This window comes from Acomys russatus, chromosome 14 (genome assembly GCF_903995435.1).
Source record: "Acomys russatus chromosome 14, mAcoRus1.1, whole genome shotgun sequence".
Lineage (NCBI taxonomy): Eukaryota > Metazoa > Chordata > Mammalia > Rodentia > Muridae > Acomys > Acomys russatus.
The window spans coordinates 49,146,843-49,216,947 of record NC_067150.1 but is presented as its reverse complement, the minus strand read 5'-3'; the positions used below and the strand labels follow the sequence as shown (position 1 = coordinate 49,216,947).

At 50.5% G+C, this 70,105-nt stretch overlaps 2 protein-coding genes across 3 annotated transcripts; both read right to left on the bottom strand.

Moving 5' to 3' along the window:
* Positions 1-20,414: 20,414 nt before the first annotated feature.
* Positions 20,415-42,196, bottom strand: Sema7a (semaphorin 7A (John Milton Hagen blood group)). Its single transcript, XM_051156553.1, has 14 exons — positions 41,993-42,196; positions 28,914-29,056; positions 28,376-28,417; positions 27,953-28,045; positions 27,652-27,739; positions 27,404-27,514; positions 26,645-26,784; positions 25,943-26,127; positions 25,044-25,152; positions 24,731-24,929; positions 21,937-22,064; positions 21,596-21,750; positions 21,376-21,437; positions 20,415-21,054 (listed from the first exon to the last, which is right to left on the bottom strand). The coding sequence occupies exons 1-14, from the start codon at positions 42,168-42,170 to the stop codon at positions 20,696-20,698; spliced, it is 1,992 nt and encodes a 663-aa protein (XP_051012510.1). The 5' UTR covers positions 42,171-42,196; the 3' UTR covers positions 20,415-20,695.
* An 11,893-nt stretch (positions 42,197-54,089) lies between these two features.
* Positions 54,090-69,494, bottom strand: Ubl7 (ubiquitin like 7). 2 transcript variants are annotated; one of them, XM_051156551.1, is made up of 11 exons: positions 69,400-69,494; positions 67,833-68,045; positions 66,281-66,400; positions 62,130-62,212; positions 61,405-61,489; positions 61,005-61,062; positions 59,974-60,107; positions 59,707-59,756; positions 59,113-59,280; positions 58,439-58,561; positions 54,090-54,315 (listed from the first exon to the last, which is right to left on the bottom strand). In XM_051156551.1, exons 2-11 carry the CDS (start codon positions 68,014-68,016, stop codon positions 54,178-54,180), a joined length of 1,143 nt encoding a protein of 380 aa, XP_051012508.1. In that variant the 5' UTR covers positions 68,017-68,045; positions 69,400-69,494; the 3' UTR covers positions 54,090-54,177. The 2 variants fall into 2 exon arrangements, with proteins under 2 accessions (XP_051012508.1, XP_051012509.1); XM_051156552.1 differs by lacking the exon at positions 69,400-69,494 and adding an exon at positions 69,138-69,335.
* Positions 69,495-70,105: the final 611 nt, after the last annotated feature.

The window sequence follows — 70,105 nt, the reverse complement described above, 5'->3', positions numbered from 1 at the left end:
TACCATTTACTGCCCGGGTGATTCCACACAAGCCTCCTCCTGTTCCCAGCAGCTTCATTCATGAAATGAAGATAATAAAAATCCCCTTGTAAAGGCATCAGGGAGATAAGATAAAGCGGAAGCAGAGGTCAAGCTGAGCCAAGAAGCCTTCCACCTGCAGACATACCTGAACTCTTTGGGGGGACTCCAAGAACCCAGCAGGCAGGGTACTGCCCTCCACTAATATCTGTCCCCCAGTAACACATGGACCCCAACCTCAGGAGCAAACAGGTAGAAAAGGAAGAATAGGCTGGGAAGTGGTGGCGCACGCCTTTAATCCCAGCACTTGGGAGGCAGAGGCAGGCAGATCGCTGTGAGTTCGAGGCCAGCCTGGTCTACAAAGTGAGCCTAGGACAGTCAAGGCTACACAAAGAAACCCTGTCTCGACTGTCTCGAAAAACAGAAAGAAAGAAAAGAAAAGAAAAGGAAGGATAGAAGTGAAGCTAGGAGGCTGGTCAAGGAGGATGTCACTAAAAAACGACATTAGAGCAAAACCTTGAAGACCTCAGGGAACAAGCACAGAGGCATTTGGAGGAAGGAACTCCTGGAGGTAAAGAAGTGCTGAGTCCCTGGGCTAGGTACCTTGTAGATTTAAGAGATTTGTATGGCCCTTGGGTTCCTAAGTTTACAGCATGATGGGGGATGGGGGTTTAGGCACATCAGGATTTGAGCTCACACAGGCCCCAAGGTGCCTCTTTGAAGGACTGATGAAACCAGGAGAGTTCTACATCTTTTTTATTTTTCTTCCAGATCTTCCCCACCACCCCTCACCCCCCTCTCTCCCCCTGCCAACACCTCAGCATAGAAGTGGACAGAGAATATATCTTGGACCTTAGCCCTGCCTTCAGAAAGCCTCTCTGTGGAATTCATGACTCCTCCCTAAGGGCCTCAGAGGAAGGAGCCCGAGACCTTCAAAGCCAGAATGAGGAAACACACATATGAGCTTATGGTTTGGGACTCTCCTTGAAGTTTTGTGACCAGAGATGGAAACTCTTATTCCTTTGTATCAGGGATAGGAACCCACAAGAGGTAGGTAGGGAAAGCAGGAATTTGCCTGGCTGCCCCTGACTTGTGGGCAGCCCTGTGCAGGGGACAAAATGACCTCACAGCAAGTCTCACATGACATGTCAAGGACATCAGTAGACTAGCCACCCAGTACAGCCCAGGATGGGTCTCTGTCCTCCTAGCATCAGCTTTTCCCACCAAGTGGTAAGAACAGTGGTACAATCTCCCGTAGGTTATTCAAGGGTCCCACTGGGTGTCTGGTGACCACCGCTGTGTGTATAGTAGGTAGTTTTTTTTTTTTTTCCCCAGAAGAAAGATACTTCTGACTTTCAGGAAAGAAGAAGTAGACAGTTCCTCAGGCAAGTGTTTGCTCTGATGATTTAATAGACTAAGACCAAGGCAGACAGGAAAGGCTAGGTAGGTCTCTCCCCTGAGCTCTGCCTCCCGTCATCTATTCTCCCCTGACATCTTGGGGTGCACCCAGGGAAGACTGTGGGCCCCAGAGGTAAATTCCAGAGCAATAGACATCTATGACTAAGATATGTGTAGCCAACACTAAAGCCACACCCCCTGTCCCAGCACCCTTCCCCCAATTTCCTGTGGTGCTTTACTATGACCATCTTCTCATCCTATGCCCACTCTGGAACCTCAGCCACTAACTTCCACCTTAAGGTCTCCACTCACCCCTATCACCCACCTCCCTCTATTCCTACCCTGGGACCCAATATTCATGCCAGCACCCCACTAAGGCCACATGGCTCCTCTGTCATTGCTCCCCTTGGTGTGGCACTACCCACACCAGCCATGGCTCTATTCCCAAATCGTTTACTCACATGTCCTCCTGGGTTCTTAGAAGCCCAGGCAGAATCCCACCTCCCTGGCCACTCCACCTACTGGGTCCTTCTTGGTACCGACCCCTCTTCCTCCATTGCCTCCTTCAGAGTTGCCCCACCCAGGGCTTTGTCCTGGCCTCTCTTCTCTTTCTCCCTCCTCCCAGGGAGGCAGATGCTCCCCACCCCTCTCACTCCCCACCCTCCCACTCCTCTCCCCCCCACCTTCACCCCCTCCCTCCCCCATCCCCAGCCTGCTCAGCTCCTACACCCCTGAGGACTCAGCTCTCTGGCTCCACAGGCAAGAGAAACCTAGTTAGTACCTGCTAGACATCACCTCCAGGCTGTTAGTACCAGCCACCTGCCCTACATGCCCCTGCCCCCAGCATGGCCTGGGTACTGAAGGGGCCCCTTTCCAGGCAGGCAGTATCTTCTATGCTGTGCTACCAAAAGCTCACACCTGACCACCTGCCATCCATCTGCTGACACTGCAGTGGGACATCTAATGAGTCTCTCCAGTGCTCCAGCTGCAGTGCCTGAGCCTCCCCACTGCCATCCCTAGCTCTCTGCTAGCCCAGCCTGGTGGTTCTTCCCTTCCTGTTGCTCTGTGGGAACATCCTGGACTCCTCCCCGTCTCTAATCCACCAATAAGTGTTTAAGGACACCAGCATCTGGCCGCTACCACCACTTTCGACCAAGCCACCATTCTTTCCCCATCTGGACCATCTCAGAGGCTTTTGACAGCATCCTTGCTCTACTTTGATTGGCTACTCCTGCTCCAGCAATCTTGGCTTGCTGCCAGTAAGATGCCATGGGGTTCCATCTCTGTCCTGCCTAAATGGCTTCCTATTCCTCTCAAGTTAGAAGCCAATGGTTTGACCGCAATGTTCCTGGTGACATCTCTTACTTTTCTTTTTTGCCCAGCAACATGTAAAGGCCTCTCCTTCGTACACAGGGAGGTAGGCATGGCTCTGCTTCAGGACACCCCAGACCAGGGCTTAAAGCAGATTTATTTCTCACTCATGCTCTCATTCACAGAGCCAACATCACCCTGATTCCAGGTCATCTGGAGCATCATCACCTGCTATCAAAGTTGAGATACAGAATCACTCATCTGCTCAAAGACGCTTCGGTCAGCAAGGAATAACCACCTCCTCCTCCTCTCCCGTCTCACTGGCTAGAGTGTGCCTACCCTCAGAGAGGGGTGTGGCCATTCTCTAGGCCGAGAAGTAGAGAAGGGGACACTGCTGTTCAGGGAGACATCTGCCACACTTCTGCTCCTCGCTCCCCTCCCCCTCCAGACCTGTGCCTTCCCGCTATCTGTAGGGCTCATTTCCTTCCCGTCTCAGCATCTTCGTTGAAACATTTAGTGTCCCTGACTAGGCCACTTTGCACTTTAGAGTCTCCCCGGTAGAGGCTGTCAGTCATACTGATCTGTCTTTGTTTTCCCATGATTTTTAACGGACTATCATTGAATGTAGAATTCTTCTTGAAAAAAAACAAAACAACAAAATATTAATTCATTTATTTTTGTGTACATGAATAGGGTATTTCACACTGTATGTGCAGTGGTCCGAGGACTACTTCAAGGAGCTGGTTCTTGCCTTCTGCCATGTGGATCCCAGGGAATCATATAGTCCTGATCATACTTTTTTTTTTTTGAAATTTTATATGTATGGGTGTTTTGCCTGTATATGTCTGTGCATCGTGTGTACTGTGCCTATGGAGGCCAAAAGAAGGTGTTGGGTATTCTAGAACTAGAGCTACAGAATGTTGTTAGCCACTCTATGGGTGCTGGGAGTTGAACCCAGGTCTTCTGAAAGAGCAGCCAGTGCTCTTAACCATTGGGCCATCTCTCCAGTCCCTCTCTCCTGCTTCTCTTCAGTGTCTGTCTCTGCCCCTGGGATGGAATTCCTTGAGACAGGCCTACTTCTTTTGTTGTTGTTTGTTTTGTTTTGTTTTGTTTTTGTTTTGTTTTGTTTTGTTTTGAGACAGGGTTTCTCTGTGTAGCCTTGGCTATCCTGGGCTCACTTTGTAGACCAGGCTGGCCTCAAACTCACAGTGATTCCCTGCCTCTGCCTCTTGAGTTCTGGGATTAAAAGGCATGTGTCCTTCTATGGTACCTCTTTGGTAGCTGAGACAAACTCAGCTCTGGGACCAGCTCCTATTGCTTAGCCCAATGCTCTGGACCCTGAATAATTAATGAATGGATCCAAGGACCCTGAGTTCCTCCCCTTCCCCACAGCATCCCCTCCAGCTCACCACCAAGTCTTGCTCCCATGACTTAAGATCTCTTAGTTCTACCATAAAGGTTTATTTTTTTATTTTAGTTTTAATTATGTGTAGGTGTGTATGTGCTTGCCTGCCTGTGGATATGTGTGTGTGTGAGTGCAAGTGCCTGAGGAGTCTGAAGACCTTGGATCAATGGAGCTAGCTGAGTTACTGTGAGCAACTGACATGGATGCTAGGAGCTAAACTCTGGTCCTCTGGGAGAACAGCAAACCACAGATTCCTCTCTCCAGCCCCAAATTATCTCAGTCTACATCTGAATTCCTACCTGAGGCTTCATTGCTTTCCTCAAGACCTCATGGGCTTTTTTTTTTTTTTTTTTTTTTTTTTCCTCCATGTTGACTGAGGATCAAGCCCAGAGCTCTATGCATGCTAGAAAAGCACTCTAGCACTGGCTATATCACAGCCCTCAATTATTCTAATCTGAATCTCCAGCTTGTAACAGTCTCTTTCCTGGGTCTCTCGTAACAGCATCCTCCATCCCTCTCTTCCAGCCCCCCCCCCCCGCCCCGTTCCAGTGTGTAACCACTCTCAAAAGCTAAATAAATGTGATCAACTATCTGGGTAGCTGCTGCATGGACCTTTAATCCCAGCACTTGGGAAGCAGAGACTGGTGGATCTCAGGAAGTTCTGGGCCAGCCTGGTCTACATAGTGAGTTCCAAGCCAGCCAGAGCTACATAGTGAAAGCCTGTCTAAAAGGGGGCGGGGGGGGGGTGATCAATGCGATTTTGGTGTGGGCTTAGTATCCTGTCCGGTCCGGCGGGACTCTTTCTCTAGCCCTATTTCTGCTGTGTGACTTTGAGCAGGTTCCCTCACTATCTGTGCTCCACTCCCACATGTGTAAACGGGGCAGAGTGCAGTGCCAGGGTTTAGGTGGTTGAGAGGCTTGACTAAGACAGTAGGTGTGGGCCACAAAAGTTTCCCATGGTCCCTGGCAATTTTCAGTTTCTTCTCTGAGCCCAGGGCCTCCCCCAAGCCTCTCTCCTTCTCCCTTGGCTGCAGGCCCACTAGGCACACTGATCTGCACCCTGGCCAAGTGACCCATCATTGTCTCTGTTCTAAAATGACTTGTACTTGCTTTTTCACTTAACAAAAATTCCAGAGTGATTTGACACATTCGTACACAGGAAATGGTCCAGATTGTCAATATACAATGCAGCACAGGGACACGTCATAATTGCTGCCTGGCCCCCTTTGGTGGAGTATGAAGGGTGTTTCCAGTCTCTTCCCATCATAGAAATCACCAGGCATTTATGTTGTGTTTGTGCAAGTCCCCTGTGGGACAAACTCCATAGCCCAGAAGTCACCAGAAAGATGTAATATGCCGCTTTTCATCATATCAACTTACTTCACCCCAGCAGAGCCACAATCTGGACCCCAAGCCAAAGGGCTTGGAATCCATGTTCTCCCTCTATACCACCCTGCCTCCTTCAGAAAGGGGAATGCAAGCCATGGTCCTCCACTTTCTGCCTCGGCCAAGGTCTCCCTCTGTGAACGTGTATTTGAGGTCAGCAGCTCATCTGCAAAGTTTCAAGCTTAGCTAAGGAAAGCCAACGGAGCCCAGGCCAGGCAAACTGCTTGAGTTTAGGGGAAAGGTGTGCACTTGTATGCAGTTTCTCGCCACTTGGCTCTCTTCTCCCCTGGCCACAGCCTCCGGTCCCGTGGCAATGGCTCACTCAGAGGCTGCAAGATGGATAGAATTCCCCCCAGATGCCAGCACAAGCAGGCCATAGGACAGCCAGACCCTCACAGGAGATGCTCAGGTGCTGACAGACGGCAGCTCAGATGAGGCAGCCCAGGCTGAGGCTCACAGGAAACACACACAGGCAAGGGCTGAGTCAGCTACCATCTGCTATGGGGGTGGGGGTGAGGGGCTGTAGGAGTCCTGGATGTTAGTTTTGTGTGAGAAGGGGCCCTGCACAAGAATCGGGGGTGGGGGCCTTCAGGAAAGTTCCTGATGTTTGACTGAGCCCTTGGGTCCCCTCCAAAGCTCTCAACGGCTCTCTGTCTCCCTGCCCCACCCACCTCTGCAGCAGTCAGATATGCTGAGCAAAGGTCTTTCCACTCCCTGTTACATTGCGGCAGTCCACTTCCCTTAGTGCCTTCCTTGACCAGCTAACAGAATCAAGAACCATCTTGACTAGAACCATCTTGGTACCAACATAGCACCTCTCCCTTATAAATCAGTCCCCTGTTCCTCCAGTCTGCCTGTCAGAGGTCTGAACTCCTGACCCAAAGGCACAGAGCTCAGAGCTCACGGGTGCATCCTGATGTCATCATTCTGAGGTCAATCCTTTCAGCCATGAAGGCCTGGCTGGGGCAACATGGGGGATTATCCTTGAGACCACTGAGTTGTCAGAGTTGAGGGGGTTTTGGCCATGACCTGGCAGTGTCAAAACCCCAATTCCATGGTGTTTAGCACCAGGGCAGGCCCCAGGAAAAGCCAGACCTCAGAGGCCCCTTACTAAGGACCCAGAAACTGTCCCTGAAGCCCCACTGGAGTACATGATGGGGAAGTGAGGCTTCCTGAGGCTGGGGCTGGGCTGGCGTGGGGGGGGGTGGGCCTTTCATGACAGCATCTTCAGGACTTTCCCCTACCACTTGCATTTCTGCATGGTGGCCTTCTGGGATCTGCCTGGGGACAGAGCAGCCCTGAGTCAAGGAGAAAAAAAAAAAAAAAGCAGGTTGAGGAGATGGCTCAGCTAGGACCCGAGTTTGATCCCCAGAACCCACCTTAAAAACAAGGACAAACAGAAAAGAAGAAGACAGCAGTGGACACGAGAGTTAGTGTGGACTTGAGAGCCGCTGGGTCGCCTCTCAGCACCTAAAGTCACTCCTGAGGGTCCTGGGGGAGGGCTTCCCAACACATTACCCCACCCACTGAGAGATCTGCGTAGGCCAGACAGACACCTTCCCCACAAGGTCCTTGACAAGCCGAAAGCTGCCCAAGGCCTTAAAGTGGAGGCATCTATACTACAAGTGCCTCAGAGCGTAAAGAAAATGAGCCTCCATGTTTAAGCAAGGCCTGAGCACCCACCCGTCAGGCTAGATCCACCTTTAATACCTTCTAGGCGCTACCTTTGCCTTTACTATACCAAGAGCGTGAAGGGAGAACAGGATGTCACCAAAAAACCAAGCAAACAACAAACAAAACCCAACCTATCTACATAAACATTTGACTTCTGATATGGTCAGTGACTCACCTGGGACACTCTGAGTGAAGACAGGTGTGGAAGGAGAGCCACTGGGCCTTGGCTTGGTTCTATAGATCATGAGTTCACCGATTAACTTTTCCAGCCTACCTTAACAGCCACCGGCTGCTCTATGCTGGGAAGACAGACCACAGACATCTGGACATTGTGGGCCAGCCAGGCTTGGCCATGCTCACCGGGCCTCCCACCTCCAGATTAGCCTCCCACACCCTTGGGAATCAAGATGAGTTGGCTGAGCCTCAGCCCTACCACCGTCCCAAACCCAAGGGGCCAAGAAAGGCAGAACAGAAAGAGGCAGAAGAGAAACCAGTTAGTGCAGACCCTGGAGGCCTTCGTCACTCAGCCCTCACCCACACACAAAGCAAGAGCCTGGGAAAGTCTTCAGAGCTTGGATCTCTCCCAACAAGGAATATCAATCTCTAGCAAAAATGTGCATGTGCACACATACGTGCATTCACACATGGGTGCACACATACATACATCTCACAAAAATAAATAAATGAGTTAATGAGATTCTGTAGTGATTGAAAGCTGCATGGGGCGGGGGCGGGGGGTAGGAAAGCAAGTTGGCATCCCCACAAAAGTCAAGCATGGTTACCATCTTATGGTGCAACCCCACTCCAGTTAGAATTAAAAACATGATCACATACATGCTTTACCCAGATCTCCAAGCAGTATTAGTCGTAATAGCCCTAAGTGGGAGTTGCTCAAGTGTCTGTTGGCTGATAAACCAAATGTGACAGAGTTGTGAATGGGTGTTATCAGCAGTAAAATGATAGATCTGTCCTTCAACACAGATGACACTGGAAAGCATTATGCTAAGTGAAAGACACCAGACACAAAAGCTTCGTGGTATGTGACCCAGACAAATCCAGGGACAGGAAGTAGAGTAGGAGAGGAGGGGAAGGAAAGTGACGTGTAGGAGCAGGATTTCTTATTCCTGAGGGAATGTTCTGGAATTGATTAATGGTAAGGATCACATACTACTGTGACTATATGAGAACCGCAAGGTTGCACGCTTGAAACTTGTGAGGATTTTTTTGTTTGGTTGGTTAGTTTTTGTTTGGTTGGGTTTTTTGCTTTCGTTTTTGCCCTTCCTTCTTTCCTTCCTTCCTTCCTTTTTGAGACAGGGTCTCTCTGTGTAGCCTTGGCTGTCCTGGATTCACTTTGTAGACTAGACTGGCCTCGATCTCACAGAGATCTGCCTACCTCTGCCTCCCCAATTGCTGGGATTACAGGAGTGCACCACTGTGCCTGGCTACTTAGTAAGGCTTTTTATAATGTGGATTTTCTCTCAATAAAGAACATGTGAAGGCCAACAATTTCACCAGGGACAAGTATGGGTGGACAAACCTGGCCATTTGTGTCTGTCGGCAAAGTTGTCACACAGGTCATTTCTTTGTTCTGAGAAGCCGCCATGCCTCACTGATGTCCCCGTGAGAAGGTGGGGAAAGCCAGCCCCAGAGAGGCCTGAGGGCCATCCAGTGGAATGCTCCCTTTTTGTCAGCTTGACAGCTTCAAGCAAATGTCACACAAGAAAAGGACCCCAAAACCAGCTTCTGTCCTATCTGTCCAGGTCCTGTTGGGGCCTGCAGTTTCCCCATCAGTCATTATCCCATAAGGCCTTTCTGAGGCAGGATGTGGCCTGACAGAGCCCCAGGATGAGTGTTGCCTCCCAGCAGTGCTTTTTTGGCGTGCATGCTGGCCATGTGTGAGCCAGCAGTTGGGTCTGGTCTAACCACAGTATCCCACTGGAGAAAGCAGTGGGCAGAGGGTTCCATTAAGTCAGTTCTGACTCAGCCCTACTCGGCCTCAGGCTCCCTTGTGGGGGGTCCTAACCGGTGGATGTTTATGTGACAGTAATGGGACAGGATGTGGGTGCCCTCCGCCCCCTGGAACAGCTGCTCTGTGAAAGAAATCTACCACCTCTCTGCCTTCCTGTGCGTATTAGGTAAGGACTTCACCACTGAGCTACACCTCTGGCCTCCCTGAGGTGGTTCTGATGGGAGCCAGCAAAGAACAATGCTGTCATCCCCACCCTGCCCCATGAGACTTCCCAGATAAGGAGAGGGGCCAGATCCCACCGAGTCATCCCTGGGTCTGCAGAGGTCAGAATGAGGTGTGTCTTGGGACAGGTGATCCCAGCCCTTTGCTCTGATGACCAAGCCTTAAGTCCTAACAGACTGTATCTGGGACTCACTGACTCTGGAATTGGTTCTGCCTCCGGCCTGATCTTTGTGATCTTGTCAGTGAATGACCCTTCTCCATTCCTGCTGTACACCCTGTGTTAAGCATGCGCCTAAGCAAAGAGAGGTGCTCAGTGGATAGCTATGCAGCAAGTGAGTAAGAGTGGCCAAGTCAGTCTAAAGCCCTCGGCACATCCCAGCCATGAAACTCTGCTACACAACTTACCCTTCCTGGGCCTGAGTTCTTTTAACTGAGCATGGAGACAGTAGGCCTGGCTGCAGCCTGTAACCACAGGAGGCTGAGGCAAAGTGAACACAAGCTCCAGGCCAGTATGAGCAACAGAGCAATTATCAGCCTCAGCAATTTAGCAAGACCCTTTCAAAAATTTTAAAAAACGTTGGGTGTGGTGGCACATGCCTTTAATCTGGAGGCAGAGGCAGGCCGATTGCTGTGAGTTCGAGGGACAGCCTGACCTACAAAGTGAGTCCAGGACAGCCAAGGCTAACACAGAGAAACCCTGTCTCTAAAAAACAAAACAACAACAACAACAACAACAACAAAAGTTAAAAAGAACAAGAAGAGGAGGAGTTGAGGATGCATCTCAGTAGTGGGGTATTTAGCATATGTGAAGCCATAGGTTCGATCTTTAGCAACACACACACACACACACACACACACACACACACACACACACACACACACCACATGGGGGTGGGAGGGTCAGTGCCAATCTCCAAGAATTTATGAAAAATCTCTAAGATGTCATATCTTCTTTTAAAGTAAGTTTTATAGCCAGGTATGGTTTTAATCTCAGCACTCAGGAGGCAGAGGCAGGTGTATCTCTGTGAGTTCAAGGCCAGCCTACAAAGTTAGTCTAGGACAGCCAGGGCTATTATACAATGAAACTCTGTCTCAAAAAAGAAAAAAAAAGCCTATCAAAAATAAGTTTTACATATATTGATTGATTGTATGTTTACCTCAGCATGCCTGTGGAAGTCAGAGGGCAACTTTTGTTTCTGTTTTTTGGTTTTTCGAGACAAGGTTTCTCTGTATAGCCTTGGCTTTCCTACACTTGCTTTGTAGACCAGGCTGGCCTTGAACTCACAGCGATCTGCCTGCCTCTGCCTCTTGAGTGCTGGGATTAAAGGCGTGCGCCACCAACACCCGGCTTAGGTGTGTGCTACTTGATATGTGTCACCTCTACTATACTTAACAGCAGTTAACCTGAATACTTTGAAGCCAGACTGGTTGACTCATTGGTATCGCTCTTTGGCAGAGAGGGATAGGTAAGTGACATATTTCACAATACTCTCTGGACTCTGTCGGACCAGACCAGCTCCTGAAATAGGCCTGGAGGGTTTTAGCTCCTGTCTGGCAGGGAGAAGTGGCCCTTGCCTGGTGCCAGCCTTACTTAGCTCTACCTGAACCTTCAGGCCTCTTCCAGCAGAGCCCATAAAAACAGGTGCTCTGGGCAAGCAAAGGCTGTGTGCTAGGGAGGATGGGGAGACAAGCTCTCTGTGCCTCCTGAGGCCAGACACCAGGACAGGACGTGTCTGTCCTTAGTGCCTCTAAGGACTTCCTGTCTGCACTTCCACCCCCACCCATCCCGGTTTCTTTGGAGTCCCTTCACTCCTGGGACGCCAGAAAGGCTGGGTATTCCAGGAAAGTCCCAGCCCGCCCAGGAAACCTGAACACCTGGCCGGGCCTCATCCGGCCCATTGCCTGCAGGGACAGAAACAGAGGCCTAGTCACCATGACCGTTCACCCCAGGGACATCGAGTCCCAAGCTTCCTATGGGTGGAACACTTAGTCAGGCTTCCTTCCTGCAGCCACTTTCATCCGGAGGCAGATTCTAGCCCAGTGATTCCCTGGCCCCAGCCTCAGGTGGGTCACAGTACATCGTAGCAAGGCCCGTACTTCTCTGCTTGCCTTTGGGGAGCCCCTGATTCTCTTTGCTGGCAGGTGACCCCCCCCCCCCAGAGCCCTAAGTGTTAGTGGTGTTCTCAGCCGGGGTCTTTCAGTTCCCAGTGGTGACACATGAAGCTTCGCACAGCCAGGTGTGGTGGCTCACGGCTGTAATCCCAGCACTCCGGGAGGCAGAGGCAGGCTGTGAGTTCATGGCCAGCCTGGTCTACAAAGTGAGTCCAGGACAGCCAAGACTACAAAATGAGTCCAGGACAGCCAAGACTACACAGAGAAACCCTGTCTCCAAAAACGGGAAAAAAAAAAAGAAAAGAAAGAAAGAAAAAAAAGAAAAGAAAAAAGAAAAAGAAAAGACAAAAAAAGAAAGTTTCACACACACCCTTTCACCAAGGACCCTAGGAATGAAGACCGAAGGGAGCATGTGCACAGACGTCTGCACGTTTACGAAAGTGAGCAGCCCGGGTTTTGTGTGCTCCACCACCCCCCAGTTCGTGTGTGTATGATTGTTTCATGTGAGTGAAACCAAGAAAACAGGCTCAGGACAGAATAGGAGGGACCTTGTAGAGAGAAGAAGACTATAAGACAGAATAGCGCAACGAGCCCCTTACTGCTAGGACAGGGGTCCTCCTCTTCACATTTTCTTCGTGCTCTGCCTGTGCTTAGGCCTGTGACGGGGGGTAGGTGTCTCCAGAGGAGGTAAAGAATCAACAGTTGCCTTTCAGGAAGGACTAGATTAGGCATCAGGCCCTATTCCTCCTCACTCCCAGGCCCAGTCTGAAAACTCTGCTAGTTGACAGCACCTAGACTCATCTGTGAGGCGGGCCTGTAGGCATGCCTAATGGAGGATAGAGATGTGATTTACTAATGTAGAAAGATCGTGTTAGTTATAGATGGGACCATTCCCCAGGCAGGGGACCCTACATGGTAAGTGGAGAGCGGGAACCAGGACAGGTTCCTCCAGGTTCTAGATTCTGCCCTCCTCTCTTCCTTGGGGGCGGGGGCTGTGTGTAAGCAGGAAGTGGCAGTCAGGAGCCCTGGCTTCTAAACCTGGCTCTAATGGTCAGACCCTTCTGGGCATGAGGCCTGTTCTCCTGAGCATCATCTCCCTGACTGTCTACTGAGGGACCATAGAATCTACTCTCTCATGTGTTCAATGTGCCAGGATCCTGCTACCCTCTGACCTGGCCCTTGAACTTTGAACTGGAATAACCTTTTTCTCGCTTAAGTTACTTTTGTCAGAATATTTCCCTCACAGCATCAGAAAAAGAACCTAAGACGGGACTCTCTCCCTAGTCATGCAGAGTGATTCAGGGTTCTTGAGGTAGCTGGGAACACCCAGAGCCAGGGGCAAAGGTAGCTAAAACTCTCTGGCCCATCATGGGTAACCAACGTGTGCAATGAAAAGGTCTCACTTCTACTTAGAAACAGAGGTGATGTGGAGGTGGGAAAACCTCAAGATTCTGAAACTTTCCCCCACAGCTTCTCCTCAACTCCTCCAGGCTTTCATCTCTGTGAGAAGCCTCTAGATTCTGCCCACCCTGCTCTCTTGGGGTCAGGAACTGTGTGTAGGTGAGAACCAGCAGTCAGGAGCCCTGGCTTCTCAGCCTGGCTCTAATGGCCAGATCCTTCTGCGCACAAGGCCGGTTTCTCCTGAGCATCAACCCCCTGTCTGTCTACACTTTCACAATGCCTCCAGGGGCTATTGGGAAATGACATGACAAGAAGGGGCTTTGTTAGTAGAATTCCAGCATCAGTCATGGGAAGAACCACACCAGGAGCTCGGTGTCTTCCTCTTGGCTTCCCCTAAACTCACCCCTGGGGGAGGAAGGTGACTGTGGCTTCTGCTGATCCACTTCCTGCAGCAGAGACCCTACTCAGCTCTGAGCGTGGAAACTCACACTTCTGCTGTGTCACCTGTACACTCATTTCTGCCACAGGAAAGCTCTCTGAACAGTGAGCCTCTAAGCCCTATATGTCAAACGGATGTGCCCCTCACAGTGCCCAGCATCCATGACCACAGCTGGAGGGACTCCATGCTGGGAATCAGGATATGGAGAGTCCGGTCTCACATTTGCCATAAAGGCAAGAGTAACCTTGAGGACTTGCCCTCAATGGGCCTGTGGGAACAGGCTTCCCCGGTCCCTGCAGTGCTCAGAAGGTGGGAAGCCCAGAATTGTCAGGCAGAAAGACATAGGACTTCTTGTAGATAAGTGTGGAAGCCTTTAAATAGGGGGAAGCTCCTGATGCTGCATGAGATACGGATGGCTGGACGGAGATGCCACTCTACCCTGGGAAGATACATAGGACGGAGCCAACAGCCATCACTGGCCTGTCATCTGCCCCAATCCTACTTAACCCCAGTGGCTCCTGCTCTCTGCCACACGCTGCTGCAGTCTCTCTCTCTCTCTCTCTCTCTCTCTCTCTCTCTCTCTCTCTCTCTCATGCTCTCAGGTTCCAATGGCTGGGACACTGCATCTGAGACTGTCTAAGTCCACACAAGAACCATATGGCTAGAGTCGCCATCATCTGGAAGCCCAGGAACTAGTGGACTCAGTTTGCTTGGATGTGAGAGCAGGAGGCCGACCTCAGGAGGCCTGAGAGGGGAGTGCTGCTGACTCAGGGTCCCCAGGGCTAGGACAACGGTGGAGCCGGCCAGTGACTTGGGCAGATTGTGCAGACAGTCTGGATTGCGGAGGAGCCGGCGGGCGCAGGGCCCGGCTTGGCGCGGGTGTCTGTGGGGGAGGCTGGAACTGCAGGCTATTTTTAGGCTCCTGTTCGATTTGAGAGACAAGGATCCTCCAGGCTACAAGCCTTTGTTCACTGGGGAAACACAGAGGTGGCCCATTCCCCTCGCAGTTGTCATAACCCCATCCGCAGCTCAAGGCCTTCAGAGCTTCCTCTCCTGTCCCCAGAGACCAGGGTTGGGGGCAGAGAGTGGATGGAAAGCATCTTCATCAAGCCCCATATGCAAACATTGTGTGGAGTGATGATTTCCATACTATTTGCAAGCTGCCTTGCCTCCCCCGAACTGAAGGAATTGAAAGTCCCCCGCTTTGAAAACTCTCAAGGGAAGCAGGGCATTCACCCATCCATCCAAGATCCCCTTGAGCTGCCCTCCTGAGTGGCAGAAGATGACACAAGTCAAAAAAGCACAGATGGGCATGGTAGCCCAGTGGTGGAAGTGCCGCATAGGCTCAGGGCAACGAATATGTTCCACTGGGTGAACTGGTCTCTCCCTGCAGAACGTGGGCTCACTCGTGTCATCTGTGGCCATTTTACTGAGCACCTACTACATGTCCCACACTGTTGGGGAGGCTGGAGATTCTGTTGTAAACAAGACAAAATTCCCCACTCTCACCGGCACCGTCCTGTAGAAATGTTGTATGGAGCCACACAGATAATTACAACATTTCTAGTAAGCCACATTAAATAAAAGGTTTTTTTTTTTTAATAGTGAAATTAGCTGGGTACAGTGGCACGTGTGTGTCTGTAATCCCAGCAGCCTGCAGCAGCAGCAGCAGGAGCCTCCATGAGTTCAAAGCCTATATAGGGCCTTTAAGACCTACCAGAGTTACACAGTGTAACTCTGTCTCAAAAATAAGATAAAACAAATAGACACGGGGGTGGGGCGGGTAGAGGGGTGTTTTAGAATTTAAGAGCACTCACTGCTCTTTCATAGGAGCTGAGTCCTCTCCCACTACCCACAGCAGGCAGTTCACAACTACCTGTAACTCCAGTTCCTGGGGATCTAACACCCTCTGGCTTCCAAGGGCACCTGCACTCACATGGTACTCATGAAGGCACAAAGGTGTAATAAACGAATTTTTTAAATAGCCAGGTGCGGTGGCATATGCCTTTAATCTCAGCACTTGGGAGGCAGAGGCAAGCAACCTCTGTTTGAGGCCAGCCTGGTACATATAGTGAGTTCCAGGCCAGAGCTATAGTCAGACACTACCTCAAATCAAACAAAACAACGACGACAACAACAAAACCCTTATCATTGTGATGTTATCCACATAGCAATTTAAGATAAATGCTTTTTCCATGTTTACACTTTTTAAAGTCTAACCTGTCTTTTACCCCTGCTGGACATCTTAAAGTCAGATAAGTCACATTTGGAAGGCAGAGTGACCCTGGAAGGGCACAGTTATAGAGTAAAGCACTCATTTGAAACAGGAAAAAGAAATGCCACAGTTGATCAGTGGCATCTACAACTGCAGGAGCAACATCTAGGTCATGTAGCCTGCGTCCGCCCAAGGTGGCGTAGTCTCCAACCTTAAGGATGCCTTCCCTCCTCCCTGTGCCCCTCCAAGCCCAGTCACTGTGCTTAACCTGGAGCAACTGCCTAAGTGCAGAACCCTTGCTGTGGTCAAGGCCAGCAATTCTGGCACCAAGTGCCTCCAGGATGTGGTCCTGTGTCATTCCCTTTGTGGGACTGGCTCACCGCCACTGGTGACCCTGACAATATGTTTGTTTTTTTTTTTTTCTCCCAAAGTCTCTCCCTCCCCTAGCTAACCAATACCAACATAAAAGAACTTCCTGAGGCTGACTTAGCTGTTTCAATCCCTTTCCACCAGCCCACACCCACAGACCTCCTGTCTGGCACCCTCACTGGGATCACCCACCCTAACTGGGATGGATCCATATCCTTTTTCAGCTAGATAATGTCAAACTAAAATGAAGCTTTGGAAGGAGCTCTGAACACCAACGGAGGCGTGTGGAGCTTCGGCTGCTGAAACAGGTACGCATCAGGTATGAGAACAAACTAGACCTCAGACCCCACCCACCTTTCTCATCACCATGTTCCCCCACCCCCTGCTTGGTGCCTTTCAATGGTTCCTGCAGGCTAAAGTTCTGGGACCTTAGCCTCCAGGATCTGGCACATGATGGAGTTGTCCAGTCTCACTTCCTGGCATTCCTTTCTTTCATCTTATTTGTTCATCAAAGTGTATGGTGTATGGAGCACCTGCTGGGAGCCAGGCACTTGCCCAGGTGTTGGGGATATAGCTGTGGGCAGCACTGGTAAGTCTTCCTGCCTTTGTAGAGTCCACTGTAGTCTAGCCAGGCCCAGAAGCCCATTTGCCCCTCCCTTGGCAAAATGGTTTCTTCCTCTTCTTTTGCCATTTTTTTTCCTGGAGTAGGGGGTGGAGCTTATACATCCTCTAAGGCCCCACCCAAAGCCCTTTCTAAGCATACCAGGCAAACTGAGTGACCCGCCCCCCCCAGGCTCCTACCTCTGACCTGGGGTCATCTCACCAATGGTCACCGTCTACCCCTAGTATCTCTGCACTTCCAGTCTTTGAGGGTCTTCAGGGTCAGTGTCTTTTCTCCTGGGGGCCTTGGGGCCTGCATCTATGCGCATTCTCCCAAACGCTTTCTCTCGCCTTTGCTCACTCCAGAGCAAGCAAGCTGAGGAGAGATGAGCCCAGAACTCCTCTGGGGAATCTCGGGTCATTAGGAAGCCTCCATCTGAAAGCATCCTTCTTCTTGCATCCCAAGGAAACAAATCACAGGGGTCAGGCATGGAAGTTTCAGGAACCTGGGATGGAGACTGAAAGGTGGGATCTTAGAGCATGAAGGTAACTCGGGGCTCATGGGTCTGCAGATAAAGGGAGTGGTTAAAGGGATTTTGGAGACAAACAGGTCTCCATTTCCTGCCAGGGGACCAGGAATGGCAGGCCGTGTGGGCAAAGGACAGGTCTGTGTAAGCCTTCAGATTTATGAAAGAGGTCAGGGGGAGCAAGGACGTCTCCAGCTGAACTCCCCAGTGGCTAGCATTTGGTCCTTCACAGACTTTGCCCTTTCTTTGCTTCGGAGAGAGAATGCATAAGACAGAGGGAAGAGGATGAGGCTGACGCCCATCCCCAACCAACCTTGGCACCCACCGTGGTGGCCATCCTTGCAAGCAAATCTGCTTGCCACTGGGCCTAGCTTAACAGTCCTATTTACCCACCGCCAGACGGAGGTCCCTCATTTTAGGCAAACAGACAAGAGCCTTGTCCGGAGCTGCCGCTCCCTGACAGCTCGTTTACGTGGGATCTACATGGGCTCATTTCACGCCTGGATGCACAAGGCTTCCTGACTGGCTGGGCCTCTCCTCATGCCTTTGTAGAGACAAAGGAGGGTGCTCAATCCACTCAAAGTCCCTTCTACAGGCTCATCGGGATATCCTGAGCATTCCCACAGGGATGAAGAAGGCTGCTGAGGTATGGAGAAGGAAGACGGTTCTAGTCAAAGATCTGGGTTCCTCAAATGCCTAAAAGCCCAGAGTCCCAACCATTTTCACTACCTTTCCCACCCTGGGAAGACTGAGTTGGCCGAGAAGAAAAAAGTGGGATAATCATGAGTTCTAGGTTGGTCCAAGTGGACAGGAAATGCTGTAGGTGAAGGTCATCCCAGTCTTAAGGAGTCTTCCATAGCTTGGCTGATTCATAGAAACTGCCCCAAATTGGCCATGCACCCCTCTCTAGCAGTTACTACTCCAACAGAAAAGCTCCTAAGAAACTCCAAAGGTCCCTGCAGAGAGGGCTGGAGAGATGGATCAGTGGTTAAAAGCAATGGCTGTTCTTCCAGGACCCAGGTTCAATTCTCAGCACCCACACCATGGCTCATTATTATCTGTAACTCTACTTTCAGGGGACCCAATACCCACTTATAGTCTGCATGCACCAGGCATGCACATGGTACATAGACATACATGTAGGCAAAACACCCATATACATAAAACACATATAAGTTTGGTTTTTCTTTTTTAAAGATTTATTATTTATACAGTATCTTGCCTGCATGTGTGCCTGCCTGCCACAAGAAGGCACCGGATCTCATTACAGATGGTCATAAGCCACCATGTGGTTGCTGGGAGTTGAACTCAGGACCTTTGGAAGAGCATACGGTGCTCTTAACCTCTGATCTATATCTCCAGCCCTATAATTTGTTTTTTCTTTTTCTTTCTTAAGATTTATTTAATGTATACAGTGCTCTACCTGCATGTACACTTGCAGGCCAGAAGAGGGCATCAGATCACAGTATAGATGGTTGTGAGCCACCATGTGGTTGCTGGGAATTGAACTCAGGACCTCTGGAAGAGCAGCCAGTGCTCTTAACCTCTGAGCCATCTCTCCAGCCCTATTACTTGGTTTTTCAAGACACAGTTTCTCTATGTAGCCCTGGCTGTCCTGGAACTTGCTCTGTTGACCAGGCCAGCCTGGAACTCTGCCCTCCGAGTGCTACGATTAAAGGAGTACACCACCACTGCCTGACAAAATACTAAGTTGTTAATGGGACAGAGAAAACCAGAAGGAAGGTCATTGGTGGAACATCTCGGCTTCTTTCTGAGCTGTCAGGTATTATCCCCACATACACCATATAGCCACTGTCCCTTAGTCCTGGCCTCCGTCCACTGCGTAGCCTCCTCATGCCCTCCCATTTCTCACCGGCCTCTGCTCTAGCCCCTTCTCTCTCCAACAGGAGATGTTCAAGACAGAGACAGACTGGTATGCAGCCTCCTCTCTCCCAGTCCCCTCTCCTTTCCTAGCAGCCTGGCCAAGAGCAAACAACCATTCCTTGGTCTTGTCCTGGCACCACCAGCCTCCCGCACACGTCCTCTTATTACCATACCCTAGTGGTCTTCATTGGTCAGTTTTGCCTCTCAGATGGGCCGCTCTGAATGACCCTGGCCAGGCCTCCCAGGGGAAGCAAAGACTCCGAGAAGGTAAGTGGTTCAAATATGTGTGGGAGGGGAGGGGCTGCAGGCTCAAGGTTTGATGTTTAAAGCCCTTATTCCTGCCCCTCTCTAGCTGAGGTCCTGCCTGTCAGCAGGATCACTAGGGAAAACTGAGACAGTGGTGTTCACACAGGCAGGAGGTATCAAGTGCCAAAAGGGAGTCCTGCTCAGCACTGCAGGCATGCAAGACAGGAAACAGGCACAGGTAAATAAATAGCTTGTTTATTAGTAATATGTTACATTATTAAAGTGCATTGAGAAGAGATAAGAGGCGGAAGCTGGAAGGGGCCCCCCTGCCCCAGGCCCCGCCCCAGATGCAGCTGGAGAAGGGTCAGCTCTCAGCTGAAATCCATGGACTGGGGGCAGGGAGGCCCACTTGGAGGGCTCGGCCTGGGCCATCTCCACGGGAATTTTCACAGTTTAGCCTAAGTTAGGACATGTCCTGAGCTGAAGGTGGGAGGCTAGGAGCATGGAAGCACAGCCCCTGGGGAAGGGGGCTGAGGGGAAGGGAGGGGACTCCCCCTGCCCCCCAACCCCCAATGCCAAGGGCAGAGTCCTGTAACCTCCCCCTGTGGACCCGGCTCCTCCTTCAAAATGACCGTGGCCAATTTACCCTTAGGGCTCAGTTTTCTTCTTCGCTCTCCCCTGTCTCCCTCACCCGCCCCTCCCATAACCACCCCACAATGGAGGCTCATGCCCTCAGACTGGGTTCCCAGGGCAGAGCCAGCTCATGCCACACTCTTCAAACCCATGCCTGTCCCTGGACTCTGATCCCATCCCAGGGAGCCCCAGCCTGGGATCAGTCCCACCCACCCCTCTCCCAGCCCCTCCCTCGACCCGCCCCCCCCAGCATGTAATTTTGGTATTTCATACAGATGCAGTCAGAAGTAGCTATACATGAAATGAGCCTAACATAAAAATAGAGCTTTTTCCGCCCTTCCGTCCGGGAAAGCAAACATCCTTCAATAAACATGCAAGGCGCTATCCGGTGGGACCCGGGCTGTGAGGGAGGTGCAGAGGAGCAGCCGGGACCTGCAGGGACACCCAGCAGTGGAGCAGGAAAAGGAAGCTCAACCCCTAGGTCCAGAGATGGGGTCCCAGCTCCCCTTCCCAAAGCCCCACTGCCAGGCCGCGGGGCTCTCAGGCCAGGCGCATCACCTCGCGAAGTCAAGTGTGAGGAGATTTCAAAAAAAAAAAAAAAAAAAAAAAAAAATTCTCGAGAAGATACAGTCTTGAGTCGCTAGTGGCATGGCCCAGCTTCACAGTCGGTGCCTTCATTTTGTAGTCCCTCACTGTCGCCACCCCACCTGGGTCCCAGCAGCCGCCTGCGGCTGGACATCTCCAGGCCCTTTGTCCCCCACTGGATTATTCAGTTCCCCTGGAAGAACCAGTGGACAGGAAGCTCCCGGGCCGGCCGGCTGGGTGTGACATGTTTCTAGTACTCCTGGGCTACAGAGACCTGGGGTGCACCCAGCTCCTAGAAGCCCTAGTGAACCAGCAGGCCAAGTATGAGTGTGGGCAGGACCACCAGCCAGGAGGTGGCCAGGATGCGGGCACGACCCATTAGCTGTTCCGCTAGGGCTCTGTCCTCAGGCAGCAGCTCCCAGTGCTGAGCCTCACGGAGGTAGGAGCCCTCTTGGGCCTCGCACCGGTAGTGGCCATACTGACGGGCTGTGAGGTTCTCGATGAACAGGATACAGCTAGGGCTTTGGTGGCCTGGCTCACAGCTCTGTTCCACATTCTCCTCGTGGCGCCATAAATAGGTGGCATGGCGGGACTCCATGGGGCAGGTCAGGTAGTATCGAGAATTCCGGGCCAGGGAAACCTTCTGCACTGGGGCCTCATCTGAGAAAGAAAGAGGCAGGCATGAGGAGGGAGCAAGGGCACCTTGGGAGCCTCTGTGTTGCCTCCAGATGAGGCTTCTGGAGCAAAGCTTCTAAAGGAACATGGTAGAGAGGGGGTGTGAAGCCTGGCTTTTTCCCCCCCTTGTATTCTCCCACATTCCTAGCCCTCTCAAAAGCACCCTACATCATGAGAGTTCCCTCAGCAGGGTATGGTCCAGGGGCCTCAGGTCAAATCCATGCCTTCTGCAGAGCAAGGTAACTGAGGCATAGCTGTGCTTCCTTCATCCGCCTGGGGCCCCGGGGCCAGGGCTGAATGAGATACCTGGTTTTGGGTTGGGACACTCTTTGTGTGGCTCAGCTGGATTAATAGACTGCAGCACTGATCTGGAAGTAGGACGGGCAAACATCAGCAGGTGGGAGGCTGCAGCCCAGCACCCCACCGATCCCCACAGGACCCCCAGAAAGAGCCTCCAGCAGCCCTTCAGGGGCTCCTCATTCTTAGGTCTGCCCTCCCTCGGGCCAAAGGGGTTTATCTGATGTACCGTTGGGCGCTGTAGATAGACACGCAGTGGTCCTGGTCCCAGCCGCAGTAAGGATCTCGGGACATGAGGCAGCCATGGCAGCCTCCACTGTAGACCTCACACATGTCCAGGGGTACCTGGCTCACTTCCCACTGGGAGCTCACATAGAGCTTCCGCTGGATGGAAAGAGAGCAAGACTGGGTCAGGCCAGAGCCCTCCACTGAGTTCTCAACCCTTGAAGAAGGGATCCTGTCGCCTTGGAGGTCCTAGAGAGGGCATGCAAACCACAAACAAAGTCGCCCTCTCCTCTGGCCGCTGTCTGGGTGGTCCCAGGAGTGCAGAGTAGGGTGGGGAGAGCTCACCCGGTCAGCATCCAGGGATATGGCCTGGATGGCAGCTGCACGGTGGAAAGGCTGGATCTCCATGATGTTGAAGACAAAGCTGTGTTCCTGGTCCCCCGATTCCACCACTTTGTGAACAGTGCCCTTGTCTGTGGGTAGTGAGCAGAGGGGAGGGGGAGGGGAGGCGAGTCAATAGACACAAGCCCACCTCAGACAGACAGCCTTCTTCAGGGCTGCCAGGAAAAGACACTGGGTGGGGAGGATTCAGGAGTCATGGCTCAGGCGAGTGTCACAGGACTGCGGTAGGGTAGGAGGAGGACAGCTGACTGAGACGGAACAGAGAGCCCAAGGGCAGCCTGGAAGTTTCCAAGGCTGATCCCAAAAGGCCAACTCCTCAACGAGTGGCCCCAATATGCCAAAGGCTTATAGGCAGCTGCAAAATTAAAAAGCAAGCCTCACACATTGCCTTGGTTACCCCCTTCCCTCCTCTGCCCTTTGAGGTAGGCGTTATCTCCCTTACTTTGCAGATAAGGCAGGGAGGTGCAGAAAAGCTACGCAGTTTGCTCAAGGTCACACAGATGGTGAACAGCAGGGAACAAATTGGAACTCAGACAGGTCAGAAACCCACCTCTGCTATTTTTTTTTTTTTTTTAAACAACTTGCCTGCATCCTAGGTACCTAGGGGATATATTGTTTTTAATTGTTTATTTTAGGAATCATTTTAGGTTTTCAGAAAAGTGGCAGTGATAATAGTGTAGAGAGTCCCTGTCTAGCCTTCTCCCAGTTTCCCCATCTAACAAATCTTACATAACCAGAGTAAATTTGTCACAACTAAGCAACTGACACCAGTGTGTTCCTATTCACTCAACTAAGACTTCATTTGGGTTTCTCGGGTTTTTCCACTGATGTCCTTCTTTTGTTCCCGGAGCCAATCCTGGATTCCACGTGGCACGTAGTCTTAAGGGATATTTTAATTTCTGTAAAATCTTAGATCTGAAAAGAACCTTAGATTCCACATGAGGACTCTCAAGGTCACATAACCAGACTGTCTGCTACAGCAGCTCTCTCTCCACTGGCACCTGTTGGGGACGAATGGGTATCCTAACCCTGGTCCTGCTAATCCCACCTCAACTGCTGTCCCAGTTTCTAGAATAGCCTTTCACGTCTCTCCTTCCATCTCCATTTCCCAGGGCATCCTCTGCCCCAAAAAAGCAGTCAGGTGACGCCTACCTAAGACAGTTCCTCTAGGCTCAGTATTCCGACCCATAGGCTTTGAGACGCAGTCAAAGACTACTTGGACCTTGGATCCCAACACAGCCCCTGCCCTCATCCCAGACACACAGACACAGATACAAACAAACAGACCCATAGCCAGTCCCCACTGTGAGAGCTTCCCCATTCTCTGTTGAGAACCTAGAAAATTCTTTGTCTTCATCTGGCCCCAATATTTCTAAATGCTGCAGGCTCTAAACTGGTGTTTCTCCCGTGGGCCACAGCAAAGCTAAGAGACTTCCTCCGGAATCCCTGAGTGTGCTTGTAGCCCAGACGTGTGGGAAGGGAGTAGCAGGGCTCCCTGTCCTGCATTGTGAGACCTCCCTTCCCTTGTCCCCAGTGTCCTGTGGGAAACTCCTCTCCTTGAGTTTTCCAGGGTCCAAACAATGACCCTAGGACTCTAGCTTCCAACCAGGCCAACATGGCCAAGGAAGGCCCAAAATGAAGCAGCAACAGGAAGCCGCGAGGGAGAACGAACAATTGAGGGATAGGGCCTGGGCCCTGATGTATGGTCCCAGAGGCATAGGGTCCTTTCAAGTTTCCAGGAAGGCCTCTGGCCAGGCCCACAGTGGTCGCCAAGGCTATTTCCAGGACATCACCCCCTCTGTGACTGAGACTCGAGATGAGGAGGTAGACACAAACCGAGCTCAGGGGTACAAAGGCTTTCTACAATGCAGGGGCATCTCTAGGGCATTCACTCTGCCTCATCAGGGAAGCCCCTCCAGTAAAGAAAAGGGAGAGGCTGTCTCAGGCCTCCAGGAGACTTTACCATTTGCAATTCCCTCTTTACATGGAATCAAATTCTTTGCACCCTACCAACTTTTCAAGTGCTTTCTCTCACCTGCATAAGCCTAAAGTCTAATGAAAGGACCACAGTTCTTATTCTGCATGGCAGAGGCTCCAGGAGGCCCACTGACACACACTCTCTCTCTCTCTCTCTCTCCTCTCTCTCTCTCTCTCTCTCTCTCACACACACACACACACACACACACACACACACACACACACACACACACACCTATATCTTCTCCATTGAGTGAGACATCTGGACCAAAGCTCCACCTGGTTTTGCCCACTCACTGCATTTCTGCCTCGAGTTCTGGTGCATGCACTTCTCTCAATTTAGGATACTTTTCTTTTTCCGTCTGCCTCACCTCCTCCAGGAAGTCCCGCCTCCCCTACCTGAGCTTCCACAGCTCCACATACTAACCCCTGACAGCTCTGTCCACTCAATTCTCCATCTACACCCAAAGGCCCAAGAGAACATCACCTACATGGTTCTTTTGTTTTGTTTTGTTTTTCGAGTCAGGGTTTCTCTGTGCAGCCTTGGCTGTCCTGGACTCACTTTGTAGGCCAAGCTGGCCTCGAACTCACAGCGATCCGCCTGCCTCTGTCTCCCAAGTGCTGGGATTAAAGGTGTGTGCCACCATGCCCGGCTTGCCCTTGCCTCTTGAGTAGTGAGATTAAAGGCATGAGCCAGCATACCTGGCTCATATCTATTTTTTACACAGTTAAGTCGGGGAGTTCTGGGATAGCCCATTACCTGTGGTTAGGTAAAGCACATGGAAGGTCTCTCCATTGCTGGCTTGCATGCGGTGGACGACCACTTTCTGGTAATGGTACTTAGAGTGGAACAATGGTGTCTTCAGCGGCCCCATGGGCTCTACCCTCTGTGCCACCTCTGGGTGACTATCAGCTACCTGGAAGGTTTCCGTGGGTATGGGTTGCTTTTTGGGGAGGCACTGGGAAAGAGAATAAGAGTAAGTCAGCGGTGACTGGAAGGCTTAAAGCAAAAGTTCTGAAACAAAGACCCCAGGAAAGGCTGGGGTCTGGGCCATGGCTGGTCAATGGCTCACCATGCCAGGTCGAGGGTTGGGGAGGCCCATGTGGTAGCCCTTGAGTGAGGAGGTACGGAAGACTTTGTCAATGTCACCAAGCGAGTACACGCAGACAGCTGAGTAGTTCCTGCAGGGATATACAAAGCACCTCAGTAGGGGGCCAGGGATGCACCCACCTCCACTCACCCTGGCCAGCCCCATGCCAAACAGGGCACAAGCACAGCCCTCTGCCTGCAAGCTCAGCAGGCTAGAATATAGCTGGCGCGGGGACCAGTGCCTAGCATATCAAACAAGGTTGAAACAGGGGAGGAACAGAGGGGGGGAGGTTAGATCAATTAAGTTCTCTCCACTAAAACCACAATCTTGGGTGCTGTTACAGCATCACTGAGTTAAGAGGCCACCTGTTCTACCCGACCAAAAGAAAGAGGAACCCTGTCATGGGCTGAGTCATTCTCTGGCCCCTCCAGTCACAGGCTGCAGCGTGCGAAGCCTTAGGGGGCCCCCCACCCGACCTTCATGTGGCTCCACGCACACACCCATGCACACACGCAAGCACTGACACTGTTGGAACAGGGTCTTTCTCCACCCCCAACATTTGTCTGCTTTGTTTTCAATCAATGAAAGTGATTAAGAGTGTGAATTATCAGGCAGTGTTTGAGCAGGTGTGATAGCACCCAGCACCCCAGGAGAGGCTTCTCAGCCTTTCCCAGGCCTAAATATCAGCTTTGGGCACACCTATGGCAGGACACGTAGGCAGAAATGTGCACAGGCCCAAGATACACATCACGTGTATAGAGGCAAATTCACAACAGTACATGCATCACGTTGCCAGCCACTGCTGCCGCCACCCCACACACCTAGTTAACAACTCAAGCATTGTATATGCAGTCTCTGCTAACGTCATAACTAGTCCTCACCAGGGGTTGGAGAAAACACCATAGACCCTGGTGTCCCTCCACTGGCCACTGGGGTCAGGGAGCAGGAAGACATCCTGCAGCCGATTGAAGTTCCTGTTAGTGGCTGCGTCACTGCACACCAGCATGGCTTTCAGGAAGGTGTTCCACTTGGAGACAGACAACGAACTCTCACCACCCTGGTCTCCCTGGAATGGCAGAAGGCAGAAGAAGCCCCTCAGCACCTGCCTGAGCTGCTTGACACACCAGAGGCACCTGCTGCCGGGCATGCCAGCACCCAGGCTACTGAGGAGCAGGGCAGGTAATGGTCGGGGCTGAAATCTGTGGAGACTCACGCAAGCTTTCAGGTAGCCTGGTCTGGCCACACTGGGGCCCTGCAGATGAACATTCTGGGCCCACCATAGCAGACAGGATCAGACAGACACTCATGTCCTACTTTCACCTATGCACACTGTACACAAACACACAATATAGCAAATCCACACAAATGCAACCCAGGTAAATACACAGGTACTTATGTACTCACATGGTTGCACGACTAATATGCACACAAGCAAAACTACATTTACTCACAGGCACATGATAGCCTGTGCGTACACATTCCCACAGTTTCATGCACACACACACACACACACACACACACACACACGCACTCCTATTGCCACACTCTCACTCACCCAGCCACCCCTCACATATCTGGCTCACCCTGCACAACTGGGCCACTCGGGACACATTGAGAGGAGCCTCGGGGTTCTTGTCAGGATTGTCCTCCCGGAAGAAGTAGTAGATCTTATCATCATAGGCTTGGTCTTGGTGCACCATGGTGGCCTTGATGAACTGTGGGTCTGCCAGGAACAATGGTGATAGGGTTTGAGGCCAGAAACCTGTGTGAGGTACCCATTCAACCTTGCACACTTCTCCCAAAATTTACATATACATACATACATACATACATACATACATACATACATACATACATACACACACACACTCAGAACAGCACTTAAGCCCCATGGGGCCCTCAGCTCTAAAGCAATACCCCACACCTGTTATGTCCTCCTCTACAAAGATGTCATGGGCCCAAGAGCAATGACTTCATGCCTGGGGATTGCAGGAAAGTCCCTGGAGTGCCCATGTCACTTCTCCCTAATCAACAGAGCCTTAATGAGGAAGATGGGGCCATCTGCCCCACATGGACTCATGAGAAAGATGAACTTCGGCTCTCTGGGCCTCATGCTTGGTCTCAGCTTCCTCCGTGTTTGTTCCCAAAGTAATTCAGACCCATCTGGCCTCCACTCTTTTCCTCTGCGATCCGTCCTCTCTCACAACTCAAAACGCCTCCATGCTGACTATTCAGGTTTGTGCCTTTCAGGAAGTCTTCCTGGGATATGTCAGGAGACTATCTGCCACCTTGGGCATTCACACCCCTTGGTTCACCCTCAACCCAACCAGAATCGGACTCACTCTGCATGACAGTATCGCTTGTATACAGTTCGCTCTCGCCCCGGATACGGCGGAACCGAGGGATCTTCCCATTGTACTCCTGCTTCCGGATTGTAGAGTACACTTCATCCCCTGGGATGGGAGGGGGAGCGTGTGGGTAAGAACAGTAACTTCTATAAATCCTTCCCCAGGCTTGGGCTGACGACCCTCCTACCCCAAGCCTGGTGCAGCAGCACCCTCCCAGGGCCCCTGCTGCAATGCTGTTCTACCTTCAAACAGAACCAGGGAGTTCTCATCCGGGCTAAAGGGGGCATAGCCTTTCATCTCACCAAGCGACACCACCACACTGTCATTCACCTGGAAGAGATCAGAGGTGCAGATGGCCACATGACCACCAGCCATGGCACCTTATGGTGGGTGGGTGGGTGGGGGTAAGGGAGCAGTTTCCCGGGGCCAGGAAACTATTCTCCTAGAGATTCTGCTCAGGGTGATGCTGGTCTCCTGGCCATAAGGGGCTGACATCTACCCAGGAAATGGGGACATATTCAGGTACATGGGAAGGGTTCTCACCAATTTCCAGCAGCTGGGCTTCCGGGCATTGGTGCCACAGACCAGCAACCCATTACCCTGCCTTTCTAGAAGAGTGATGTAATTCTCGCAGTCCTGTGTGGGGAAGGAGAGAGTTGGGTGTGTGGAGAGTCCCTGACAGGCCCAGCAGACACTAAGACCCTCCCTCCGTCTTAGGAAAGAAAACTTCCAAAAGGGCTGAGCACAGACAGAAGCCACCCAGGGCAGGGCAGCTGACTCTATCCCCCAGTGAGCAAGGCCTATGTCTCCCCCTCTGACTAGGAGCCTTCAGGCTGGTCCAAACCTCCCCCAATAAGTCTGGAGACCATAGTGCAAAGCCATGCCCCCTCTCTTCCCTGACTCCGGGATCTTCTTCCTCTTCCCCAAGGGGCCCCTCCCTTCTCTACGGTCCCTCCGTCCACTCACCTGTTTGTCCTGGCAGGACCCCTTTGTGGAGCCAATGTTCACCTGGAGGAGGGAGAGAAGCATTAATCCTTCTTCCAGAGGTGAAACAGCCCTGAAATGCTGCCCACACAGCCTCAGGGCAAACTCTGGACGAGACTATTATTCTCATCTTCCATAGAAGTAATTGGGCCTTGCAGAGGGTAAGCAGATTTCCCAAGGTCACATAGGCTCTCTGTCTGGTACCAGGAGCAGAGCCTAGCAATCGCAAAAGGCACGTTCTGGGTTCTGGGATCCAGCGTCCTAACCTGGCTCCCCCACATCAGCACTACCTGCCTGGATATGTGTGTTAGCTCCCAGTTTTTCTCCTCATAGCCTGACTCCCTTACACCAATGTGGACTACCCGAGGAAGCCTCCCCCAGGAAGCGTGTATGAGGTTACAGAGGTAAAAGAACATGTGCAGAAAGATGGGCCAGTCCCTCACACTCCCAAAGGCTCTTCACTAGGACCAGAGGACAGGGAAGAGGAAAAGCAAAGGGGAGGGCAGAGGCCCAAGCTCACCGTGCGCACAGAGGCGTTCTTGCCCTCGGGGAAGTTGAAGCGGTAGACCTTGCCACGTCCGCCCACCCACACAGAGAAGCTACCCGGCTCATGGAAGAGCACGGTGTGTGGCTCAGGCTGGCCAAAGTCCACATGGTCCTGCCCTGTGCAGCAGGAAGGAGAAAAACACTCTGAGCAAGAGGACCCTTCAGCTCCCACGGGCATACTAGACCATGCTGGCTAACCAACGCTCCAAGCTCGAGGCGCTGAAGGCTCAGACACAAAGGTCTGGCTTAGGTGGGCCGGAGAAGTAAGGAACGGTTCCTTCTCGGCAATGTGTGTGGTCTCAGAGTAAGGGGCATTTTAGGGACCCTAGGGAAAATAGTCCCCTTTCCCAAACACACACATCCTCCTGAGGGGCTGGGCAGGGATGAGAAGACCATCAGCTCTGTACCGTGCAGGAATCTGCAGTTACCTCCATTTCACTCAGTCTCTCCAGAAGCAGACTGCAGGGCTTCTAAGCGCCCTGCTTAGGGTTCATATCCCTGGGCAACCATTTTACTCACAACTCCAAATCTTCCTTTGAGAAGTTGTCTCCAACCCCCCTGTGGCTTACCCCAGGCCCTTGGTGGGCACCATTTCAGAGCTGAAACAAGTCCTAACATCCGCTCCTTCCTATCAAGGAACAGACAACCCAAGTACATATGAAAGCAGGTGGGGAGCGGGCCCCAAATCAGCACTCCACTTCTGTCTCCAAAGCTAACCTCTACCCTGGTTTCATCCACCCAGAGGCCAGCTCCTTCCGGGACTCAGGATCAGCAACTATGGGACAGGGGACAGTCACCAAGCACAACCTACGTTTCTGATTGAGTGGAACAGCTGACCAGGGCAGTTTTGCCCAAAAAAGAAACTGTCTGCAGCCACCGCCTCCAGGGAGAAACTGTCTCATCTCTAGTGACATTGTTGAGGTTGTCCTGGTTGCAGGACTAAATTACCAGGATGGGATGGCCTGTGGCTATGCCCTCAGCAATCAGCCACAGCCACTGTCCCCTCGCCTCTCATTAGCCTGGGCCTTGCCCCGGAACCTAGGCTGACCACTGTTTTTTTCAGCTGCAGCAAACTTTGGGACAGCCAGTTTGGCAGTGACACCCAAACAGGACATGACCCAGTCCAGGCAAAAAGAAACCTGCCAGTTCCTCAAGGGCTGCCCTAAATCCTTCTCGCTGTTACTTAAGCCATTCCTACCGATCCTGCATCCATGAGAGGCAAGGAACAGCAAGAGCATACAGTGTCCAATTTACTCCCTCATTCCCTTTCCTAAACACACATTTCTCCACAGCCAAGTGACCCCAGGCAGACAGTGGGAGTAACTCAACTTCTGCATCTCTGCAGTGGTCTGGCTCGCTATGTAGAGGAGGAGACCGAGGCCCTCTGGGGGACAAGCCTGGCCCAAGGTCACACCAGCAAGCTGGACACATTTGTTTCATCCAGACAGTATCAGTTCTCAAGAACATTCCTGGAGATGCGAGCCTGGCTGGCTAGAATGAAGTGCTGAGTGGGCTGCCCCTCTGACTGACCTGGCTCTCCTGGGGCACATCAAAAATAGCCTGACCCAGCAGTGGGGGTGGGAAGGGGAGGTCAGGCACCCTACCTCTCATGCCTTCTACCCCAACGCTGCCTCTCATTAGATGGACAGGACAGGGGCTGAGAGTCCAGCTCTATGCTCCTTTCTAGGTAGAGGGGTTTAATGGTGGCAGGTTGTGAGCACTGTCCTCTAGCTCTCTTCCAGCTGGGATAAAACTTTAAAGCAGGCAGGCGACACTGGGTCTTTCTGACTCATGAGCTCTTCTCCTATTACCCATAGCCTAAGCAGCAACCTGAGCAGTGAGTCCATGTCCAGGTTCCAGGAAGTACAGCTTCCCTCTCACTTCCTTAAATATCCAGTCTCTCCAGTCACAGAGCCAGGGAAAGGATGCTGGACTATTGAGACCCACGGCCCCAAAGCCAAGGAAAAGAAGCACTCACAGGCTGTGCGGGCCACTTTCACCAGTCTCCTTAGCTCCCAAGCACCTGTATCAAGGTCATATCCCCAGGCCTCAGAGGAGGGGCAGGCAAGGCTAAGGGACAAATCAACTTAAAGGGGGGGAAAAGGCACCTGAGGGGACCATGGAGGGAGCTTTTGTCTGGAGGTAGCCGGACTATCGAAGAGCAGTCCTGAAAAGAGTCAAGTCTGAGTGGGGAGGAACCAAGGACAAAGTCTGAGGGGGACACTTGGCTCTCCTCAGAAGTATAGGTATGAGGAACCCACACCACAGAAAGCTCACTAAGCAGATGGTCCCAGGAGGGAGCCCCGGGCTGCTCCCAGAAAACCCTCAGAAGCTAGGAAGGGCAGGGGAGGGTGCCAGCAGCTGAATAGGCAATAGATACAACCAGGGCAGAGCTCCCTTGATCTGCAAGCCTGTTCCCCCCCAAAAGCCTGGGCAAGGTCAGCGCGGGGGGAAGGCATGGGCTGGTGGCCCCATTCTGCAGAATAAACAGGAGCTTAGGACCAGCCCTCCCATGACCCTCAGGTTCCTGCCCCTCCCAGATCTGTGCCTGGTGATGTGTTATGAACTAGGGGGAGGAAGGGGATGGCACCAGCTCAGCCCCAGGACAAGACCTTGGCCCATTCTCCACCCCAGCCCCAGCCCAGGCTCCCGCACTGCCCGAGGCCCTCAAAGGGCCTGATTGTGCCCAGGAAGTGTCAGAGCAGCAGTTCCATGAATACATGAAAGAAAGCTTTGTTCAGGTCAGCAGGAGAGGGGGCTGGGGGCGCTGGGCAGGAGGGCTGCCTGGAAGTGAAGGCAGAAGCAAGCCCTAATGGCCAGGATCACCTCAGAGAGAGTTGGACCAGGAGAAGGGATGGATTCAAGGCTTAGGCAGGGGCTGAGCAAACTGGAGTCTACCTTTAAAAGATCTAGGCTAAGTTTTTACTTCCCTAAACACTTTTGTTTTTGCTGTCTTGTGAATCCAAAGAGATGGGGAGGCAGATTTAAAAAAAAAAAAAAAAAAAAAAAAAGCTAGACTGGCCAGGAATGAGGAAAAGAGTGTGAGAGCAGAGGAAACAGCATGAACAAAGAAGGGAAGGCTAACTCTATGGTGCTGAGGCCACAGGCTGCAACCTGACATAGAATTAATGAAAGAGGAATGCAGAAGGTTAAGTCTTAGTGGTGGGGCAAGGGAGGTACAGCTAGCCCAAGGACATACTGACCCACTGCCCATCAGTTTCTTCTACTGCCTGCTACCGAGGAGCAGGGCCGGGGCTAGGACTGTCTCCCATCCTCTGGCAGTCCCTCACCTCCCACCTCCCGGCAACCCCTGCTTCCCTTCCATCCTGTGTGTCTAAAAGGAGCACCGTCTGGCACGGCGTCTCCCCTCTCACTCCCCGGCCTGACGCATGCATTAGTGGCTGACTAAGTGGTAGCTAAAAGCTCCCAGAATAACCAGGGGTTCGGGCAGGGGAGGGGGCTCGGGGCACACAGAGAGGACATGGCCTCAAGGCAAGCTAGGCACAAGAAAGGCCACCCCCATCCCATGTGATTCAGAGCCAAGCATGGCTCTCCTGAGCACAGCAAGAACATCCCTAGGCTGTCCCATACCTAGCTGGTCCACGGTCCCTGAGACCCCCATCTCCTCATAGCATACAGTTTACAAGGCCTAGCCACAGTCCTAGCCAGATATAAGTATTGGGAATATGGACTGGGGGCAGTGGCCCCACGAAGAAACGGCACCCCTGTCAGGGTGCCCACCAGGCCTTGATTCTGTTGGGGGGGGGTAGCTGGAAATGGGGGGTGGGGAATTAGGCTTGATTCCTTTTGGGAGCCACTTTCCCATCACTGTCCCAACAGCCAGCTGTCTATAGGAAGTAGGGATGTTTTCTTTGGGAAACCAGTAGGTTTTCTCAAAGCAGGCCTGCCTAACGAAGGACCTGGCCTCCTCTCATTCACTCTGGATCCTGTTGCCATCTGGCCCTGTCCTTCTCTGTAGCCTGGATGCTTGTGAAAGAAGAGAGCAGGCCGGGAAGGGTGGAATAAGGGTTACTGTCTGCCAAAGGAACAACAAGGGCTGGTCCTTGACCCACTGAACCCATCAGGCCTGAATGCTAACCTCCAAAAGCCCTTGGAAAGTGGGCAGGGAATGGCAAGAATGTGGGCATCCCAGTAGGAAATGCCCGAGTCAAGTCGCCAAGGAGCAGAGGCCTGGCCGGCAACAGACTGGGGACCCAGCCATATCCAGCAGGGACCGCCTCCCACACTTGTATGCCATTTTGCATTCACGGGCCCACTCGCAGCCCCGCCTGACCATGCACTGGCCACATGGAGCTATGTAGTTAGCCTGCGGTTTCTCTACCCTTTGGAATCTCGCTGGACACACATCAGGGCGGGTATGCAAACAGCCACCAACCTGGGAGAGGAGAGGGAGGCCACGGCTGTGCCTCCAGCCCAAGGGCAACACCCAAGGTAGGCTCACAGACTTGGGTACCCATCATGCCACTGCATCTCTCCAAAACTACCCTCAGGACTTCTTTGAGAGACTGATGTGAGGAAGACAAAAAACAAAACAACAACAACAACAAAAAAAACACCTGTCTTCTCAAGCTCCCATTTCTCTGCATCACCCTCTTTTTAACCCTCCCTCCCTTACTGCAGAGGTGCAGAGTCACTAACTTTAAAAATGAAGGGAATCTCCCATCCACCTCCCAGGTAGGGCCCTGATCTCCCAGGGGCCTTTAGTAAACCAAAGGCATGACTAATGGAACTATGGCTGCTGCACAGAGTGGTGAAGAGAAACCCCACCCACCAGCGGCAGACACACAGAGGCAGACATTTCATTGGCTCTGTCTCTGATATGGCCATTTCCAAATGGCACCAACCTGGTCCTAGGAGCAGATTCCGGCTACTATCAGGGTCCTGGTAACACCTGTGCAGGGCTGGGTTCTGACAGCCAACAGATAGGTGGCGTGTCAACACAGGTGGCAAGGTCCTACTGTGGTAGTCACCCTCGTGACATCTACTCTCATTATCAGCAAGCCTACCTACGCCCACTGCCAAGATCAGTCACGGGAGGGAGGGGAGGATAGCTCAGGTGTTGATTCAGCCCTGGTTCTAAGAAGCTTTCCACTTCCTTTGGCAGCATCCAGGCTGTTTGTGAGAGCTAGGGCAGGGCCTTCCTTACTTCAGTTGCTTGCCCTTCTGATGCTGGTGGGGATGGGGGCTTGCAGGATGGGTTTTATGACCCACCATTATTCCAGGAACAAACATGAAACATTCGAGATTTAAGTTCAAGGGCCGTTGGCGGAGGGGGGGGGCGGAATGTGAGTCTATGTATGCCGCAGAAGCCAGAGGCAGCTTCCTGAAAGTAGAGCAAGACAGTGAGAGCGGCATCCTCACCCGCCTGCACTGAGCTCATCCAACAAATCCCCACGACCCTGCAAAGAAGACGAGGTGAAGGCCTGCATGCCCATTTTACAGAGAGGAAAATGAAGGCCCTTCCAAACCACCAAGGGCTGAGACCGATCGCCTATGTCACTGTGACCAGAGGATCAGAGGGTTTGGCTGCTGGACAAAGTAGCTGGGACAAAGTTCTGATGAGAAGAAGTACATTTTGGGAGAGCTGAAATGAGCAGGATTCAAGGGCTCAGGTGGAGATGGAAGGCGCAGTTGGAGTCGGGAGGTGGATGTCAGCTCAATCCTAGGAAAGGCAGGAAGCCCAGCGTCTACGCCACACCCTATCTAACTCCTATCCGTTCTTTGGCCCAGCAGGTTCCCAAAGCCCTAAAGGTCAGCTAATGGCTATCTCAAAGCAGAGAACGCACAAAAGTAGAGTCTTCTCTTGGGTTCAGAGCCAGGGCAGCAGTAGCAAGAGGGCAGGAGATGGCTACTTCAGCCCAGTAGGGAGGGGGACAGGTGGAACACTGTGGTGAAACAGAAGGTTCCCAGCCACTGCGTTAGCCTGGACCAGCAGGGGACACAGCGTGAAGGCAGCCAGCCAGCACAACCTGTGAAAGCAGGGTCTGGGGTGCCAGAACTGTGTTCCTGACAATCCAGAGATGCTGCAGGAGGAGGAGGAAAAGGGAAGAGAGGAAGAGGATGGCACCAGGGAGAGCAACCCTAAACCCAGCTCTTCAGAAACGCTGTCCATCTGCCAGGGACTGCCCCAAGTGGTTTTTTTTTTTTTTTTAGCGCTATTAGTTCGGCAAATCACTAAGCTCATAGGATGCCTGGTCTCTTATTATCTCTGTTTAACAGAGAATCTGTGTGAGGCATAGAGAGGCTAAGCAACTTATCCAGAGTCACACAGCTGGGTGTGCGGCAGAGCAGAGGCTGACACTTAGTTAGACTAACCCTGAAACCTGAGTGAATCCTACTGTACTCCGAGGATGGACTTTCAGGGACTTCCTGGGCAGCCCCTTCTATACAGCTGAGGAGACCAAAGCCAAGCTGAGGGAAGCTTGAAGCCCAGGCAAAGGCCACTTGCCATCAAATGCCTGACCTCTACTAGTGACACACCTTGTCTAGTGTGTATGAGTGAGCATGAGTGTGCAGGTGCAGGTGGGGCAGGAATTTAGGGTGCACTGTATCACCTGTACCTTAAATGCTAGCCAGTATGACTAATTGTAAAGATAAGTCTATGGGTTCTCTGTCCCTAATAGGAAGCTGTGGGGCCGGGTATGCATGCCAGCCCTCCTTACTACATACTCCCCCAGGTTCCCAGCCAGCCAGCACTCACCGTCACACTCATCCTCTCTGCCCTGGCTCTAAGCTCAGGAACTCACCACAGCTCCCAGCTGTCCATCCCAGCAGGGGCCAACTCCCCAAAGCAGGGCAGTCAGGGCTCACCTGACTCTGAGCATCCCCTTATGCCTAGCTCCCATCTGCACACACCCAGTGCTCACTGCCCCATCCTTTCTCTGCTGCATGCTGCAGGCTGCATGTGGATCTCACCTGCCCTTGAACATCTGGCTTAAATCCCAACTCCAGGAAGTGTTCCAGGCTGCTCCAGGCCTCACTGCCCTGGCCCGTACTTTCCTGACTGTGTTCCATCCACTACCTGGTACACACACTCTCTCTCCTCTCAGATCACACAGTCTGGTGGGGTTTCACCGGAGATGTGGGGTTGTGAAAGACGTCCCTTCATCCATTGCTAGGGCTAGGCAAGATAGGGTGATTCAGCCAGTAGGAAGGGACAGCCTCCTCTTCAGAGGAGGAGACATCTTAGAAGAGGCCATCTATGGAATGCAGTGCTTATCATAGTGACCTTACTTGCCATGCTAAGCCACGGCAGCGGCTATACCTAATCCTGTGTCCCTACCCGTAGCTCATTCTTTCTCCTCCCAGAGACTGTATTATCTCACACCATTCTTCTATCACAGCCTTGGCTGTGTGATCCTGACTTCCCAGGGGCCCCTTTTCCATCACAGCCATGGGCCCTGCCTCTTAGTCACTAACGGCGCCCTTGGGACAAGCACGGGGCTTCTCCTGCTTTGCCTCTCCCAAGAGCTGGATCCAGGTGTAGGCAGGGGTCAAGGGCTGGCTGCCCTCTACAATGAGGGTCCTCAGGATGCTGGCCCAAAGCCCGGGGTCTTGATTAGAAGCAGAGGTACAGGAGGCTCCGCAGGATCAGCCTAATCCCCAGGCTGCTGTGGTGGTTAAACCCAGATTAGCCTGAGCCATGACACAGAGCAACCTGCCCCCTGAGACCCAAGCTCTGCACCACAAAGGCCAGACGTGAGGTGTACAGAGCGGGTCCAACCAGAGGGTCTAAAGAGAATGTGGTCTTCGTGGGTGTGGACAGGAACTCTCTGGGCTCAGTTAAAAGGGCCAAGGAAGTAACAGGCTTTAGAAGTCCTAGACCCAGAAAAGCGTGAAAGTAGACAGGACACTGGGAAGAAGCAGAGAGCTGGGCTACCAGAAAGCTCAAGGCAGAAAGACACAACCCTGACTCCAGCTCTGCCTATTTTGTCAGTGATCTTGAGCCAGTTCTGCCATCCCTGGGCCTTAGTTTCCCCATCTGGGGCTGGTGTGGTTGGCCCAGCTTCTCTTCTCACACCGAGCTCTGTGCCATCAGGCTGGGTAAGCTGAGGCCATCTCAGAAGGTTCTTCAGTGGAACTGAGAAAGAACTGACACGGAGGAGGAGGAGGGGGTTGAGGAGGAGGAGGGTGGGTAGGGTACAGAGAGAATGCCCTGGGGAACAACGGGTGCCGGGAAGGAAGGAGAGAAGGGGCCATGAAGTAACCACCAGGCTCTGGGGAGGCACCAGCTCTGGCTGTGTGTTCTGGGTAGAATACTCAGTAGAGTGTTCACAGAAGAACGGAGGGACTTTGAGGAGAGCAGAGTACAATCTACACATGAGACAGGGAGCCCTGATGGACGTGGGCGAAAGGGCTTGGAGAACCTTCTCCAGTGGTAGAGCAGCAACTTGGGACCAGGGCTGGCTGAGGAAGGCAGAAGCCTCTGGCCTCTATGAGCCAGGGGCATGGTCCTTTACTTTCTTCTTCCTCTCTGTTTCACTGATGGCTTAGATGGTCATACACCTGGCAGCCACCAGTCTTTCTTGCAAGGCCTAGGCAGATCAAGAGTTCCTCTCTCCTATCCCAGAGGAGGAGAAAGGCTCCTGGGGTGGCCAAAAAAGGAAACTACAAAAAGCAGAAGCCTTTTGGTCCCAAGCTAGCTGCTAGCAGGACGTAGGGAAGTGTGGTCAGGCTCTTATGACACAGCCACACTAAACTGGGTACAAAAGAGGGGTGCAGAATGACTGTGGAAGCCAAGATGTCAGCTGGGAGTCTGGCAGCTGACTCTAGGGTCATCCGTTCTCATGACTGCCCCCTGCAGGCTGAGCCTCACAGCCCACCTGGCCTGGTACTCCTCAAAGAGTGCAGAGAACCTCACATTCGACCCAGAAAGTTATCTACGCTGAACAAGGACCAGGTTCCCGCAATACAGGGCTTGGATACAAGAGGTTTCTTCTGCCGTAGAGAGCATGCAGAGAAAGGGTATGGCAGGCCTCCTGCTGGAAGAATCCTCCTCGCTGCTCATGCAGTGACAAGTGGCCCAGCTCAGATATCATCTCCTTCAAGAAAACTTGCTGAAGCTAGGTATGGAGATGCACATGCCTTTAGTCCCAGCACTAGAGGAAGAGACAGATAGATTTCTGTGAGTTCAAGGCCAGACTAGACTACATAGCAAGTTCCAGGCCAGCCAGGGCTACACAGTGTGAGAGAGAAGTGGCGGGGTGGGGGTGACGGGGGGAGACAGAGAGACAGAGAGACCCCTTCCTGGACCCCTGGCCAAACTTACTCAACATTTGTCAAACAGGTGCTTGGGCTGTCCCTTCCTCAACCAGCCAATTCCTGCCTCTGTCACCTCAGCTTTGCCATCTGATCCCGGAAGCCTGCTGACCAGGTAGACTTCCTCAGCCCCGACGTTGCCCTCTGTGGCAGGTCTTGTCACATACCTCCAGTGCATGCACAGGTTTATCTGCTCAGTCTCCTTAGCTACAAGGACACTAAGTCACTTAGTTTCTCTGCTGGACCCTCAAGTCTAGAACCAGCACAAAACTGGACTCGAAAGGCCCCTGTTGAGTGTGTGTCCAGCCACGAGGTCATAAGCTGGCAAGCCATTCCCTGCAACTGATCCCTGACTTTCAGCCCATGGTAGGAAGGAGAAGAAGGACACAGCACTCAAAGATTCCCCCCAACCGCCTGGGTTTCGGTCACTTGACACCAAGATCTGAACTGGCCACCGCAGTGTCCGCTCTGCCCTCCTTGACCTAAGGAAAAGGGACATCGGAAGCCATCGTGGTCCAGCAATGATTGACAGCACTACTTGCTGTCTACCTACATTCCACCTATTTCTACCCAAGTTGTCAGAGTCAACTTGGATCTGAGCCCCACCCCAACACCTGCTCTCAGAACTGCTCCGCATGGAGCCATCACAGAACTTAACGGAGAGCTTCTAGGGACATCACCAGCAGCTCTTCCAGTCTAGGAAACCCCCTTTCCTCTTGGGGATTGGCCCCCCTTCCCCAGTTCTGCAGAAGGTTCACCTTGAAGGTGATGAATTCATCTAAGTCCCCAAGGGGGCAGGGATTTCCACTGGAAATGCTGATGCTTGGGGAGCCCCAGCTGTGACCTCATCTCCCTGAGGAGGTGACAGCAACCCCCCTAACCCTGGGGAGCAGCCCCTTAATGGCTACCTAGTAGCTCCCAAGTCAACAATAACATCCTGTTTTTAATTGGGCCAGAGGGGGAAGAACCAACTGGGCAGGTAGAGAACAGAGACCGGATTGTTTCCCTTCTGTGGACAGGCTGGCTAACTCGGACACGGGAGTCAGGACAGCCATGGACTTCTTCTCCTCCGACTGTTGGTGGAGCTGGGGAGCAGTACACGGCACACACAAGCATGCCACCCTCTTGCTACACTATGCCCTCACTGGCCATCCACTGTCTCCCACCCCTGCTCGAAGGAAGATCAGAGACACACATTCCCAGGTGCTAGAGATGCTCTGTGGGGACCACCTCCAGTGCTCTTCCTGCTCCGACAACCTCTGAAGAGTCGAAGCTAGGTGCAGAGCTCAGGATAGCCAGGGGTCTGCGATGGAACACCCTTCTCCCTGGCCCTCGATGTCCTGCACCAGACCCTCATCTGATAGCAATGGCAGCCACTCTCTTAACAAGTGCAGTCTGGTACCCTCTCAGGGTCCCTTCCTTTCATCTTTCCCTAAGGCTTGCAGTGAGGGTGGGGGGGTCCAAGCAAAGAAAACAAAGGCATTTCTATACCTACCCCAGTCCCTATCCTGTCTTAACTCAAAACTAAAATCTAAATTGATGGCTTGAAGAGAAACGTATGCAGGGCTACCGCCATCCCTAGTCCAGTCAACCCTCAAGGTTGCTGTGCCCATCCATCCCTAGTAGACAGGGCTCTAGGTCTTTTGCAAAGCCTGAGAGGGTGTCCCCCCCCCTCACTCTATGCCTGGGTTGGCCCTATCCAAACTCCCTTCTACCCGACTGCCATGTGTTACCCCATAGGAGACAAGAGGCAGCTGTCAGCCGGGCACACCATCACCAGCTGGTGGCCCTGGAGGGTGGGTGGGGGGCAGGTGAAAGGCAGGCCATGTCTGGTCAGTGGGGCACCTGGCACTTGTGAAGGAGACTGCAGACTGTCCTTGGACAAGATTGGTGAGTGTCTGGTGGATCCCAGCCAGAGGGGGTCAATAGTACATTACCAGTGTGGTCACAGCAGCGAAGTGCAGGCAAGGGAAGCAGGCACAGGGATGGCCTGGAAGCTTGAAAAGTGGGTAAAAGGGCTGAAAGCAGCTTTAAATAGCCTCAGGGTAAGTCAGGACTAAGTGCCAGGGATGGAAAGGTACGCATTAAGTGCTAACAAGTGGGTGTGCATTAAGAATGTGGTGGGAGGTCAAGGAAGGATTTGGGGGGACAAGCACAATCAAATGAAAGGAGTTTGAAATAGAGGGAGATTCCATAACACTCAGACATAACCATTTGTCTCCTCTGGAGTACTCATGCGCTATGCTGTCCAAGACACAAGGGGAGGGAGGCAAGGTAAAAAGCTGGCAGAGCAGGACAGAGAAAGGCTGAAGTGTATGCAACTGTGGGGTGTGCAGGTGTCCACCATAAATGGGAGGTCCTGAACTCCAGCTAAACTGTTTCTCTTCCACCAGGTACACCGCTGGCTGGGTGGCAGAGTTGGAGACCAGAGCACTTGGTTTACTGTTGGAGAACCATCTAAATCCTCCTCCTCTCCCTAACCCTGGACCAGGAAAGATCCAGGGTCAGATCAGAGCCCCCTCCTGCACAGTGAGTGCCCACACTGCTCAGTGACCTTGGGCAAGTCACATTCTCTCAGCTGCTGCGGCAGTTCGGGCCACTCATTTTATGTGGGCTCTTCTCCCCCCTCTGCTAAGAATACCTGCCCCAGATAATGCTCAGACTTCCGCAATCCCTGAAAACTGCCAAAGCATCAAAGGGTTCCCAGTAGGGACAGATAGGACCAGTAACCCCCAGCCCCCGGCCCCTGGAGTGAGTCCCCCAACACTACTAGGGGAGGGGCTGCAGAGATGCCAAATTTGGGTACAGAGCTGAGTTTGCCTGGGGGCGGGGAGGCATTTGTGTGCAATGCAGGGGAGGGGAGCTCTGTCCCTAGCGGCAGAAAGCCTCCAACCCCAACCTAGCCAGCTTTCTGTCCCACCGTACATGGGTCTAAACTGAGATGCCCCAGGGAAAGACTCGAGTCCCTCAGGTTCTCATATTCACCACAGCCCTAAGGCGGCACACCTCTCCCCAGAAACGCCGCTTGGGGGTCCCAATGGCCTCGCCCCACCCAATGGGCACTGTCCCCCCTCCCTGTGCTAGTGCCGATTTGTGGTGACAACTGCCACGTGCGGGTAAGGGGGGAGCGGCTGGTCCCAGTATTACGGAGACAGCGCCCAGGTGCCTGGGGCCCCTGCACCGCACCTCGTCCCGGATCGCCGCAGGGTGCCCACCCCCTTGCATGGCCCGCGCTCCGGGCCGGGGCGGGGGCGGGGGCAGGCGGCGGGGTCTTTGTTCCCGCAGCCCGAGCGCGGCGGCGGCGGCAATGGGTCCGCGCCCCCTTCACCAACCCAGACTGAGCCCCGCGTGCCAGCAGAGCCCGCAGCTTGCAAGGAGGTGGTCGGGGCGAGGAAGGTGGCCAGGGGAAAGAAGGGTCCTGCACAGTAGACCCCGTGGCGGAGGGCCAAAGAGCCTCGGCGAGGCAGGGGCCCGCAACCTACCCCCCACCCCCCGCGCCCCGGCGCTGCGGCTCCGGCTGCGCCGTTGGACTTGGAGCGCCACTTAGCCGGGCCCGGGCCCCAGCCGCTCGCTCGCATGCTGCAGCGCTCCAACCCACTCCGGCGTGACAGTACGCACACTCACATACACTCACCCGGACCCACACGCTCCCTTCGGGGCCGGCCTGAGACCTACAGAGCTGCGCACACGCACTCTCTCCGGGTGCCGCACACTCCGCACCCGCCCCGCACAGCGTCCGATCCCGCGCCCCGCCGGCCGCGCGGCGCCGCCTACCTTTCCAGACGGCGGAGATGCGGGGTCCGCTCCTCGAGTGGCCTTGGGCGGAGGCGGCGGCCACCCAGAACAGCAGCAGCAGCCGCAGCCGCAGCGGGAGCCCGAACCGAGCCGGCAAGCTGAGGACACGGGCGCGCGGTGCGCTGGGGGCGGCACGTCCGGGAGGAGGAGGCGTCATCCCGCAGCCCCGGAGCGACAGCGGCAAGCAGCCGAGACTGAGCCAGCGCCCGGCCGCAGGCAGAACCTAGCGCCAGGAGGCGGAGTCAAATGCCTGACCCCACCCACCCCTCCCCCTCGCCCCTCGCCCCTCGCAGCCTTTTCTAGCTTTGCTGGTGGCCCCTAGCCTGTGTGGTGACCGCTGCTAGGAGAACCTTCGCCACCCGCTCGCCGGCAACTCCACCGGGAGAACCCAGCTGCAAAGAAGACAGACTTGTGATCTGTCGGGAGGGGCAGGCCCCATCCCTCCTCTGGGCTTCGGTTCCACTTCCCTCGCCCCAGTGGAAGGAAAGGCCTAGGTAAGCGGTAAGGACCTCTCAGCGCAAGGATGAATCTTAACACCGGACAGCCCCGTTGCAGCCTGCTAAGTGGCTTGTAGTCAGAGAGCCTTTCTCAGAGAATGGGCTTGCCGGAGTGGGACCCAGCTCTCTGCTGGAACAAGATGCTCTCCTCTGTGGAGGAGAGAGAAGAGGTCGATGGTGTGTGGGGTGCCCACGATGCCCCACTATTTGCTCTGCCTGAGGGAACACTGGGAATTTTTCATCTTGGCCTGGCTCCCTCCTCTCCCTCTCCTCTCTCCTCCCTTCCCCAGCCAGCAGCCTTCTGGGCCGCCTCCCCCCAGCCAGCTGGTGTATGCTCAGAAAATCCAAACTCATTTCCATGTGAGCTGAGGGGGATATAATTAGGAAGGCCCCTTCCCCAAGAAGAAAGTGAGGGGAACATCCTGCATGCCCAAGACTCGCAGTCGCAGTCGGGAAGGCAAGGTCAGACCCGTTGAAGGGATCTCTTTCTCTGCCTAAGGCTCAGTCAGCTACCTAGTAAGGTCAACCTTCTGAGGGTCCAGGCCCCAGCCCCTCTGCAGTCACCTCAACAGCCCAGGGAACTCTGCCATTAGCTTATGGTCTCAGAATCACTTTGTCTGTTCTTTGTAAAAGTGTCTCCCATGTTCCTTGGGCCAGAGATGGTTCAGACTCCCCACCTCTGCTTGTACCCCAGGGAGCCATGACTGGGAAACCCAACCAGCTCAGCCGGTCCTTATCTAGTGCTAATTGTCTATGGAGCCTAAGGTGTACTGCACCAAGAGCAGACTGGGTGAGGAGGAGCGAACGGAGGTAAACAAAGGCTCGACCTTCAGAACCCATAGACCCAGACATATTGAGCATACTGCAGACACCAGCAAAGACACTGGGCAGAATGCCCTGACCTCAGAGCCCGCCTTCTTCACTGCTCCACGGGCATGAAGGTCTTGATACCAGGAATCCTAGCCCTGCCAATTTTACATCCTGCTTTCTAGCTAGTCTCTCCACTCCTAAGGGGCCGCTAAGGGGAATTCCTCCAGATCTCTAGCACTGGTATGTGTGGAGGGGTCTAGAAACACTGCAGGGCTAGGTTCATGATGCCTAGGATCAAAAACCCAGAGAGAAGGCTGTAGACAGCCCAAGAACTCCTTCCCAGGCCTGCACTCAAATCTTGTGGCCCTAAAGCTGGCAACCAGGCCAGGCTAAAGTAGCTTCTGAGAATGACGCTTTCTTTCCAGCCCAACAACTCATTTGCTGGGCAGGTATGGCCTCCAGCGCCTTCATTTCTGTTAATGATTGAGGCAAGTTAAGAAATCATCCATCCCTGCCTTTAAGAATCAAGAATTCGAGTGCATCTGAAATGAAAACATTCCCCATGTGCACAGTAACTCAAAACGCAACACACTTCCGCCTACATCATTCCTGCCAGACCTGAATTTTTTTCCTCTGAGTAAGAAAGCATAAGTCCATGTTAGGGAAGAAACTGAGGCATACAGGACAACAGGAATCTGTCTGAGGTCAACTGGAAATGAGGGAATCAACACAGGAAGCCAAGTTCCGCTCTGTAGACCAGGCTGGCCTCGAACTCACAGCGATCCGCCTGCCTCTGCCTCCTGAGTGCTGTGCTTAAAGGTGTGTGCCACCACACCCAGCAAGTGTTCTGACTCTTAATAAAGATTGCTAATAGCATGGTTACTATCACATGCATGTTTCACTGCCTCATTTTAACTCGTCTTCATGATCCTAGGAGCTAGGTGCTATTATTCATCTCTCTATATAAGCAAGGAAATTAAGGCATAAGAGGCTCCCACAAGTAGATAGGGACAGAGCTGGAACTTTAACTCAGGTGGCCTCTGTAGGCCCAACATGTTAGCTTCCACCAGTAAAATGTGCCCTTTGCACTGCTGCCTCTGGTATATGGCTGCAGTCTGGGTCCAAACAGTCTTCAGAAAGACCCAGACAGGGCTAGGTTACCCCGTGCTGGGCAGAAGGGCAGGCCAGGGGCCAGATTCAGCCTCTTAAGCAATAGGGAACAGATGGAAACTAGGGGTAGAAGCCAAAGAATATTTTTTTCCAGGCTGCACGCTGGAGTGAGAAGTGGTGTTGAAGGCCATCATCTCCCCAAGACAGGCCCTGGGACAAAGAGCTAGGCCAGATGGCAGCCCGCTCCTGCGTCCTATAGAGGGGAAAGCAACAGAAGGGAACAGGTACCAGCAATAGTTCTGGAGTTCCTGACTCAAGTAACACCAGGAAATCAAAATAATATAGGTAGTGATGGGCCTGCTTGCCTCAATAGAATCCAAAGCTGGCTCTTGAGCCTACAAGGCATAAGCCTTACTTGTGACCAGTTAATGGGAAAATAGCCAGAAGAGCAACAGATGCAGATGACAAGTCTGCAGGAGGGGGGCACCCCTGTGCTTCCCCTCCCAGGACTCCAGAATTGGAGGCGTGGGAGACAAGACTACTGGAAATGATGCAGGGCTGCACCGTGTGGGCAGCGGAGGTGCAGCCAGACCCAAGCAGTGTCCTTGGGAAATCAAAGGATCTGGGTACGTGTAGATCAGAGCTTCACGGCCCAAAAGCAGCAGAGGTCCTGAGGTCTATCTCACTATTCCAACAAAGCCCCTCCCCCTCGCAGCCAAACTCAGTCTGTTTCTCCACTTTCAGGCTTTCCCCAGTCCTGGTTCCATGACCATACACAGCCTTGCAGGAATGACCTACCCCAACAAGAGGCCTAAGGGAAGTGTAAGGATTCAGTGAGGAAATCCGACATGCACACATGTTGACCATCATACCAATTTTCATATGTAGGGTCCCATCCCTGCTATTAGGGCTCTGCCCAGGCCTGCTGCTGTCAACAGGAACTATTTACTCACCTTCATGATCCCTTATTGTCAGAGGCAAACATACCGGGCAGGTCATGAGCAAACTGAATGGGCTGGACCTCTGGAATGCTGTTTACAGGTTAGCTGGTACTCAGCTCCAGACCTCAGGGGCCAACAAAACACCCAGTAAATAGGTGGTCTGATTTCTCAACTGAAGTTGAAACTTAAGTCTTTGCTCAAACTCTCTGACTTAAAGATATCATCAAATTAAAGTATCACCAAATAACTCAAAAAAGTTAACAAGGGTAGCCAGATGTGGTGGCACATGCCTGTAATCCCAGCACTCAGGGAGGCAGAGGCAGGCGGATCTCTGTGAGTTCAAAGCCAGCCTGGTTCACAAAGTGAATCCAGGACAGCCAAGGCTACACAGAGAAACCGTGTCTCAGAAGCAAAATGAAACAAAAAGTTGACAAGGGCGAATAATACCAAATTTTACTTTTTTTAAATGATATATTTATTTATTTATTTATTTATTTATTTATTATGTATACAGTGCTCTGCCTGCATGTACACCTGAAGGCCATAAGAGGGCACCAGATGGGTGTGAGTCACCATGTGGTTGCTGGGAATTGAACTCAGGACCTCTGGAAGAGCAGTCAGTGTTCTTAACCTCTGAGCCATCTCTCTCCAGCCTAATACCGGGTTTTAGGAGCTAAAGAGATTGCTCAATTTAACCACTGGTTGCTCCTCCAGAGGACCCACATTCTATTCCCAATACCCACATGGTGGCTCACAACTAGCTATAACTCTAGTTCCAGGGGATCTGATGGCACTGCATGTATGTGGTGGACAGACATGTAAACAGGCAAAACATCAAAATATCCATATACACAGAATAAGAGCGGGGGGGGGGGGGGGGGGGGGAAGGGGAGGAGGGGATGGGGGGAGAGAGAAACGGGTTGTAGAGCACACCGGAACCTCCAGCACACCACGTCAGTCCATCTCACAGGCATGGCACAACAGCTTTAGTTCCCATTGTCCATGGCCACACACTTAGGAGTGCAGAGCTCTTTAGGCTCTACAGATCCCAGTACCACATCTCACCCACCACACACACACACACACACACACACCCCTCCAGCCCCCCATCAGTTTATTCTCAAGCTCCTGCTTACTTAACCTAGGCCATGTCAGAGCCTACCATCTGCCAACTCTGATGAAAGACTTCAAAATCAATACACACTGCTTAGCCCCTCAGGTCAGCACTGCCCAGTGCCACCCTATACCTTTATCTGTCACCCTAGATGCATTTTTATTTGACCTCTACCCTAAATTGTTAAAACCCAATGAGATCAAAATGTCAAAATCCGCAGGGGGAGGGTATTTAGGGAAGACTAGGAACTGGCAGGGAAGAGCTACACTCCTTCACCGTTAAGGCTGAGACAGCTCAGACTCCTCAGTGGGCTTGTGGTGAGAGCGCCACCTGGTGTTAACTCTAAAACAGACATATCTTTGGGACCCGACAGTAACTCCCAAAGCTTCCCAGAGAAAAGCTCCTCCCTCTGGGCCCTTTCCCATGCCAGAAACCCATCTCTGAGCCTCCATTCTTAGTCTCCAGGACCTGGAACAGAGACAATCACATGAGGTCACATGGGACCCATAGGCTCTAACAACATCTCCTGACTAGATGGATCTGGGAGCTTCATGTCTCAGCTTGGCTGCTAAGTTATTAGGCAATGCCCTGCCCCAGGCCAAGCCTCTGTTTCTTGCTTTTTCTTTTCCTCCTCCCACTCTCCTCTTCCTTTCTTCTTTATCTTCCTTTTTCCTCCTTTTCTTTTTTGGTTTTGGGTTTTATTTGTTTGTTTTGTTTTTGAGACAGAGTTTCTCTGTGTAGCCTTGGCTGTCCTGGAATCGCTTTGTAAACCAGGCTCTTCTTGAACTCACAGATCCGCCTGCCTCTGCCTCCCTGAGTGCTGGGATTACAGGTGTGTGCCAAGGCACCTAGCCCTCTTTTCTTCTTCTTTCTCTTCCTCTTTCTTCCTTCAGTCCTCCTTTCCCACTTCCTCCTCCTCTTCTTCCTCTTCCTTCTTCTTCTTCTTCTTTTTTTTTAAGACAGGATCTCTCTGTATAGCCTTCGCTGTCCTAGACTCCTTTTGTAGACAAGGCTGGCCTTGAACTCACAGCGATCAGACTGCCTCTGCCTCCCGAGTGATGGGATTAAAGGTGTGCGCCACCGCGCCTGGCCTCCTTTTTCTTCTTGACAGGGCCTTACTCTCTTGTGGTCCCCGTTGGCTTCCAACTTTGCTTACAAAATGAAAAAGAGGAAGTAAAGCAGCTGTCTTCCTGACCTAGCTCCTTTCTGGATGGGGACAAGGCATGCTCATCCCACCCCACCTTCTGCACCTCCTTGCATGGATATTGGAATGCATGTACTTTTACTATGCTCTCCATAGCATAGGGTCCCAGGACCCACCCAGCTCTGATATGATCCTTGGGCGTCCTACCACATATAGACCTGTGATCCCCAAGGCATCCACCCTTTCTCATGAATGCAGGAACCCAAATTGTGCCTTCTTAGGACCAAAAGCAGCACTCAAAAGACAACTTGGGAGCCCTCCCTTACCACAGCCCTTATGGCCTCACACAGCCTCTAAGTGCATGCTTCTGGTGACAATGTACTCCATGGTGGGACAACTCTGCCCATCTTCTTGAGCTCTGCACTAAGGCTGCTTCCTCTGGAAGAATGCCTCAAGTGGTCCAAAGTTTGCCCTCTCAAGCTACACAGGCATGTCTATTCACTCTTTATAAAATAGAACCCCTTCACAAATTTAGGTCGTTCTTTGAAATTTTTTTAAAAGATTTATTTTTAACTCACGCGTTTGTGTGTGTGTGTGTGTGTGTGTGTGTACATGTACAAGTGTCCTAAGAGGCCAGAGGTGTTGGATCCCCTGGAGCTAGAGTTACAGGCATTTTTAAACTGAATACTTAATAGGTAACCACTGAACCATCTCTTTTGTTTTTTCGTTGGGGTTTTTTTTTTTTTTTGGTTTGGTTTTTCTGGGACCGGGTTTCTCTGTATAACAGCTCTCTGGTTGCCCTGGAACTCACTCTGTAGTCCAGGCTGGCCTCGAACTCATGGAGATCCACCTGCTTCTGCTTCCCAAGTGCTGGGATTAAAGGCGTGCGCCACCACCGCCTAGCTTTGCTTTTATTTTTAAATCAGGGTAAATAACCCCAGTCCCCATAAGGTCTTTCATGGGGCTTTCCTTGGAGTCTAATTGGTGGGTGCTGAGAGCATGGTCGGTCAGTTATTTAACTTCTGCTAGGCCTCCGGTAGGTGCTAAGCAGTCTAGTCTGCCTGCATCTCTTTTACAGATCATGCTGTATATAGATCTCAGCAGCTGCAGCAGAGGCTGCAGACTGGCTCCCTTGCTTCTGTTTTAATCATCAGTAGAGGCTCTGTCTTCTAAGGTTGAAACACCAGGTATCTGGATCCGATAGTTCTTACTCAGAGGTCACCATGGCCCCATTTCTCACCATTAACAGAGTCTCTCTGGGATTAAGAACTCCTATTGAATTGGGACCCAAGAGGAGAAGAAATGAGAATACACAAAAGAAATTTGTTTTCTTTTGTACGATTTTTTTAATTTAATTTAATTTTAATTTATGTGCATTGGTGTAAAGATGTTGGATCTTGGAGTTACAACAGTTATGAGCTGCCACACAGGTGCTGGGAATTGAACCTGGGTCCTTTGGAAGAGCAGGCAGCCCCAAGATTTGTTTTTTTATGTATGAGTATGTTGCCTGTATATAAGTGGGTACACTGTGTGTATGCTGGTCCCTGCAGAGGCCAGAATAAGGCATCAGATCCTCTGTAACTGGAGTTTCAGACAGTTATAATCTGTCATGTGGGAGCTAGGAACCAAACCCAGGTCTTCTGTAAAAGCAGCCAGTGCTCATAACCACTGAACCATCCCTCCAGTCCCTTTTTTTTTTTTTTGTCCTCACTCAAAGGATTATTCTAGCCCTCCACCTTAGACTTGCCCTGTACTGCCTTACTTGGTATGATTTCAACTCCTTGAATATTTCCCAACCCAGCTCTGGAGTGCCTGGCATCTCTAATACACACATTGTCAGTATCTCCGGACACCTATGTTAAAATGTTAAACAGGCCAGGCAGTGGTGGCACATGCCTTTAATCCCAGCACGTGGGAGGCAGAGGCAGGTGTATTTCTGTGAGTTCAAGGCCAGCCTGGTCTACAAAGTGAGTCCAGGACAGCCAAGGCTACACAGAGAAACCCTATCTTGAAAAACCAAAAAACAAAACAAAAAACCCCAAAAAAGTTAAACAGGACACAATGTGACTCCCAGAACACAGGCCATGCCTGGAGAAGTGACCTTACCCTTGGTGGGTCTGACCTAGAAACCTGTTCCCCTCCAACACCTCAGCTGCTGCTTTCAGGATGAGTGTTTAAATAAACTCTTCAGCCCAGGCAGCTTCCAGACAGACTGTGGGATAGGGGACAAGGCCTAGGTGAGTGCAATGACCGGATTATGTCGGAGACACTTTCACCCAAGCCCTGGAAAGGCTGGTTTCCCAGCACTTAGTCACATCTCCTAATGGACAGCACTCATGGGCACAGGGTAATAAAACCCTGCTTTTCAAGGTCGTTATGAGAATACACTGAGATAGTGCAGTGAGTCCCCAGTTCAATCCCCAGCAGAGAGCCTGATAAATGAGCACTATTCCATGGCACTGCTGGGCCCTAGCTTTGCCTAGGCAGAGCCAGCCAGTGCCTAGGCCGGTGTGAAAGGCACTTCTGGTCTGGAGAAGGCTGAATTCTATTACCAGCAACTGTAGAGTATATGGGACCAGACGTAGCTAAGCCCACAGGAACCAAGAGTGCAACTAAGCTGACATGAACATGGCCCAGAGCCTGAAAAGGCCGAAACTGTGGGAGTTGGGGGAGCCAAACAGAGGGGCGTGTGAATAAACTCCCCCAGCATCCTCACCAAACAGTTGCTGCCAAGGCTTGTGGCAGAGGAAACAAGCAGTCACCTCAGAGTAGAGATCTGAGAGCTTGGTCTGGGGCCCAGGCCAGATGGGGCTGAGGCGAGGAGCAGAACCTAGGCCCATGTGCCCAGCAAGCTGTGCCAGCCCAGCCCATGTCAGCCCAGCCAAATTTGAGTTATATCAGGAGAAAGATCTGTTCAGAAAGCTCACCCATCTCTGCATATTTGCATATTCTATTTTTGGGGTCTCTCTTCCTTTTTTTCCCCCTTAGCTTCCTAGAAAAGTTCTCGTCATCAATTCCAACTTCACCTCTGCTGAACTGCAAATGCTCACTGAATCCCACCTCCTCTCCAATTCTTCATTCACCTCTTCCTCACTAGCAAGGTTGTCCACAGGAGATCCCTGATCTCTCTGCCTCCACTGCCTGCTACTTATTCAGGGCCAGTTCCTGCAACCCAGCTCTAGCTCCATTGTAACAGCTACCCAAGGTCACCAAGTCAGCATTCTGTGACCAGGTTTGCCTGACGTCTGACACCACCGACCATGCCCTCTGCCCACTTCCTTCTACTCCACTTTGGTGACCCCTGCTCTATCCTTCCCACATCTCCCAGTCATCATTTCCCATAAAGCCTAGTTCCTTTGAGGATATCTAGTTTACTCCACATTTTCCTGGAGAGGTGATTTATCTTCTCGTATGATGCCAGCACAATCTTGAACTTTAACTTTCCTGATGCCTATCTCAGCCCAAGGGCCACCGCCTGGGTGTCTTGGAGTGCCTCAAACTCACAAACCAGTCTTGCATTCCAAATTGTAACCCCAGTTCCTTATTCTTGACAGCAGCCACCTACCTACTCACATCCTGCCTCTCCCCTTTTCCCTAACCCAGATCTGGTCTGCCCTTCACACCTCACACGCCACACCCCCCTCCACTGAGCTCCCCTGCTGCAGCTTTGGTTGCAGGTCCCACAATGTCCCATCTGGAGATAATGAACCTTCTCACTGGTTGCCCATCTTCAGTCTCACTTCCCACTAATCCAGCCTCCACACAGCTGTCAGATTATCTCACATACAAATCTGGCTCTGCCCCCCCCCCCCCCCCCATCCTGCATAAAGACACTCCACAAGGCAGGACTCCAGGCAGACCACTGAGGTACCCAGGGTTTTGAGTCTTCGTTGCTAATGCACATACTTTTCATTATCAATCCAAGATCATGAAGGAAATGTGGAATCGTAAAAAAAAAAAAAAAGTTGCAGAGTAGGTAAAGAATAATGGGCTGCTGGGGGCATCTTTGGGATAGCATGCCCTTCAGAGTGCCTCTCTTTACTCTGTCCTTAGAAAACCAAAGCTCCTCAGCCTGCTGACAGCCCTCACCACCTACCCCTTCCATCTCAGAGGCCATAGCTGCAGAAAAAACCACAGCCTTGGAGTCAGTTTCTAGTTTTCCACTTCCTAACCATGAAATCGACAGGATTTCCCCTCTGAGCCTTGTTGTCTCCATCTGTTTAATGGTAATTCTAATAGCACACTCTCCTAAAGACTAGAGTCCGTTCTAGTCATGACCAACTATCCCTCAACCTTTCCTTTCCTGCCAGGCCGGACCTCTGCCAAAGTGGCTCACTGCCTCAACCTTTTCACTCTTCTCCTTCTCCCAAACTTGTCTATCTCCAATATATTCAACAACCAGAAGCCAGAATGACCTTTCTGAAATGCAAATCTGCTTCCCCAGTTAAAATCCTGGCTTCCTATGGTCCCCAACTTGCTCCCCACACCTACAGATCCACGTAGACATCTCCTCTCCACTGAGAATATGAATTTCTTCCTTGACCATTCTTCCTTATCCTTCCAATCTAGCCCCAATACCACTTTCTCCAGGCATTCTCTTTACACAGATACTCTAAGTGAGTTTCCTTCCCCAAGAGTTGCCCATCCAACTTTGGCCTTGTCTGGCCCATCTCTCATTAGGCTTTAGTGGTCAAGGTCTGCCTGACTTACCAATAGCGCAGTTCATCACGAACAAAGAGGCCGCCATGTTTACATGACATAGAAGCTCAGTGTTTGTTGAAAGAGTGAAAAGCACAATGGCAAGGAAGGAGTCCTCAGCCCACGGAAAGCCCCGGGCTCAGTGGGGACACTCATCAAGCCCAACATGTACTGTTTACATATGACCACAGGAAACAGCCAATGTGCCAAGCTCAAGGAGGAAAGACCTGACAAACAAGGGAAACTGTGTTCAACTCAATTCTGGGAAGCTGTATAACAGGTACTAGTTCTTCCAGAAAGAGCAAAGACACCCAAATGTCCTATGGCAGAATGGGGTGAATGAGCTCAGGAGCCTCAGGCAGGGTAGAGAGCAGCTCTAGGCAAGCTTTCCTGAGTGCACAGGGGGTGCGGTGTCAGGCCCATCTGACCACCACTGGCCCTTGGCCTTTGTTTCTACCACAAAGCAAGAGGTGTTGGGTCAAACGGAGCTTCCTGGGCTTCACTGCCAACCACAAGGCAGGACTCCAGCAGATCACTGAGGCACAGAAGGCTTGGCACCCAGAAGCCTGGAGAGGTCTGAGTCTCTGCTGCCAGTGCAAATAGTTCTCACCATCAACACAGGACCATGAAAGAAATGTGGAAACTTCAAAACCTTTGCATAGTGGGCTGCTAAGGGCATACCTTCAATGTGTGTTCTTCTGAGTACTCCCTTTAAGATTATCACTAATGGAAAGGTCATACAGGACAAGATGTGCTGGAGACCACAATCAGGAGGGGAGGTCAAAGGGACACATGGAATCACCAAGTAACTAAAACTCTATTGGTGGAGAAAACAGCACAAGCCAGTTCTATGTGGCTCCCTGAGGTAAAAAGATCATAGGCACATTCATGGAAAACTTTCTGTCCCAAGAGGAGACAAGCAGAGGCCACATGGCCATGGCAGGAGATGGTGTGATGGGAATATCAGCCAAGGCTAGGACAGAGCCCTGAACTCCTGCCCATCCACGTCAGTTCCAAATGAGTCCAAGAGCTACTGCCGGTAAAGATATTTTTTCCCCTAACAGATTCAAAGCATATGAAACCCACTTTGTCAACTTGGACATATCTATGATGCTTCAGGAAATGCCCCAGGAAACCAGAGCAGTCAGGTGAGCACAGCTTGGGGCTGGGTCCCTCTCTTCACTATTAGAGTTTGGCTCTGATTGTGCTGCCTTTGTTAGTATTGTTTTTTATCTGCTCTTGTCTTTGTGCCTTTAGGACAACAGGAAAGAGACACATTTCCTGGCACAGTTTGAGTCCTGAATTACAGAACATACATCAAAGGATGTCTGGTGAGATACAGCCAGTGTAGGGACATGGAATCATTTGACAAATATTCTTTCCCACCACAACCAGAACTCCACCTGGTCTTTCATCAGAAGGGACAGTCTCTTCTGGCTTTATCTGTAACTCAGCAGCTACCCTGCAGACTGGGCTGTAGCTGGCTCCAGCCTGGGGCTCTAAAGCACTAAAACAAATGGGAGTTATTATTAGGGACTTGTCTAAAGAACATTGGCATTACACAGCACCTCTGTGATACTAGCCCCAAACCTCCTACCCAGGACCTAAACCAAGTATGGGTTACCTGAACCCTGATGTCACAGCACCAAAACCAGATATCTTGTTTGCCCAGTTTCTCCCACCAGTTGACATCAATAAGAAGGCCAAGCACTGGACACAGCAGGCAAGTGGACCATCACATATATTGACGGGGGTGGGGGTGGGTGGGTTGGGGAGCTGGAGGCAATTTCACAGGTGCCTCCTGGCAGAAATAGCCTCTGCAACTTGGTAGGTATTCGGGTACAAGCAGTTTATGGGGCTCCTCCAGCAAAGATGAGCTCCAGGGCTGCTTGGATATCACCTCCAGTGGCCTGAAGGGCCCGGAGGCTCAGCTCGTCGTCCTGGATGCCCATGTCACGCAGCTGCTGCAGCTGAGGCTGCCACTGGCTCTGTGGAAAGACAGGGCAAGCAGAGGTGTTAGCTGGGCTCTTGATAAAGTCACAGACTTAGAGGGTATGTTTTCAGGATAGAAAGGAAAAGTGGAGACCCACAGCAAAGCTACTGATGTTCATGGCCATAGCACAGGGGCTTCAGGAAGACTGAAGAAACACGAGGGTAAAGAGAACAAATGAAGGTTTATAGTAAAGAGAAAGCACCTTACCCCGCCCCCCCCCAACAACACACACAGAGTAAACTTTGAAATTAGCTTGAGTTGGGTGTGATGGTTCTTTCCTCGGGTCATGGCAGGGCATCCTTAATTCAAGCCCAGTGAGCCTCAAAAAAAAGTAACTGTAGAAGTCAGGAAACTATAAAGAGGTCATTGGGAGGAAGCTGCCTTAAGAGAGGAATAAAGAAAAATGTAGGTACTATGAAAACAGATGGTGGACACTGAAATGAAAAGGTTTAAGCAAGGAAGAGGTGTTGAAATAGAAGAAGCGAAGTGGGTAGTTACCTTAACATACCCAAGGGGGGGGCATATGAAAGTCACATGGAAACTTACTAAGACAGTATTGCTAAAGACACCACCCAGTGTGGTAGCATGATACAGAGACCGAGCTGAGCTGGAAGAGCCCTCCCTGGGGACAGCTTTCACAGCCACAGACTGCTGAAGAAGGAAAGAAGCCCCTGTGAGCCCTACAACTATGAGACCACCTGCCAGGTAGCACCACTTGCACATTGGCATTGCTGTTACAGGGGCAAATAACTGCTAGCTGGCTTTGAGGCTGGCTCTAAGGAAGAGAATCTATGTCTGGTATGGTAAAGCTGACCAAAAGCCCACACTTGGAGGATCATAAGCTCTAAGGGGAAATGGGACTGGATGCTATTGTCTAGAAAAATTGGCACTGCATTAAATTGCCTTCTAAATATTGATGTTTATACACAAAGACAAATATTTCTCTCAGCTTCAATTAGAGAAGCCTCTCTTTCCAGTGAATGGTGGTGAATGAAGAGATTCATGAACGTACAAGGGGCTTTACTGCTCATCCCTAAAACAAGACACATGCACACCCCTCTGAAGTTTAGAGAACATTTCATAAGAAGAAATGAAAACATTGGAAGAAGGGCTACAAAATGCCATCCTCTAGATAAGACACAACCATTGCAACAATGAATTCACAGCAGGGGATGTTTGCATTGCCTGAGTCTGCATAGCGTGGCCCATCAGGACTGGTAAGATAGCTCAGTGGGTAAAAGTGTTTGCCTTGGGACCCAAATGATCTGAATCTGGAACCCACATACACACACACACACACACACCCACACACATCCACACCCACAAATAGTAAATTAAATAATGTAAAAACAAAAGCCAAACAATGGGCCTACCAATAGTCAGGCATAGGTGGAGGAGGGCCTAAGGGGGCAATTCCTCACACTGCTGAACTATTTATATTTACTGCTGATAGAGACAAGGAGAAGGGAAGCTATTGCCTTTAGTTGTATGACCACTGGTGACCCAACTCTAGGCTCCATTGGCTAGTTCCAATCCAATGCTTATACAGAAGGCCTGGCCAAACTATGCGACACAAAACCAAACCAAAAGTCAAGAGTCTGGGAAAGAGACTAGTAATGCTGATGGGCAGGATTTAATAGGGATGGCAGGAGGATATTAAGAGGGTGAGAGGAGAGTAATCAGAATAAATTACATAAAAAAAATGTATGAAATTGTCAAGGTACAAGATCAACAAAAATAAATTAAGGTTTTTGTTTTGTTTTGTTTAAAATTTCTCTTTTCTTTTTGAATATTTGATAGAGGATCTCATGTAGAACAGGCTGGCCTCAAATTTACTATATAGTCAAGGAAAGCCTTAAACTCCCAATCTCCCTGCTTCCACCTTCTGAGTGCTGAGGTAATAGGTACATGTCATCACATCTAGCTCAACTTTTGTTCACTATGATCGGTAGTGGAAAGTGATCTTTCTATGCTGGTACACTGTTAGTCAGGGTTTCCATCCTGTGATAAAATATCATGGCCAAAAGTAACTTGGTGAGAAAAGAGTTTATTTCACCTTATAGCTTTTAAGTCTACCACTGAGGAAAACCAGGGCAGGAACTCAGGCAAGGCAGGAACCAGGAGGCAGGAGCTGATGCAGAGGCCATGGAAATACACTGCTTACTGGCTTGTTCCTTATGGCTTGCTCAGCCTGCTTTCTTATAGAGCATAGCCCAAGAGTGGAATGGCCCACAATGGGCTGGGTTCTCTCACATCAATCACTAATTAAAAAAAATGCTCTACAGCCAGGCTTGGTGATGCACACCCATAATTCCAGCAGTCAGGGAGGAAGAGACAGACATGTTATCTCTGTGAGTTCAAGGCCAGCCAGGTCTACAAAGCGAGCCCAGGACAGTCAAGGTGACACAGAGAAACCCTGTCTTGGAAGAAAAAAAAAAAAAAAGGAAGGAAGGAAGAAAAAAAGAAAAAAGAAAAAAAAAAAAAGCCCTATAGGCTGGCCCTCAGCCTCATTTTATGGAAGGAGTTTTTCAACTGATGTCCTCTCCTCTCAGATGACTCGAATTTGTGTCAAGTTGACAAACACTAGCCAGCACATACATAAAGAATTTTTTTTTTTAACTTTTGCTATATAGCATAGGCTAGCCACCAACTCATAATATTCCTCCCTCAACCTTGTAAGTGCTGAGCTCACAGAGCATCACTATGCCTTATTACAAAAACTTTTTAGTAAGCATATAATATTCTAGCCTCTAGTTGACTGTTTACAATCTTCTGCCATTACAAATAATGCTATTGTGACTCTTTCAGTGCCATGAAACTTTCATTTTCTATATACACAAACATCTCTGTGACACTTCTGAGAAACGGGACTGAAAGGAATCTTGTGTGCACTATAGACATACTTCCTTTTCAGCAAACAGTCTATTTATACTCTTTCCGATTCTTCTAGGAAGTGGTGAGTCTTACATTTCTCTACTTCAGGAAGATGTGCCACTTGTCTGATAGGGTTACAACTATCAGCCTAAGACTTTGCTTGGGTTTTGCTGTTGATTCATAGCTATGGGACCCAAAAAAGTTTCAAAATGATGCTTCCCCCACAATCTCACTCTGAACAGAGGTAAAAGGCATGAAGTAAACAGCTCATACTTTGAAGGTAGAAAAGACAATGCTAATGGGAAGCAGAGGCCGGTGGATCTCTGTGAGTTTGAAGCCAGCCTGGTCTATAAAGCTAGTTCCAGGACAGCCAGGGCTGTTACACAGAGAAACCTTGCCTCAAAAAACAAACAGAAAGAGATACAATGCTGAGACTTGGACTCTCCACTTAGGTGCTAGTGTGACCTTTTTCTCCTTAAGGCTTCTCAGGAACTCCTAATAACAATCAGATCAAATCTAACCTCCTTGGACTGCCACTGAAGGCCCCTTCCACCTAGGCTTCTGCACCCTTTCTCTGACCCCATCTAAGGATGGTCTATGCATCGACATTGCATTCCAGCCATACAGTTTGTAGTATATCACATCCATCTATCCACATCTTTTCCATCAGGCAGTCGCCGCTGCCTGGAAATTAACCCCTCCCTATCACAAAACCCTTCCCCTATCTGGCTTACCAGACTTACCTCTATCAATCAGCTTAAACGGCTCTCAGTTCTGCTTGCCTTAAGCTCTTACTCCAAGCAGTAAGCTTCTAACCAAGATGCTTCCCAAATGTGTGCCTGTGTGGTGCTCTTCCATGGCAGGGGCTAAGGGACCCACTCACTTTGAGCTCTAGCAGCTCAACCCAGGCCCTATATATGTGCTCCCTGTTCAGTCAAGGCTCCCTGAAAGCATGGATGGATGGATGGATGGATGGATGGATGGATGGACGGATGGACGGACGGACAGACGGACGGACGGACGGTAACGAAAGCTTCCTCATGATCATAGGAATCAGGCTATAGTCACTCAGGCAAGAATAATAAGCACAAGAGCAACTTGCCCTCTCTGGGAAGGCTCATCTGTCACACTGTCATTCATTTGCCCCTGGTGTTCCTAAAGGGAAGGGCCTCCAAGTGTGCAGAAAGAGGCTCAGCATGCTAAACTAGGAGACTACACGAAAACCTGAAAGTGGGGAGACTCACCTGAAGGCTGGGCTGCCCAGAGGCCTGCAGGGCATGCTGGAGGGCTTGGCTAAAAAGATCATTGGTGATGGGTGTCCCTGATTGGACACCAGAGGACATTGGTGAGGTGCCCGAAGAATGGCCCTGGATTCAAAGAAATAGTCAGTGTTGCCCCAGAGCCATCTCAGTTTCATATCCAACAGTCAAGTGTCATCATGTGACCCCACACTACTCCTGGGGTGCCTAACTCCTGCCCCCCAATAGAGGCCTGTTATGAGAATGAGACAACTACACTGTATTTTGGGGGTACCTAAAGCAATTTCTGTGAACAGAAAAAGTCCCATTCTCCTTTACTCCAGGGAAAAGGACTCTGAGACCTCCTGGCCCAGTCTAGAGCCCCAGTAGTAACAGAGGTAGCACTTTGGAGGCAGAGCAAAATCATCAAGAACCTTACTCTAGAGATATCTAGTCCCTGCTGGAGACGAGAGGAAACAACTAGGCCTGTGCTAAAGCTGGACTTCTGAGACCTAAAAGCAAGTGAAAAGGGGGGAGTCTCCTGAACCACAGTTGAGAACTCCCAGGGTTTAGCACAAAGAGATCCAGCAGCAGGGGCAGCAAAGATAAACCATATGTACTACAGAGGAGTTCTGCTCTTGGGGGTCTGGCTTTAATGTTCCCAACCCTCTTCTCCATACCTGGGTCCCAGGTGTTGGTGTGTGAGAACTGCTCTCTGGAGTACTGGCCAGGGCCAGGGCAGTGGCAAGCTCGCTCTGGGTGATGGGGCGGGGCCCTGCAGCTCCACTGTACCCCAGGGAGGCCGGGCGGGAGCTGGGTGTACTGCTAGAGGGTGTAGACCGGGTGCTCTGGAATAAAAGGGCATCCAGAATTAGGACAAAAGAACCACACCCCAACAGCCGGGCGTGGTGGCGCACGCCTTTAATCCCAGCACTCGGGAGGCAGAGGCAGGCGGATCGCTGTGAGTTCGAGGCCAGCCTGGTCTACAAAGTGAGTCCAGGATGGCCAAGGCTACACAGAGAAACCCTGTCTCGAAAAAACCAAAAAAAAAAAAAAAAAAAAAAAAAAAAGAACCACACCCCATACCCCCAATTCCCAGGGAGACTTCCTAAGGTCCCACCTTTCAAAAAGAGTAATATGACATGGCCTTGCCCGTCCCCCGCCGCCTCCCCCCAGATCCCCCTGACCACTTCCCAGGCCTGGGAATAGCAAGTCCTAAGGAAAAGCTGGTTCCCAGGACCATCCCCCAAGGGGCAGGCTGCCATGCCACTCACTGGGTGAAAGTCGTCCTCGTCATCTGAGAGCCCGTCAAACAGGAAGCCACCTGGAGGAGAAGGAACAGATTCCAGGAGGGAGAACAGAAAGGCACCGGCGCAGCTCCAGATCTCAGCTCAAGTTATGCTCCAAATTCATATTTCATTTCTCCCCTCGGAAAAGTACAGGACAGATGCACTTCCTGACTCACGCCCTATGCCAACACTATACATAGCTGCTGAGTAAAGCAAATCCCTGGGCCACAACCAGCTCCTGAGGGGCCTCACCTGGCATATCTCGGTACGAGCTGGAGGGCATGCTTCGGGAAGAGGAGTCAGCTCCAGGCATTGGGGTGCTGCCTGCCACTGAGTGCAGAACCAGGATGATGGCATTGACTAGTGCTGGGTGAGCAGGCACCAATCTAGAAGAGAGGGAGAAAAGAGTGACCAGGGAAAGAGCATCCTTGTCCAGGACACTATGAGTGACCATTAAAACTGAGCTACCTAGGCCTGCCCTTAATCCCTCAGCCTTCAGCATGATGTTTGCTTTTTATTTAGTTTGGGTTTTGGCTTTGAAATAGGGCCTCGCTGTGTATCTCTGGCTGGCCTAACACTTGCTCTCTAGGCCAAGCTAGCATCAGGTTTACTGTCATTGCCTCTGTCTCCTGAGTTCTAGGATTACAAGCATGGGCCCCACATTTAGCCCATTCTTCAATGTCTTTTGCCAAGAAGTTCTGTCATCCTGATAACCTTCCCTTACAAAGGCCAGAAAGGCTTGGTTTTTTAAGATCTACTAAAAACCCATCACACAGACAAAAAAGCAAAAGTATAGGCAAGGCATGACAGGATATGGAAACACATAGTTTGGTAGGCTCAGGGATCAGAACTGAGTCCAGACACCAGCTCTCATACAATGGGCAGCCTCTGATGAGTCCTTTCTCTTCCTAGAGCAATTAACTTCTTCATTTGCAAAATAAGGGGACACAGCCACTACTAGCCTGCCAGCTCTAACATTTTATGTCCTAAATACCTACGGCTCCTTGCCCTAGCTCACAGTCCCTGACGTTTACTCAAAGAAATCCACCTGGCACACAAAGCCCTCTCACCACATTGCTTCATGGGACACACTTCACGTGCCTCTCCCCCTGGGCTTTTCTAATACGAAGCAGCCTTGCTGCTCCCTTCCATCTTGATACATAAAGGTACAGCAGACTTGGTGATAGACTCAACTGGCCTCCATGAGGAAATACCACGGCAAGGACATGTTTCTAGCCTCACCACGTGAGAAAGAGACCTTTATAAATGATGGTTATACTTACGTATCCAGCATGTTGGGATCAGCAAAGACGGAGAAGAGGTCCTTATCCTGGAGAACCCCTGGAAGAGACCAAGATTTCTCTTAGACAGTGGAAATCTGGCAAGATCCAGGAAGCAGCAGCAGCAGTAAGTTTCAAGGCAAGCAGCTCAGTGGGATCCCAATCCAGCCCTCCTAAGAGGAGGAAATAGTCTCGGGCAAATGCTCCCTGCTCCCCACATTTTCCTGCACTTAGGGCACAGAGTTGCCACAGCGGAGGACTGAGAGTCCTTAGGGTCTGGGTTTGTGGAATGAACTTTCATTATGCAGTACTTCTTCAAAAAAGATGGCCGGAGCCCTTTTTTGTTCCTAGTTTCTCCTTTTCCAAAACCTCACATTTCTTGAAATATTTTTCTTATACTTACCTAGAGCAATGGGGTCACTGCTGAGGCCTGGGGTGGCCACAATGATCTGATCCAGAGATTCTTTATTGCTGAGCATCTTAAAGACCTGCAGGAGAAATGAGGATGACTTAGCAGCATTCCAACTAGCGCAACACACTCATCAAGTGCCCACACTCCTCTTGATTCTCTCTCCCTTTGACTGCGTGTAGACATACCACAATGGAATAGTCTCTGGGGTTGCCCCCGACACACCATCCCTATTAGTAATACTTCTCAAACAAATGCTCTCATCACAAACTCAGCAACAGTTTCTCCAGGTCCCCTTCCCAATCTTCATACAATGATTACTTCACACTTGTATACATTAGGAAGTTCACAGCTATATTAACTCTGCCTGTCAACAGCCCATTTCTCCATTGGGAAAATCCATGCTTAAGAAGTGATAGGCAGTTCACCCAAAAGTCAAAGACTAAGTCCCATCAGAAAAGGTGTATAGATTCTGTAGCTGTAACCATATTCAGTCCATAAGGCCAGTATGAGGGGTTGTGTAATTATCATCACAGGGAATCAACAACCAATGGCTGACTGAGACAGGCTCTTTGGGGAGGGATAGGAGTCTACTGAGGCCCACAGACATAGCAAAAACTCCCAAAGGAACTCTTGGTTGCCATGGCAAAGTGTTGTCAGCTCCCACGCTAAACAGAGACCAGTGTTCATATCATCTCCTACAATCTTGGCTCACTCACCGCCTCCCTGTAGGAGGAACTGCTGTGCAGGGCAGTGTGCAGGACCCGGAACTCTCTCAGGGCAGCCACTTTGTCCACAGGTTCTGGAGAACAAGACACTTAGTTATCCTACATGCCAGGCTCTGTCATTACACAGATGTGGCACCATCAGTTCAGCATTTGTCCAGGTGCAACTTGGTCTAGCGTCCCTTCCCTCATCACCCTCTAAGAATGTGAGTACCACCTCAGAAATTATGCCATAAATGTGAGTTTGCATGCTCAATGAATTATCTTCAGTACGTAAGACCAAGTTCTAACAGAGGGAGATTCTGTCAAATGAAAGAGGCTTTTCTGATCAATAGCCCACTGCAGGAATTCTAGACTTCTTACATTTGAAAAGAATGTATAATCAATTCAATGGACTCTTACTTAGTCTTATGTAAGTGCACTCCAAGCCATCTTAACGATATTAACACTATGCTGACACAATATGTTAAGAGAAAGAAATAGAACACAAAATTGGATGTGCATTCTCTGGTAAAACTATGCAAAATATGTCAGTCTGCATATGGTCCAAGGCTGGAAGGAGCAAGATAAAGAATAACATTTTCTTAGAGGGACAGGCTCATGGGTAATTCTTTCTTCTTTGTTATCTGCATTTGAATTTCTTTAATATTTGCAATAATTTGAATTCTGTAACATTCAGAATTTAAATTCCAAATAATTTAGGTTCCTTTATTATTTTTCATTTATCTTTTAACTACTATTTTATGTGTATGAATGTTCTGCCTGCATGTATGTCTGTGTACCATGTGAGTGCCTGGCCACCCAGATTCCCTAGAACTGGGGCTACAGTTGATTGTGAGCTACATGTGGGTGATGAGAACTCAAACAGGGTCCTTTGGAGAGGAGAAAGTGCTATTAACCTCTGAGCCATCTCTCCAGCTCCCGTGATATTATTTCGATTCATAGAAAGATATAAAAGTTGGGCTAGGTGAAGCATGTGCCTAACAGCCTGTGCTAAGCCCTGTGTTTGATCCTAAGCACCACAAATAGACAAATAAATAAAAAAAAACAAACCACAACAAAAAGAATCCCAGAAAGAACGAAGGAAGTAGCCAGGGGGAGGGGTAGCTCACACGTATAATCCCAGCAACTCAGGGAGGCAGAAGAGGCAGGCGGATCTCTGTGCGTTCAAGGCCAGGCTGGTCTACAAAGCAAGTCCAGGACAGCCAGGGCTACACAGAGAAACCATGTCTGGAAAAACAAAACAAATAAACAAAGGAAGTACAAGGCACCTGAAAGCTCTGAACAAACTTTTATCATGTGCCAAACAGCAACTTCTCTTTTGATTTCTGGAGACTGTGACCTACATACAGAAACATCACCCTGACTACCATCACCCAATTCATAGGTGAGGGATAGGAACAGGTAGGAAGTTCACCCTGGGCCACACTTTACTGTGGTACCCTTAGGATAACCTAGGCTACATCATCTGACTTTATAGACACTACACTCTAAGCAAAGTCAACTGTAGCCTGGAGTTCAGCGCAGCAATCATGTCATCATGATCATGAGGGCTGTCTTCTTCGAAAAAGAGATACCACAAGTAAATTGCCTAACTTATTCGTTCAAGAAACTGAACAAACCAAGCATTTATCTTGTATCTAGCTTTGGGCAAGTCACACAAAAAATAAGAATCCTCCCATTAAAAACTCTTGGGGCAGTAGGAGAAATGAAACTAAATCTAACACACAAACATACAATTATAAAATGTCACACTGAGGTCCTGGGCAGAGACAAAGGTGCCAGTAAGGAGTGCTAGCCATCCATACGAGAAAGGCTAGGACCCAAGCTGCCTCCTGGGAGACCATCCAAGAGGGGAACTTAAGGCAGACTACATGTTTACTGGAAGATGCTCTTCAAAGCCTATGTGAAAATATACAGAAAGGCATGAGGGAATAAGGAGGAGATGCTTTGAAGGAACATCAGATTTCTTTCTGTGGCTGGAACCCAGGGTACTATCTCTGCTCAAATTGAAAGTTCAAATAAGATGCGTGGCTCAGAGTGTGACTCAGTGGTGGAAAAGCCTGATCTCCAATATTGCTAAGAAATTAAAAAATAAATAAAATTAAGCCGAGGATGGTAGCATATACTTCCTAATCCTGGTCTTTGGAAGGAGAGGAAAAACTACAAGTTATAGATTACAAAATCAAGGCCCTGCCTAAATACACACACACACACACACACACACACACACACACACTCTGCTAAGAGTAATGAGTGTCTCTCTAATATCCTTTGGGAAAGAAAGGCAGTCAGGCTAGAACAAAACACAAAGGCTTCTAAGTAGGAATAATCTGGGTTTATATCCTAATTTGAACACTCATTTTAATTACGTGACTTGAATAAGTATCCTTCTGATTTTTTTTTCATCAAAAAAATGCTAGAGTGTGACCTACCATGTCCTGATTGAGTAAGATACTGAAGGGGCGGGGGGAACCTAGTTTGCAGAAACCAGAAGCATTCATTTTCTTTGGTCAATGCCCTCTAGTTGAAAAGTAGAAGGACAGACTTGTTTCTGAACAAGCTGGGTTCAATACTCAGCACATAGAGGAGAGTCTAGACCACAGCAAGTGTGGGGCATCTCAATCAGGGGATATTAGAAACATCAGAGGATTGGGGCTTCGATGGATGATTCTGGGAAAAACAATTTTGCTATGCAGTCAATTTTATTAGGCCTTTAAAAAAAAAAAAGATTTATTTATTATGTATACAGTACTTTGCCTCCATGTGTGCCAGCAAGTCAGAAGAGGGTACCAGATCTCATTACAGATGGTTGTGAGCCACCATGTGGTTGCCAAGAACTGAACTCAGGACCTCTGGAAGAGCAGACAATGCTCTTAACCACTGAGCCATCTCTCCAGCCCTATGATTAGGTTTTTAATAGCTTTATTCAAGAAAAAGAAAGGCAAATTAGAGCAAGGTGAAAGCTGTAAGTGGTAGAGGCAGTAGTCACTCTCATCAGCCAGAGAGGGTGAAGGGATATGTGAGTTTTTGTGCATTTGGACAATGAGGGGGCTTTGTCTCTGTTTAGAAATGGTAAAGAGCTTATTTTTTCACTTGATCCATGATGGTCTCCGAATGTCCTTGTCTGATGATAGTGAACCCTGGAACAGTGGGACTTCAAAGCCTGGCTGTGAGTGTCAAACTAGTCCTTGGATGTCAGGCTGCTTCCCTCTCTCACTTCCTATATGGATACAAAAGATGTTTTTGTTCTATGTTTAGAACTGAAGAAAATAACTTTCAAAAAGCTGAAAACTACTCACAGCAGACACAAACAAAATAAAAATATGTCAAACTGCTAGTTTAACAAAGCTGACCTCTTTTATACATAGCTGAGCTTTAAACATGGAAACGATTTTAAAACACAAAATCTAAATTGTAAATTCTAAGCAGAACTTTCTAATAATAAACTAAAAAGGCTTTGGGTTTTGTATAGTTTCTTCAAGGGCTATTTAAAGGTTGTTGGAATATTTCCTAGAAATAAGTTACCACTCAGCAGGAGTAGTTAGCTTACTGAACAAATCACCACCTGAGGGAGTTTGTGGGAAGATCTGCTCACACAAGAACAAACTGCAGCAATACAGTAAGGATAGCTGGGCATAGTGGTGCACGCCTTTAATCCCAGCACTCAGGAGGCAGAGGCAGGTCGATCGCTGTGAGTTCGAGGCCAGCCCGGTCTACAAAGTGAGTTTAGAACAGCCAAGGCTACCCAGAGAAAGCCTGTCTCGAAAAACCAAAAAAAAAAAAAAAAAAAAATCAAACAAACAAAAAAGTAAGGTATGTTTCTGGCTTTTGCCCACCGAGCACAGCAACAGTACTAAAAGGATGTAAAGTTTACTGAGAAATCAACTGTTAAAGAGTTTAAATAGACCCATAAGTTAATGAATTTATTAGGTAAAAAAATATATCTACTCTTAGTGGTGTTGGCAGTAACAATGTCACAACTTAACTCTATTGGTGGGAGCTAATCCAGGAAGGATGAACATCACCATCTCAGGAACTCAGCCCTTTGTGCACCCAGGGCAGTATCTCAAGAACACACAGGCTCTTCCTTTGGAGATCTTAGGAAGCTCTGCCCATCTAACTAAGGACAAACTCTCACTTACCAGGTTTCTGATCAGGCTCAGGCCAAGACTTTCGGAGAACATGGACTGTGGACCCAGGCTGAATACCATAGAAGTCAAGAGTCTGGTCATCTTTTAGCTTCCGGCCACAGTAGATCAAATCTAAAAAACAAAAACAATCAAACAAACAAACAAACAAAAAAACCCTGCCCATTCACATTTTGCTTTCAAAGCAATTTGGTTTCTGTTCCCTGAGAATATTATTTTAATGAGACAGATCTCAGGGAAATAGTTCACTGGGCAGGAGCACTTGCTCTGCAAGCATGAAGACCTGAGTTCAAATTCCAAGTAGCCACGTAAAAATCCAGGCATGGCTGCACATGCCTGTAACACCAGTGGCTAACGGCATAGGCAAGCTGACACCAAGAACTTGCTGGCCACCCAGCCTAACCCAAACTGGAAGCTTCAGGTTTGGTGCAAGACAATAAAGTGGTGTGAGAGAGAACACCTGATGTCCTGTTCTGGTCTGTTCACACACACTCATGAGTATAGACTCCTGCACACTCATATGCATGCACTGCATACATGCAAAAAATGATACTCTTCCCAGGTGCAATGGCACATATCTGTAATCCCAGATACTTAAGAGACTGAAGCAAATTTGAGGGCAGCCTGGGTAATTTATTAAGATCTTGCTTTAAAATTCAAAAAAAAAAAAAAAAAAAAAAAAACTAAACATATAAACAGGCTTTGGGTATAGCTCAATGGCAGACTGGCTCCCTAGCATATACAAGGCCCTGGATTCAATAGCCAGCACCTGTGTGTGTTGGGGGTTTACGAAGAAATGCATTTTGGCCAGGTATGGTAGCACATACACCTTTTATCCCAGTACTCAGAGATCAGAGGTAAGTGGTGACTTTGGACCAGCCTAGTCTATATAGTAAGTTCCAGGCCAGCCGGGACTACAAAGTGAGACCCTGTCTCAAAATTAAACCAAAAAACCCAACACTTTCAGCAACTTTATCGGGTACAAATACTTATATGTCCACAGAAGAACTCTAGAGCTCAAGGCTGTAGAGTGTTTGATATAAATAAATGGAGGAGGAAAAAGTAACAACCAAATAGGATGAATCTAATCCACCTGGGGTAGGAAATATCTTCACCAGGTGGAACTGTGCCTGGCGTATTATGATATAGAATATGATCACTTTATAATCTAACTTGACTGTACTATACCTAAATCCCTCCTTCCTACACTAGAATGCCTTGCCAATCTCATTCCTATTTTGCTGCCTTCCCTTTAATCAGCCATCAAGACAAACAAAAACCCTAATTATCCCTTAAGTCTTACGTGATAGACTGAGGAGTCTAGTCTCATCAACGACTCTTTGCTAATTTTGTTCTCTCAGAGAAAGACCTCAGCAGTGTCTTGGTGAAGAGTTATGATGGTGACTAAAGTGGCAAACAACTGTTTTGCCACGTTTTCTGTTTCTACTCGTGTAAAATTTCCTCTGGAGGCAACAAACCATTCTTTTAACTCCTCTCCCAGAGGCCAGAGCAACAAGCAGCCCAGCTCCAGCCCACAAAGACTCACCAATCAGCTCCGGGTCTGGAACAGATTCCTGGAGCTTGCCAGCAATAAGCTGCTTTAGGAATGAGATGCTATAGCCCCCTAGGGAATACTCTCCCACTTCTGTCTCCGGCAACTGAAGAATAGATTTGGGTGCGAGTGGCTGGTCAGCCAGCTTCACTGCCAGATGCCAGTCTGAGAGAGACATCCTCTCTCCTTCGCGCGCTCTCTTTCTCCCTGTAAAGCAATAAGGAATTAGTGGTTAAAAAACAAACAAACAAACAAACCACCATCCTACTCATCTCTCCTTCCTGCAACCAGAAAGAGAATTTCAGTGCAATCCCGCTACCGAAGTATAACATTAGCAGGCTAGCGCTAGAACCTACTGTCTTCCCTTTATTCTTTTAATGGCGGACAGCAAGGAATTGCCCTAGTTTCTTCACCTTTAGACATGGAAGACAAACCAATTGGATAGGAACGGTGTGAGGTTCCAACAAGATCGCCCAACCCTCTCTCTTTTACACAGGTTTCTGCTTTTCTTCTTAAACTTCTGATTCAGCTATTACAGCTGCTTTAACAAGCTCTTGCTTTTCTTGCCTCTCCATATCAAAGACCTATAGCGCCACCCAATGTCTTATTGTTAAACATAGGTCTGCAAGCGTTTACTGCTTAGACCGCCTTCACTGACCCCAAAGCACCTCTATGAACAGGTGTTAGCACCACAGCCTGGCTCAGCAGCTTTCCTCAACAGACCCCAGCCCTGCTCCTTATATAAGCATACTGCATATCAAAGTTGTCTCCTGCATACGCCTCTGCTCACCTCCTGTCTTTGCATGTAATTTCTCTCCCCCCCCCCCACCCCCTCCCCTTTGGCCTCTTAGCAAACTCCTACCAAGAACCCATCGTTTCCATACCCTCTTTTTCTTCTCCTGGTCACAGATTCCCTTGTTCCCTCAAGGCAAAAGAGCAATACAAATCAATAGATTTTGAGGACAAGTAATGAAGCCAGCTTCATTACCAGATGCCAGCCTAAAAAAGCTCTCTTTGCTGCTTTTTCCCTGTAAAACTTATTTCTCAGTTTCTCACCCCTTCCTCCATACCCGTACCCCTTCAAAGTCAAGACTAGAGCTGTTATATTTTACTGTTCCCAAGCCTGGAATACACGAATGGCAACAAAATAAATCTAAAAACCCTAAGGGTAAGAGAGCCTTGCACCGCCACACAAGTCATTGTTACAGACACTAATTCTCTCAAAGAAGCCTCTTGCGGTAGAGATAAGGCTAAGAAAAAGCTGTGCCACAACCCAGCAGACTTAAAGGTACTGTCCACCTTCAGGTTTAAAGCAAGGAAGGAGTTGGTCTTTTTGTATATCGATCTCAATCCTCACAACTGTCGTCTTGGGCAGGCATCATAGTCCATATTTTACAGATCAGTAATCAAAGATTCAGAAAGCTGAAGTCACTTGGCCCAAGGTTACAGATACGTAGTCGTGAGTAGGGACACTGTTGACAACCCCAGCCCTCCCGTGGGACCAGTTAGCTACTCCAGACCCACGAGAGCCCCGCGCGCCCAAGGGGCCCAGCGCCCTCACCCGTCCCGCGGAAGGAACCCGGCCGCACCAAGCCGCCGGTGTAAACACTCACTCTGGCCCTTTTGCCGGAAACCGGAAGCTTCGCGCTGCATTCTGGGGGCTATAGTTCTCAATGAGGCCCCACCCCTTATAAATAGCCGTCCGGCAGCCAGCAGCTAGCGGCAGTGCTTCCGGTTCCTTGGAGGCGAGACTTGGAGCGGATTGGGATCCTAGGCGCGCGAAGGTTGTAATTTTCTGTCAGACAAAGTTGTATCAGCTGAGGTAGGGAGACTCCGTGTGGAGGTTTCAAAAGCAATCAATAGCCGGGAGATTCCCGCGCTTTTCTGGGATATTTATGAAGCCTGTTGATTGGTCCAGGCTTCGATGGGCCCTAGGCCGGATAGCGAACCTTCTCCCAGGGGTCCCGTTCCTACGTGGACTGGCAACCGGCAGCCCTTCGGAAGAAGACGCTGTCTTCTCGCGTTGTCAGCCTGCTGTGCTTCTTGCTCCCTTCTCCCAGAGAAGCTAGCGTGTGGCGGCGCACCAGGGCTCCAAAAGTTGAGTCCTTACGAGGAGTGATTAAGTCGGGTTTCTGGCACACCGTGAACATGCAACAATGGGGTTTATAACACAGTCATTCATAGAATCAGTTTGGGGAGGGGAATTTCCATTGAACTTTCGTAGAGAAACTGCTTGTTTTAGATGATGAGAAACTTCTGCACGATCA

Bases quoted from the DNA above. Each gene is read 5' to 3' on its own strand.
- Sema7a (XM_051156553.1), bottom strand. From the start codon at position 42,170: ATGACGCCTCCTCCTCCCGGACGTGCCGCCCCCAGCGCACCGCGCGCC. The intron at 28,046-28,375 runs GTGAGTGGACGG...TTCCCCACACAG, and splicing joins GGTCCTGCCAGGACAAACAG to GACTGCGAGAATTACATCAC. The intron at 24,930-25,043 runs GTGAGCCATTGA...TCTCTTTCCCAG, and splicing joins CCAACCCTCGACCTGGCATG to TGCCTCCCCAAAAAGCAACC.
- Ubl7 (XM_051156551.1), bottom strand. From the start codon at position 68,016: ATGTCTCTCTCAGACTGGCATCTGGCAGTGAAGCTGGCTGACCAGCCA. The intron at 62,213-66,280 runs GTAAGTGAGAGT...CTTGTTCTCCAG, and splicing joins TGAGCCTGATCAGAAACCTG to AACCTGTGGACAAAGTGGCT. The intron at 60,108-61,004 runs GTAAGTATAACC...CCTCTCTTCTAG, and splicing joins GATCCCAACATGCTGGATAC to ATTGGTGCCTGCTCACCCAG.